This window comes from Anomalospiza imberbis, chromosome 19 (genome assembly GCF_031753505.1).
Source record: "Anomalospiza imberbis isolate Cuckoo-Finch-1a 21T00152 chromosome 19, ASM3175350v1, whole genome shotgun sequence".
In the NCBI taxonomy this organism is placed as follows: Eukaryota; Metazoa; Chordata; class Aves; order Passeriformes; family Viduidae; genus Anomalospiza; species Anomalospiza imberbis.
This window is the reverse complement of record NC_089699.1, coordinates 4,809,199-4,878,800: the sequence shown is the minus strand read 5'-3', so window position 1 is coordinate 4,878,800 and position 69,602 is coordinate 4,809,199. Positions and strand designations below refer to the sequence as shown.

General features: G+C 54.8%; 1 protein-coding gene across 1 annotated transcript; it reads left to right on the top strand.

Annotated features, from left to right (window-relative positions):
- The first annotated feature begins 33,873 nt into the window (after positions 1 to 33,873).
- ELAC2 (elaC ribonuclease Z 2) lies at positions 33,874 to 47,600 on the top strand. The gene is made up of 24 exons (XM_068209292.1): positions 33,874 to 34,082; positions 34,152 to 34,202; positions 34,269 to 34,339; positions 35,372 to 35,436; positions 36,017 to 36,074; positions 36,586 to 36,654; positions 37,165 to 37,314; positions 37,815 to 37,873; positions 38,650 to 38,708; positions 38,799 to 38,871; positions 39,618 to 39,730; positions 40,338 to 40,436; positions 41,248 to 41,386; positions 41,463 to 41,548; positions 42,556 to 42,665; positions 42,923 to 43,019; positions 43,134 to 43,272; positions 44,019 to 44,057; positions 44,208 to 44,317; positions 44,733 to 44,832; positions 44,903 to 45,023; positions 45,223 to 45,301; positions 45,984 to 46,128; positions 46,719 to 47,600. The coding sequence occupies exons 1-24, from the start codon at positions 33,892 to 33,894 to the stop codon at positions 46,959 to 46,961; spliced, it is 2,466 nt and encodes an 821-aa protein (XP_068065393.1). The 5' UTR covers positions 33,874 to 33,891; the 3' UTR covers positions 46,962 to 47,600.
- Positions 47,601 to 69,602: the final 22,002 nt, after the last annotated feature.

The window sequence follows — 69,602 nt, the reverse complement described above, 5'->3', positions numbered from 1 at the left end:
ATTTCCTCCTGGCAGGGACACTGAACCAGGCATCTCTTGCACCTCTGGGGGACACAGTGTGACTCAGCTTTTACCCACTCTCTTCTCAGAGGGGTCTTCTGCCCTGCAGGGCCCTTGCCCACCCCCTCTCCACTCCTCCAAAGCCGTTGGATTAAGATTCAAAGGTGAAAGCACAGCAGGAAACGCTTTGATACCAAGAGACGGACCAGCCCAGGAATGTTACAGGATTTTTCCGTGGCTGTTTCTTCTCAAGCATGTACACAAGCAGCACCACGGGGTTATGCAACTTTGCCTCAGTGCCTTTAGCAGCTCCAGGCAGGGAGAAGGGGTGTTATTTAGAATACCCCCTCCTTAAATCAGGCTGAGAAATCAGGACTGGCACGAGCAGCAGGACTTGCAAAGGACATCCATTCCAAATGTTCCCACTAATTAGCACAACACAGCATCTTTCCAAGAACAAGGGAAGCTCTGACAGCCCGTGACAGTGCAATAACATGCAGGCTGATGGAAGCGTGTGTCCTGAGGGTGGGTGGCCAAGCCCTCGTGGATGTGGCCTGGCTTGGCTCACAGCACGGCCTGGCCACGTGGCAGGGCTGGAAAACCACTCTGATCAGCGCACCCTTCAGTAGCCTGACACATTTGGGTTTGCTTTCCCTGGGGAGGCAACTCCTCTGAACCTTCCCACAGATGGTGTCCTTCCACACTGCACTCCAGGAACACCCAGTGCCATCAGCTGCTCCTCAGAGCCTCAGCAGCTGCAGGACACAGGCGTGGTGCCACACGAACTGCAGGACACCTCAGCCTGAGGCTGGGATAGAAGGGCATGGAGAGAAAGACTCTCCACAGCTCCTTCCCACATACCTGATGTTCAGAGCCAGGCAGAAGTGTGTCCTTCAGCTCTGAGGATCTTGGCTTTCCTGCCTGGCCCTCTCCCTGAGGATGGGCTTTGGGAGGCAGGGCCCTACCTGGATCTCTTAATTCACAGAATTCACAGAATTCACAGAATCACTGGGTTGGAAGAGACCTTCAAGATCATCGAGTCCAACCCAAGCCCCAACACCTCAACTGAACCCTGGCACCCAGTGCCACATCCAGGCTTTGTTAAACACACCCAGGGATGGTGACTCCACCACCTCCCCGGGCAGCCATGCCAGAACTTTATCACCCTTTCTGTAAATTTTTTTTCCTAATATCCAACCTTAATTTCCCTTGGTGCAGCTTGAGACTGCGTCCTCTGGTTCTGTCAGAGCCATTTCTGCTGTTCTCAGTGCTGGTGTTGGGGGTCTGCCCAAACTGTGTGAGAGCCCAGTGATGTTTGTGAGCTCAGTGATCACCTCAGCTGGATGCCCGTTCCCAGTTAGGAGGGGCAGGAAGCTGTGAGTGCACCAAACACCTCCTCTCTGAAACTCCAGAGGGTCTGCAGGGGCTGCAGCCCAGCGTGGGTGTTTGGTGGAAGAACTGTGCCTGCAGCACTCTGCACTCTGCTCGGTAGCACTGGCACCCCTCTTTCTGGAAATCATCACCAGCATCTTGGAGTCATCACGCCTGCAAACCCCCAGAGGGAATGCTGCCCACGCACACTGCAGCTCCAGGAGCCCAGGCAGGAGTGGGACTGTGGCTCCCTGGGGTTCCTGCTGGGGGAGATGAGTGTGAGCAGCTTCTGAGCCAGGGAAGAGCTCTGCCAGTGCTCCTGCACGAGCTGTGCCCGAGCACAGAGCTGTGCTGGGCCCCTCAGGGTGACAGCGGCCAGGAGAGCTGGGCAGCGCAGCGCCCTTTGCTGCTTCCATCAGCTCCTCCAGCCATTCCCCAGCATCCTGCAGCTCACAGGGTGCCCGTGCTGCTCTTGGCAGGGGAGAGGGTTGGTGCAGGCACACACAGTGCAGCAAAACCCCCCAGCACCTCACCCCTGCTGCCAGGAGGGCTGCCCTGGAGGAGGGGGCACCCAGGATGCGTGTGGAGCTCAGCAGCAGACGGGCTGGCACAACCCAGCCCGGTGCTCCCAGCCAGCCCAGTCAGCTGGGATTGCTCCTCGCCGGCTTGGTTTGTGTTTTAATTCCTCCTCCTCACTCAGGAGCTGCTCCCTTCGGTGCAGCACAGGGGAAGGACAGCTCTGGTCATGCTGGCAGGAAAGCCAGCCCAGTGTGTGCCCGTGGACAGGGCAGAGGCAGCCTGAGCACACTCACAGGAGGGTTCCCGTGGATCCCCATCCCAGCACATCCCCTCCGGGGAAACTCAGCGTTTGCTTTGCAAGTGCTGGGGAGAGAGGCTTGAAAACCATGCTCAGCACTAATGAGGGAAGATTCCCTGAGTGCTCACTGCTGCCTCGGGGCTTTCACACTCCTGGGGACTGTGCCCCAGTTCTGCTGTGAGCAGAGCTGCCAAACTACAGCCGCTGTGACTGACATGGCCCTAATTCAGTGCTGGCTCTGGAGCACCTGCCTCAGCTGAATCGTTGGAGAAAGGACTCAAAAACAAGCTAGGGAGAAAACATGGAGGGAGGTGAACCAGCTTTGGGCATGTGGCAGGAACTCCTGGGCTGTGATCACGTTTTTAGGAGGGCAGTCTCACCCTAAAAATGGTGTGGCAAAGTCTTCCCCAAGCACGGGGAGGTCACGCAGCACACACCATAGCCCCAGCCGTGAGTGAAGGCTTCTCCCTGGCACGATGAAGAGAAAGTGCATTCCCACATCTCTCAGGAAAGCACAACACAAGGCCGCTCAGAAAGATCTGGGATCTCCACCAGCACACCAAGTAAGAGTGACCAGCACTAGCTGGGATCCAGAGGGGTTTTTGGCACAGGGCAAAGTTTACTCTGCCACTCCCAGGCACACAAATACTGCAGCCTGTCCAGAGAACAGGGGCAAACGGTGGTCTGAAAAAATTCAAGTGGTGGAGGAAGGAGAAGCAGCACAGAGATGAGGGAGCTGTGAAGTCCCAGAGCACTCTGCAGGCACAACACCGACCCTCTGCCAGGTCTGCGGTGCTGGCCAGAAACCTTGAGAGAGGTGGGATGGAAAAAGCATTTCAGGGAGGCTCAGGTAGCTTCTGCATCGCCTCCTAGATGTGATGGCCCTTGAAGTCATCTCCTCTTCCCAACACACCCTGTTCTGGGCCAGCCTGAGGGAGGAACAGAGAAAGCTGAAACCCCACTGAAATCGCAGGAGGTCCCTTGTGGTTCCTGGCTCGAGCTGATGCGGATCCATTTCAGCTGAATGCAGGATTATCTTGACAGTTTGAAAGCTATTCTTAACCACAGCTGGTGCCCAACGCCCCCCACAGCCGGGGGAGGCTCCGTAAACCAGCGGACATGGGGAACCAAATAAGTGAGAGGAGATAAGAGATCAGAACAGAGGTGTGACGCACTCTGACAAACATCTCTGAGATGGCAATCCCAGACCTGGGTATTGCAATCACATGAGTCAGTGGGACAGGCAAAGATCTGGGTTAATGGATGGTTTGGTGGGCTTGGCCTTGCTACCACATCCTGCAGCACCTCACAATTCCTGCTCTGCTGGGCTGATGGACAAGAGCTGTGCTGCCAGAACCAGAGAGGCCCTGGGGCCAGAGTCAATTCATCCTGGACAGAGACGAAACAACAGCTCCAAGAAATGAGGCAGAAGAGCTCCAGGCAGAGTTATTCCCATGTTATTATTCCAGGTTATTCCCAAGTCAGCAATGGGAATCTCAGGGTAGACTCCAAACCCTCCTGATGACCTGCACTACCCAAAGGTGGCAAACACGCATCAGCTCAGTGGCAAACGAGTCCCTCATCCTATTCCTTGTTTCAGCCTGACTCTGCCTAACATGCAGCTTTCCCATGGCACCATCCCTCAGGCAAAAGCAAAATGCTGCTGATAATGCAGAAGGAGCAGTGGCTCTGCTCTTTGGGGACTGAGAGGCAGGAGAGGAGGAGAAAACAGGTAAATTCCAAGCCCTCACTGCATGCTTGGTCCTGACTTCCCTCCTTCTCCTCTGTTCAGTCACCAGGATTCCCTTTCCCTTTCCATCTCTGCAGCTCTGGGCAAAAGAGGGGAGGGGGCAAAAAAAAAAAAAAAAACCCTGGTGGGAAAGCAGAGTAGATGCAGCATTCTGATGGAAAACTGACCAGGATGTGGGGCTGGGGAGCAGCTGGAAACTTGGAATCCTCAGGGAACCACTGCAAACCCTGCAGAGACACCCTCGTGTCCCTCAGGAGTTAAGGATGTACCTTGTGTGGGGAGCCCACTTGCATCCAGGAAGAAATTGGCCTCCATCATGGGATCTATAAACCTACAGAACTGCCAGTGTGACATTTCTGGAGGCAAAAATGTGTCTGAGTCCCCAAGGCTGCCCATGCAATGACCTGCAGGATTTGCCTGAGGGGTGTGGACGCTAGATCAGGTTTGTATTCTCCTCACCTCACTGAAAGCAGCCCTGTCAGCAGCAGTGCCTGGGCTGGAGACAGCTCTGATGGTCGCTGGTGACAACAGCCAGGAAGTCCCAGCCTTGGCAGGGCCGGTCCTCCCTCAGGTCAGCTTTGGACCAGCCCTGCACACCAGAAATGGCCTTTAAATGGGGAGTTTTGAAGGTGCCAGCATCTAACTCCTCGGCTTCTCTTAATTTTTGCCTTCTTGCCAGTCCTCTTGCTTTACAGACAGGACATATCACTTCTTCCAATTGCTCAAGGACTCCCTGGCCAGGACTCGTGTGAGGGTTTGGCCATTAATAACACACATGGTTCCATATCTCAACCAGCGTCCACCTCCCTCCCTCACAGCTCCCTCCCTTTCAGGTGAGCCTCTGCCAGAAAAGATTTGGGATCTGTGGCAAACTTCGAGGCTCTAGAGAGCCTTTGGCCTCCTCCACTGGTCTCCAGCCCCAACAGAGTGACTATTTGCTTGCTCAGTGCGAGTTTATCCTGGAACCTCTCACTGATACTCAGCCACATTCGTCACTTGAGTCTCTGCAGACCCTCTGCCAGTTCAGGTGGGGTTTCTTGCTTTGCCCTTTCCCCCCAGCTCTCAGCTCTGCTCAGGCCAGCCCTGAGAGATGCCTGGCTCCAAGCCACACATCAAGGGCTGGTATCAGATCTGGAGCACGGAGTTTCTTTTTTATGGGGATAAGTTTGGCAGCAGCGGGTCCACTCTAGCTGACTGCTGAAACCTCTCCTCCCGTCTGGTTTTCCCAGCCATCCGTTGCACCAGGATGCCAAACCAAACCAGAGGCACCTCCTGGGGACATTTCACTCCAGGCCATGGCCTTTGACCCCCTGTGAGAAGAACAGCCCTCCACATCCTGCCCAGCAGGGCATATCTGACTGCAAACTCCAGATCCTGCCCATGCCCTTCTCCTCCGTGCTGACATTCAGGCTGTGTGGGAGCCTGAAATCAATGAAAATGGCATATTCACTCTTTTTTTGGAATTGCAAGCTTGGTACTCATAGCTTCAGAAAGTTAGATCAGCACAGGGAGATGTCCTGCTGGAGGAACGTTCCCTTCACCTTTCTTGTTTAATGTTCCAAGGAGATTTTTTTTTTTTTTAATCAGTACAAAAATCAGACAAAAGCCACACTGTGCTGCAGTACTGAAAGTACATGCCAATAATTCAGAGTAAAATACCGTACAGGACAGGAGTGCTCACTCCCCAAACAGCCATGTGAGCAAAAGATATTCCTGCTTAAACTCCTAAAAGGCCTGACAATGCTAAGGACACACAAGCTCCAGATGAGCCTGGTGTCACCTTAACACACTCTCCACAGGTGGCTGAGAAAGCATCTAAAGGATTAATTAATTAATTAATTAATTAGTTAATTAAAGGATTAATCTTTCTGATCCTTTATGCACTGCCTGTGCTGGGGAGCTGGAGCTAGAGGGTCTTTAAGGTCCCTGCAGGGGATGAATTCCCCTTGGAGTTTGTCTCCTCAGGGAGGGGTGCTCTGTCCACATCGCCCCACAGGCCTGGACAACATTTCGGAGAGTTCTGGGGTAGAGCTGGCCAAGAGACAGCCCTGGGCTTGTGCTTGGAGCAGGCTGGTGGCCCAGCATGAAGAATCACAGAACAGAATCACAGAATCGTGGCAGCTCCTGAGCTGGACAGGACCCCCAGGATCACCCAGCCCAGCCCCTGGCCCTGCCCAGACCCCCAACAACCTCACCTGGGCATTCCTGGCAGTGCTGTCCAAAGGCTCCTGGAGCTCTGGCAGCCTTGGGGCCGTGCTCATTCCCTGGGGAGCCTGGGCAGTGCCAGCACCCTCTGGGGGAAGAACCTTTCCTGAAATCCACCAGAGCCTGCCCTGACCCAGCTCCAGCCATTCTCTGGCTCCTGTCCCTGCCCCAGAGGTCAGAGCTGCCCTTTAGGAGGAGCTGAGCTCTGCTGAGCTCTGCCCTCACCTCCTCTGCTCCAGCTGAACAAGCCCAGCTCCCTCAGCCTCCAAACCCTTCACCATCCTCATCCCCACCACGTGCCTGGTGACACCACGGTGTCAGCCTGCTCTGTCCACGTGCTTTTAATGACCAGAATGGCCCGTGGCAACCTCTGGGCAACCACCCTCAGCCTCCAGCAGCCCTTGGTGGAGCAGCAGGTCTGAGGGTTTCCAGATGGCCCGAGGGTGAGCGTCACTGCCTCGTGCCAGGGGCTGCCCTGAGCTGTGCCCAGGAGCCAGGGCTGGGCTGGGGAGCACATTCCCAGCTCCATGCCCCGAGCAGGGCGTGCTGGCCCATGGGAAGGGCTGGCCCAGTGCATCCTGCGGCTGTTTTGTCTCCCGAGGGGTCAGGCAGCCCCAGGAGCTGTCAGGAGCTCCCCGTGCCAGCAGGCTCCGTGTGAGGCCGCAGCGTGCTTGCACAACACTGCAAAAAGTGATTTTTACACTTGTCAGCAACGCAGTGTTCTCGTGTTTAGCAACAAGTGTGTGCTCTCTAGACTGGCTGCCTGTTGGGAAAGCCCTTAAATCCACGGGTGCCACGCCACTGTCCCCAGGGGTGCGAGTGACAGCCTGCCCAGGCTCTGCTGCTGCCCGGGGGATGTTCTGGGGACAGCTGCTCACGTCCCAGGGGACAGCAGGCACCCCAGGCTGCACGGGAGGAAGGAGGGTGGGAATGCAAGCCAAGAGCTCGAAAGGCAGAGAGGGCTGCGGGAATGGGAGGAGGATGAGCTGCAGCAAGGCAAGCCCTGGACTCGGCCAGGCAGACCCAGGGATCCCCAGGCAGGTCGGGGGGCAGGGGAGGGCTCAGGGCTGTGCCAGCAGGGCCAGGTGCAGCCTGGCAGCCTGTCCCTCAGCCCCAGAGCAGCCGTGTCACCAGAGGGCAGCTGCAGAGTGCAGGATGGGGCTCCTCATCCCTGCAGCACCCTGGGGCATTCCCTGGAGCAGCACCCTGGCTCTGTCCCAGCCCATCCCAGGAGCGCTGCTGTCCCAGCAGTGTGCCATGAGCTGGGAGTGCAAACCACACTGCGCTGACTTGCAAAGAAAGTTTGTTTTCCTTCCCCTTCCAGTGTGACCAGGGAGCTCCACAGACGTTCCGAGTGAGGAGCTGGCTGTGTTTGCTGTCCTTCAAATCAATCTCTACCACTGGAAACATCTCTGGAAAGCTGATTTGGCAGAATTTCCTTGAGAACTGCCGGCCTGGAAATCACAGGTGTATTTGGCAATGTCTTGTGCAGCTGTGCATGGTTCCCACCTTCCAGGAAACGCTCCCTGGGGAGCATTGGTGAGAGCCAGGCACCACCAGAAACTCATCCAGAACAAAAGCTTAATGGAACCTAAGAGCCATTCAAAATATTTGTTAATTAAAAAAAGAAAAAATTAAAAAAGCAAAAAGAAATTACACACGAGGGATTTGAATTTGAGTCTGAATCAAACTGTACATCATCACTTCTCACCATCCTTGTAAAGGTCTCTTGGTTTCCAACTGAAAAATGCCACTGATAAACCACTTGCACTCAAACAAAGCCACCTGGCTTTGATCCTGACACTTGCATTCACTTGACTGATTTCCCCCCTCCAAGAAGAGACCTTTTTCTATACAAAGCAGCCATTTCAGTGAAACCCTCTTGTTCAACAGAAAATTCAGAGAGGCAGAGGAGGAAGAGGAGGTTGAAGATCAAACCCTACATCCCAGGAGGAGAGGATCTCTCAGCTGGTGCCCAGGCTGGATGGGCAGGACCTCTGTACCCCTGTCCCTCTCTCTGTGCCCTCCCAGGGCTGTGCCCAGGGGCACACAGGGCTGTTGTGAGCCTGGGGGAGGGCTGAGTGCCAGCAGAGGGTCCTGGGGGCTCCAAGCACCTCTCCCATGGCATAGGGTGGGGTCAGGGGCACCCCGCTCTGTCCCCAGGAAAATGAAACCCTGGGCACGGAGGAAGGCTGGGGGTCTCACAGCCTTCCCCATGCTGCCTCCTTTCCTGGGGGATGCCAGACCCTCCCTGCCAGGGCCACAGGGCTCCCGTCTTGTGTGGAACCTGGAGACTGTCCTGCACTGCCCCGTCACAGGCAGTGCCACGGCTGCAGCCGTGTTCCTGGGGACAGAGCCATTCCAGGACACCCCTCCATCCTCATGCTGCCAGCTCCTGCTCTGCTCAGGCATTTTCCAAAGACACAGGAGCTCGGGAAGTGTGGACAAGGCTCTCAAACACCCAGTGGGACTCTTGGGACTGTCCTGTGTGGGGTCAGAGGTTGGGCACGATGGGTCCCTTCCAGCTTGGGATATTCTGCAGTTCTGTGCTCCTGTGAAACGCTTGCTGGAGGTGTTTGCTCTCGTTCAGGCGGGAGCTGGGGAGGTCTGTGTGTGTCAGAGCAGCCCAGCAAGATGAGGGATGAGCTCATGGGATCTGCCATGACATCACGGGGCACGGCACCCCAGCAGCCTGCTGGTGCACGTGGCTTGGAAATGTCTGGCCTGTATATGACAGACCCTTCCTGCACAGAACTGAAAACATTTATTCTGGAAGGGCCTGGATGCTCGTGGCTAAAAGCAATAAATACGGATTTAATTTCATAGTTAATACCCTGTCCAGGGTAAAATGCTCATTTTTAATATCGTTGCCTGCGATCTGACATTACCAACGAGATGTTGCAATGCAATCTCTGAGTCACTGCGCAGCAGATAATGGTATTTTCTTGAGTTCAATCTGGAGGAGTTGGCCCCATTTATCAAGCTCGAAAAAACGATGCCAGAGAGTCTGCCAGAGAGTCTGTCTGGCCTGTGCTGCACGAGTTACGTGAGCCAGGGCTGCGGGGAGAGGGGGAGAGAGGGAACAGACCTGGATGTCGCCATGGGGGATCTCCTGGGAGTGTGTCTCACTCTCTCCTTCCTTAGGGTCAGCCAAGAGACTCCTGAGTTTGGGGTATGAGGGAGTCAGGAGTGACCACGTCGCTCCAGCTCTGCCTTGGCTTTTAGGCTGCCCCAAGGGAGCTGCTGTCCCACAGCATGATCAGGCGCAGTTGACGTTTGGGGTCTGGGCATCTCCTGTGACCTGGAGGAGGTGGCCAATGTGAGAGGAACCCTCAAGTGTGTCCACCACCAGGGCTGGGAGCCCCACTGGAGGAGAAACCTGCCTGGGCTGCCTTGGGCTCTGGGAGTGTTAAAGGAGCTTGAAAGATCTGGAGCAAAGCAGAAGCAATCCTGGGAATATCGGGCTTTTTTTCCTTAGGCAAGCAGGAGCATCTCCAGTTATCCAGCGTGGGAGGGAGCCCTCCCTGGCAGAGAGAGAGCTCCTTCCCCTGGCAGGCAAGGCCCAGGTTCTGCACAGAAATGTGCCCAGCACTTCTAGCATACAGCACCACCCACCCATTGGGCCAGCGTGGCTGCGGATGCAGCAGATTTGTTTTCAGCAGAAAGGCTTCAACTCAAGACTGGGCACCTCATTGTAGAAGAAATGGTTTTTGTTGAGCAGACATGGCAGACAGGATGCAGGAACCATCTCTGGCCTGCTATGCAGAGGTCAGAGATGATCCCCTCTGTCCTTGAAAGCCAGTGAATGGTTCTGCAGATACTTCATGTGTGAATGAAACAGTGACTCATGAGAACAAGGCACGTCAGCTCCTGCAATCCTCCGTCCTGCCCTGAGGTGTCTGAGCCAGGAGGAGAGCGTGGAGTTCACCAAGGCTCCCACAGCCACAGGGCCCTGCCCAGGGGCTGCACAGGCAGGGCTTGTGCTGACATCTCCTCCTCTGCTCACCTGGAAATTTGTGGATCAGCAGAGATCCAACCCCTGGTGTCAGTGGCCAGTCCTCTCTCCTGCTCCTCACAATTTTCTGTGTGTATTAGGTAGGGAGCTGCCTGTCCAGATGTATCTGCAGCCACTTGCTTTTTCATGGCTTTGCCTTCCTCCTTCCTTCTCCTTCCTCCTCCTACCTCCTCCTTCCTTCTCCTTCCTCCTCCTTCTTTCTCCTTCCTTCTCCTTCCTTCTCCTTCCTCCTCCTTCCTTCTCCTTCTTTCTCTTCCTTCTCCTTCCTCCTCTAGCTTCCTCCTGCCTTCTCCTTTCTTCCCCTGCCTCTCAGCATAAGCTGCCCAACTGGATCTCCCTGTCCTGTGGATAAAAAACTCCAGTCAGGGACTGCTTGGGATTGGGAGTGAGGGGTGGGAGCTGTGTCTGGGACATAGGAGTCCAGCCACAAGCTGGGTGACTCACAGGACACATTCCAGCCGTGGGCATCCTCCCCAGAACGAGTCACCACTGCTTGCTCAGTGAAATGTGGTATTCTGGACATCAAATTCATAATTTCAAAGAGAAACTTAATTTTCCTACAAAAAAAAAAAAAAAAAATTTATTTCCAATGAAATCTGAAAAAACTCAAAGTGGTTGTGGTTGAGGAATTTCTGATTTTAATTGCCAAGTGCAGAATGCTGGGGAAACTTGGAGAAGCAAAAAAAAAAAAAAAAAAAAAAAAAATTAGCTCAATTTTCAGTTGCCAAAGGAGGGATGATGCCATCTTAAAGCTGCCAGATTTCAGACGAGCCTCGGTTTATTCAAATTAATCTATATGTTGACAAAAAACATTTAATGAAAACAACTTTTCTCAGGAACAATTTCCATTTCCCAGTTCTGTGACCCTAAAATGCACGCCAAAAGTCTCTAAGAGTGCTTTAGTTTATTTAACCGAAAAGCAAAATGACAATAAAGCGAATACTTAAAGTGAAGCTCTGTTCTGAAAATATATCCACTTAATGCTTAAACGATTCAGCTTCACAGAGCTGGAAACAATTATGAACCAAATCAATTGGGAGAAGGAATTTAATCAGAAAAATGTGACTGCTAAGTGGGAATTGTTGAAAAACATTTTACGCGTTGCCCCAAAACCACAATCCCACAATTGAGAAAGAAGGCAACGTTGGTTGAAAAAAATAGACAGCTCTGGCCCGTGAGGGAAGTGAAGACAACAGTGAAAAATAAGAAAGCCATATATAACTTAAGAAAGTGGAAACTGATAATAATGAATGAGAAGTGAGAAGCTGTAGAAAGCTGATAAGGGAAGCCAAGTGCCGAGAACAACGTACAGGCTGCAAACCTGAGCGAAGGACTAGCAACTTCTGTCAGTGTAAAGGGAATAATTACAGCTCTGGGGGGGCTGTGGGTTGTGTTGGACTTGGGATGGATGCTCCAGAGCAGTCAGCAGCTATGGAGGAAATCTATTCACCGGGGTTTATTTGGCTGAATCAGGCGCTGGAGGAGCTGGGCATCATCTCTGGGCAGGCGCCTCCAAAGGCTGCCACAGACAGCAGCAGGCAAATTTAGGTGAGAGAAATGGGATTAAAGCTAACTCACACAGACCTACAGAAAACAGAGCGTGTCAAACTAAGGCCCACCTTTTCCCTGAAATTGCAATTTTGATTGATAAAATAATACTGGTGTTATAATGCACTCAGACTCCTGCAGGGCCGTTGCACTGTTGCATTTTGGTGAAGAAACCAGAACAATACCCAATCAACACAGGCCATATTTAACAGATTAAAGCTGGCTGTGGGGTGTCCCAGCTGTGATTGTCAGTGGGAACTCCTCACCCAGAGGGGGGAAAAGAGCTCCCTGGGGGTCAGGGCTGAGCCCTGGGCTATTCAACTGCCTTATCAATGATCTGGAAATGCATTAAATCATCTGTGTTGACACTGAGCTGGTGAGACAAACAAATGGATTGAATGGTCACTATGCACAAGCTGTTAATGCAGCCACACATCCAGGGACAGATTATGGGCCACAGGGTGCTCTGTCCTGGGGAGGGGTGGCTCTGGGACCCAGAGCTTGTGCAGGCTGTACCTCCTCACAGGTGAAAGTGAACATTCACAGTGCAGCAGGGAAATCCCAGTGCCCTAAGTGCCTGGGTGGCTCTGGGACCCAGAGCTTGTGCAGGCTGTACCTCCTCACAGGTGAAGGTGAACATTCCCAGCGCAGCAGGGAAATCCCAGTGCCCTAAGTGCCTGGGTGGCTCTGGGACCCAGAGCTTGTGCAGGCTGTACCTCCTCACAGGTGAAGGTGAACATTCCCAGCGCAGCAGGGAAATCCCAGTGCCCTGAGTGCCTGGGTGTGTCCAGCACCCAGCTCTGGTGCTCACTGGGCACAGGAATGTTGAGAGGCTGAGGAAAACTGGGAATTTGGTTCTAGAGAACCAACCCTGCAGTGAGAGTCCTTCAGAATGCACCTGATTCACAGTGACCCAAACCAGCTCTTAACTTCATAGAAAACAGAATCCCAGGATGGTTGGATTGGAAAGGACCTTAAAGCCCATCCTGTTCCAACTCCTGCCATGGCAGGGACACCTCCCACTGTCCCAGGCTGCTCCCAGCCCTGTCCAGCCTGGCCTCGGGCACTGCCAGAGATCCAGGGGCAGCCACAGCTGCTCTGGGCACCCTGTGCCAGGGCTGCCCACCCTCACAGGGAACAGTTTCTTCTGTATATCCAATCTAAACCTGCTTTCTGCCAGTGTGAAGCCATTCCCCCTTTTCCTGTCACTCCAAGCCCTTGTGGGTTCCCATCAGATCCTGGAAGGCCACAATTAAATCACATTAAAGCTTCTCCTGCCCAGTTGAACAATGTGCCAGCCTTTCCTCCCAGCAGAGCTGCTCCATCCCTCTGCTCATCCTGGATCCTCCTCTGGGCTCTGCAGCAGCTCCAGCTCCTCCCTGTGCTGGGACCCCAGAGAGAGACAGAACTTGCCACGTGACATCCTCTCCCACCTGCTTATTCCCATTGGGCAGTGAACCCCAATGTGGAAATGGACCAGAGCTCATAAAAGTGTGAAACTCGTGACTCTGAGTCCACCTTGGCTCCATCCTGGGTGCAGCCCTGGCTGGGCTCTTGTGCTGCCCAAGGTGTGTCCTTTGAGGCCTTTTCATAAATCCCTGCTTTATTCCTTAACTCTGTGCAGCCCCTGCTCCAGGCAGCCTCTCCAGGCATCACCAGCATTCCCGGGTGGAAAGAGTGGTTCTGACTGCCCGTGTGCCAACATCCAGCATGTTTTACAACTGACCTGCAAGGAATGTGTGTCACTGAAGAGGATATGTAGCCCTGGAGAACATAAAGCACAGCTGCATTGTTTAAAAGTATCTCATGCACCGGGCTGGAGCAGCAGGAGATGATCTCAGGGAGATAACTCCAGGAGTGTGTCAGCAGCAACGGCCCCGCTACCTTCGCCAGTGGAAGATTCTTATAAATTCACTCCTCCTGCCATCCTTTTGCAAAGGGTCAGAAGATGTACTGACAATAGCAGCACGCAGATATTTCAGAACTTGGCCACACGCTGAGCAAACACTCTGGATAGTTTCACGGGTAGATTAAAATGCCAGATCAGCGAGCAGCGCTGCACTTTAAATATGCTCACTAATTTATTAAGTTTATTCTTAGCAAGCTTGCAGGCTTCAGAAAGTTAAATTTCTTGGTGACAAATGGAGCTGGGCAGGCAGGGCGTGCATGCTGTGGACCCGGAGGCAGCGCAGGGGAGTGGGTCCCACCGAGCCCTGCACGGGGCAGAGCCAGCACGGGCTCGCTGGCAAGACTCTTGTACAGCCACAGAGTACAAAAACAGGGCTCTTGGCACATCCCACGCTCCTCCAAGGAGCTGCTGCCTCGCCTCCAGGCTTAGACATCCCTTATCTGTTTCCCCTGCGTGCTATGGGTTAACTGCTCTGAGCACCACTCCCAGCATCAGTCCCCTGTGCTCAGCAACTGCAGCAGGTCACCTCCCACACCCAGGGCTCAGCCAGCACACCTCCCCGACAAGGACACCATCGGCCGTGGGCCCAAATGACAGCCCTGCCCCTTTTCCTGGCAAGTGCCCGGGGCCTCTCATCTCCCTGTGGCACAGGGATGCAGAGAGGAGGAAGCCCTGTGGCACAGGGATGCAGAGAAGGGATGCCCTGTGGCACAGGGATGCAGAGGAGGGATGCCCTGTGGCACAGGGATGCAGAGAAGGGATGCCCTGTGGCATAGGGATGCAGAGAAGGGATGCCCTGTGGCACAAGGGTGCAGAGAGGAATGCCCTGTGGCACAGGGATGCAGAGGAGGGATGCCCTGTGGCACAGGGATGCAGAGGAGGGATGCCCTGTGGCACAGGGATGCAGAGAAGGGATGCCGTGTGGCACAGGGATGCAGAGAAGGGATGCCCTGTGGCACAGGGATGCAGAGAGGGGCGATCCCCGTGCCGAGAGCCGCCTGTCAGCCCCGGGGCCAGGGCTGGGCACTGCGTGCTGGGACAGCTCCTCGGGAGGGCGGTGACAGCCACCGTGGCGATGCCTACGTGCTGTTTGTGGGCCAGGAACAGGCTGTGGGGCAGGAATTGGGCCCTGCGAGCCTTCCAGGGACGGAAGGCAGCGGGATCCTGTGAGCTGGAGCTCGCAGCCGGGCGGGGCCGCCCCGCAGCGTTCGCCGCAGCTCTGAGGAGTTGTTACTCATGGTCCAGAGGGACTCGCGCTTCTCCTGGGACGGAAAAGACTTTCCCAGCAACGTTTCCTGAGCTGGGAGCAAATCCCACCCGGCATCACAACCCTCCGTCAGCAGCAAAGGCATGTTACTGTTGCTCGCAGTGCAGATGAGCTGTGTGTGCCTCTGCTGGTAGCTCAACAAACTCCCTCTGCCCCGTCCAGCAGCGTGCTGGGTGCTGGGCAGATGTCCCACCAAAACCAACCCTCCTGGGAAACAGCCTGGGTGATGGGAAATGTTTTACCAAAACCAACCCTCCTGGGTGGGTGATGGGCAAATGTCCCACCAAAACCAACCCTCCTGGCTGGGTGATGGGCAAATGCCCCACCAAAACCAACCCTCCTGGGACACAGGCTGGGTGATGGGAAATGTTTTACCAAAACCAACCCTCCTGGGTGGGTGATGGGCAAATGTCCCACCAAAACCAACCCTCCTGGGAAACAGCCTGGGTGATGGGAAATGTTTTACCAAAACCAGCCCTCCTGGGTGGGTGATGGGCAGATGCCCCACCAAAACCAACCCTCCTGGCAGACTGGCTGCTCCCCACGAGGCAGAGCTCTGTCTGGAGGGGACACACAGCCCAGTGCCACTGCTATCCCTGCAGGGCATCAGCACACCCCACACCCCAGTGATGTGAGTGAGGGGGACGCAGACCCGTCCTGCTGGGGCTGTGCCACTGTCACACTAGGGTTCAGAGCCAGGAAACACCTGGGGACAGCTGGCAAGCCCTCTGCATCTGTCCCAAGAATGCCAGTGCAGGCAGGGTGAATTTTTTGGCTTGAGGTTGGGCCATAAATCAACGTGAGCTAGAAAACCCCCCTGGCAGTATGTCCCCTTCCCTGGTGCCTTCTCCAGGGCACTGCCAGCAGCCCAGGCTGCTGGCTGCCTTGCGTCTGGGACCCGGGCACAGGGCCTGGGTGCAGTGGCCAGAGAACCCTGGGGGAACCTGGCAGTTCTGGTTCAGGATCACCCTGGCTCCTCGTGCCCAGGGTGGGCTGGGCCCTTGAGGAGAGCGTGGCAAGGAGGCTGCCAGGGGGCTTTGGGGCTGGTCTTGTGTGCAGTGGAGCCCTGGGGGAGCCAGGGAAGGGCAGGCAGGGCAGGGCTGCAGCTCTTGGGGCACACATTGGGCTGGGGAGGTCCAGCTCTGTGCAGGAGCAGGGGAACAGGCTGGCAGAGGAGTCTGGTGCCTCCTGCCACTGCTCTGGTGGGTGTGGGGGTCTGTGCTGCATCTCTGGACCCCCCCATCCTCCATGGGGCTGTGCTGGTGGGCCCACAGGCGAGCTGGCACCATGAGTGATGTCCCCAGCACACACAGTGGGGCATCACTGAGCAGGGGACACCTGCACACTGCCTGTGCCCAGCAGCCAGCCCGGGATGGAGGGCACACACAGCCAGCCTGCCGGGGGCTCAGAGGTGGGGAGGTGACACAAATGTGTCACGTCTGGCAGAACAACACCCCGGCAGGTCCCTGCCCTCCAGCTCGGGGGCTTTGTCCTGATGCAGGGCACCCCTGAGCCTGAGAGCAGGGCTGGATCTCTGTCACCTAAAGCCCAGAGCACGAGCTGAGCTCCTCTCCAGTCACAGGCAAGAAGGCCAAGAAATAAAGCAGGTACATTCCGGGAATGCTGCAGCAGCAAACACTGCATGAATCACGTCAGGCCACGTCTCCTTCCCAAAAAACACACTTGGGGTGGGCACCCCACCTTTGGAGCTCAGCCTTTCCAGCACAGACAGGTCCTGCACGCCAGGGGTGGTGGAGGAGTGGGGTAAGCACCAGGCAGAGAGAGGTTTGGTGCAGCCATGGGGTGTGGAAGAGCCACACAACGTCTCCCAGCCTGTGTCCCTCGTCCATCTGCATCCCGAGCTGCTCAGGGGCATCAAACCGACCCCACAGGCCTTGGCACAGGGCACTGCTCCTGCCACAGCACCCACGCCTCCCCTGCTCCTCTGGAATGCCTCTCCCTGAATTCCAGCAGGGTTTAATATGGACACACGAGAAATGGAGTGACCCTGGGGAAAAGCAGCAAGGGGACAAAGCTGCAGGAAGGCACACAGTGAAAACGGATGGACCCGGAGCTCTGGGCCTCACACTGGCTTGGAGAGCAAATACAGCACAGAGAGATGTGGATGCCAGCCTAGTCAGAGAGAGAGAAACGGCAATCGTTTCTCACAGTGGCTTGTGACAATTTATAGGGAGTTGCAAAAATGTGATAACTGGCTAGTACAACAATCTACAGGTAGTGTTTTTCCACTTTGTTTTTCTGTTCTTCTCAAAAACAGTGTGTGAAAAAAATATTTGTATCAACTATCCTGTCAAGTAGAATATATCATATCATATATCGTTATATATGGTATATATATCGTTAATATACCTATATTAACTGGAAAATCCTTTGTATTAAAACTTCTTTTTCTGCTCTTACAATTCAATTTCTCGTCTGTTCCTGTGTCATTCTTAACACCAAGTAACAGAGAGAGACATCAGAACGAGGGAAACCATTGCCTACACAACAGGAGGGATGCTGGAAAGTGGGAATGGGCCAGAGAAAACCTACAGGAATGATTGAGAGACAAAAAAACCTGGGAAAATCCAGTACCATGGAAGGCAGAGGAAGCCCAACCACTTTTCCCAGTGCAGGGCACAAGGGAAACAAGACCTGCTGGGCAGCTGTGCAGCCCAAACCAGATGGAGCTCCAAGAGCAGGAAAAACAAAGACCTTCAGGCACTGAAGGGGCTTTAAGGTCTCCCTGGAGCCTTCTGCTCTCAGCCTCTCTCAGCCAGGGGTGATCTCACACAGGTGGCTGGGGGAGGTGGCACTTCTTGCACCCTCCTGAGTGTGGGCTCAGGGACCACACGGCCTGTCCCCACGTACCTGATGCAGAGCAGGAAAGCAAAGTGCCTGCCGGCTGCTCTCATCCACACCAGCCCTGACATGCAAAGAGAGGCTCCCTCAGCTGGGTCACCCAGCTCTGCTCTGCCCGGGGGCGACTGCAGCATGCTGCCCTCCACACTCAGAGAACATGGCATGGTTCTCCTGCCTCCCTGAGCCTTTCTGGGAGCAGGTCCCAGCTTTGGAGCTGAAAAAAAAGGCACCAGAGACTCGGGCAGAGCAGTGGGGAGGGAGAGATCCTCTGTGGAGATGGGGATGAGCGCAGCAGAGTCCATCTCCTTGCTCTGCACAGGGCCTGTGCCAGCTCGGTGAGGTCTCTGCTGGTTTCCTCTTGGCTGTGAGGCTGCGAGAGCGCGGCAGCCGCCGTGCCAGGCTGCTCACAAGCACCAGCACTGCGCCTGCACAGCGGGACAGGGCCGGCCTGGCCAGCCTCCAGCCCTGGCTGCCATCAGACGGGAAATAAGGGAATTGGAGCGAGACCACAGCGACCACCAAGCAGCCAGCACTGGCAGCAGCGGGGCCGTCGCCTCTGCCAGGCACGAGCAGGCAGCAGCACCTCACCCGTGCCCGAGCCCAAACAGCCGGGGAGCAGCTGGAGCGTGCCCAGAGGAGGATGAGGGTGGGAGGAAGCCCCATGGGCCGCGCCCTGCTGGGATGCTCCCGGGGAGCGAGGCAGCCAGGAATCCCGGGATGCTGCACAGCAGACAGCACAGCCCAACAGTACGGAGTTTTCTGCTAGTTACATGTTTTATGAAAAGCTGCTGGCAAAAATGTGCATTTTCTTTGGCCGTGTTTCGCATGGATTTGGCAAAAATGTAACGTTAGTGTCTCCCCTTGAGAGAACTTTATTGAGTGGAACAAAGTCGGATATTTTTAGCTACCCATTGTTAGCTGAAGAACAAAGCCATAACTAAGATATTTTGTCTCTTACACTGAAACAGGACTATCAGACAAATCCATGTACAGTCATATGTGGCTGCCCATTCAGATGGAGCACGAGAGGGAAACTATTTTTAGCCTGAACGCTCCACACAACAACTGCATTTCCCTTCCCCTCCAAGCTGGACCACCGGAATACACAGGCAGCACCAGAGAGAGCAGCACTGGACAGGGGGACCTGGGGTCACCGCCTGCTGCTGTCCCTGGGGCCATCTGGCAAATGACATTTACAGGAGAGGTCGCCTCGTGCCATCCTAAAAAAAACACTTTAATTTTTCTGCCTTTTGGGGTGCTTTTGCCCCGCACTCAGAGCTGAGATGATGAGAGGCAGCGAGAAGCAGTGAAGCAGGATACAGAGGGCTCTCAGTGCTGAACCCTGAACCCTCCCTGCCCCCAAAACACTCGGGCATGCCCTGAGGCCGCTCGCATGAGGAGGGGGATGCCCGATGCCCGCGGGCAGCGCTGGGGGAGCGGAGCCGGCACAGCCCCGGCAGCGCTGCCGCCCTTCCCGCTCACAGCCGAGCCCTCCGTGCTGGAAATGCCCCGGCTGCGGCTGCCGAGGCGGTGCTTTCGAAGGCTTTAACCCCGAGACATCCGAGAGCCCAGCACGAGGCTGACAAGCCTCCCCCGAGCGAGCGCTTCAGCGCTCAGCAAATGACATCAGTGCGTTCTGACTGGCAGCGTTTTTGTCAAGTATTCGTGTAATAGAAACAAAGCGATCCATAAATGCCCTGGATTTCTGCGTGTGAGAGATGCCGGGAGCTTCTTCTAAACAGTTTTTGTGGGTTGCAGTGGTGAGTCACTGAGAAGTTGCATTAAACACTGAGCTTTTGGTGCAACCAGAATGACCCTCCACAGTTAAGGGAGCCGTGACACGCTCATGGCAAAGGAGGAGTAAAAGCAGAGTGCCACCGCTCAGCTGAGCTGCTGGGGGGGACCCACCGTGTCAGCTGGGGTGGGGACACCAGAGAAGCCACCAGAGCAGCGTCCAGATGGCTGCAGCACAGGCAGAAGCTGTAGGAACCTCTAGGAAGCTCGGCGGCCCATCAGCACCATCCTCCCCGTGCTCAGCCCGCCGCTGCCTCCGCAGCACCTCTGCCTGCCAGGCTGGCTCCTGAGTGCCAAACGCACCTTGTGCCCGCTCCTGAAGGCGTGTCACGCTCCTCAGAGACCTCTCTGCAGTCACCACCTGCCAGGTGCCCCTGAGACCCCACAAAACCCCAGCAGCAGCAGCAGCAGCAGCAGCAGGCAGCGGCGATGCCCGGCTGTGCTCGTCTCCCTAAAGCTGTCACCACACGCCGGTGCCGTGTGTCACCGTAACCGAGCCGGCCAGAGGACAGGACAACACGAAGAAGGAAGCATTAATTACCTGTGGGCTTTTCGGCTGAGCTAGAGCGTCCTGCAGGAGATGCTGCTCTGCCACTCCTCGCCTGCTCCGCGGGTTAGGGCTGCTTTGACCGGGGAGCACTGATTGTGTTTTATAAACTTGAAGCACAGTAAGAACTGGTTTAAAATAGAGTGAACGGAGCTGGTGCGGGTGGAATTAGACAAACTCTGCGAGCTGCTTTTCCAAAAATAAATTAACTTCTTGCAGCCCGCGGAGCAGAGGCGGGGGACGGGGCCTCCCGGGAGAGCTGCCCGAGTGCCTCTGCCGCTGCTGTCCCCTCCTGGCACAGCCCCGGGGCTGGGGCTGCCCAGCCGGGGCACACTCAGTCCCGGGGCTGCATGGGGAGGGGGCGGCACCACCCCACCCCCCCCAGTCTCTCTGCACCCCAATAAAGTGGCTGTGCACTGGCAGAGGGGAGCAGAGGCACCTGAGGGAGTCGTACCCTGGCAGAGAGGAATGGGGCAGGATCCCAGCCAAGGGTGGCACGTACGGGTCAGTCCCTGCCAGGCTCGTTGCCTCAGCATGTGCTGGGCATTTCTTTCAGCCCAGGGAGGCCAGTCTGGGTGAGCAGGAGCAGGTGTCCTTGGCACTGCAAAGTGCCCCTGCTTGGATGGAGCTGGGAAATGGTGAGCTGAAGGATGGGGCACAGAGAATCATAGGAAAGTTTGGAAGTGTTGGAAAGGACCTTAAGGACCATCACATCCCACCCTCTGCCATGGGCAGGGACACCTTCCACTGTCCCAGGCTGCTCCAAGACCCATCCCACCTGGCCCCCTACTAAAGGCAGCCACAGCGGTTCTGGGCACCCTGTGCCAGGGCCTCCCACCCTCACAGGGCACAATACCTGCCCAATATCCCATCCATCCCTGCCCTCTGGCAGTGGGAAGCCATTCCCTGTCTCCTGATACTCCAGGCCCTTGTCCCAAGTCCCTCTCCAGCTCTGCTGGAGCCCCTTTAGGCACTGGGAGGGCTTTTAAGGTCTCCCTGGAGCCTTCTGCTCTCAACCTCTCTCAGCCAGGGACAGGGGTTGATCTCACACAGGTGGCAGGGGGAGGTGGCACTTCCTGCATCCTGCTCTCCTGAGTGTGGGCTCAGGGACCACACGGTCTGTCCCCACGTAGCCGAGCTCTGGAGGGTTCATTGAGCTGTGCCCAACACCCAGAGGTGCTGTCACCTTGAGCACAGCAGTCCCTCTTGCAGGCTGACACCTAAACCGGCATGGCATGACCTGCCTATAAACCCCTGCACATCCCCAGGGCTTTCCTCACTGAGAAACAAGCAGAGTGATGTCCACCCAGCTGTGCCCTCAGTGCCACTGTGGTGCTGGGGACAGCGCTGGTGGCAGTCCCCTTCTCTCTCTCCAGCTTTCACCCTGCCCCGCCCCTCAAAAAAAAAAAAAAAAAAAAAAAGTAAAACAAAGTCCTTGTAGGTTTTTTGACACCAGCAGGGAGGTCCCTGGAAGCAAATCCCTCTTCCGACCGGCATCCAGGCCAAGGGCAGCCCTCCCTGGGCGGGCAGGATGCCACTCCCCGGGCAGGGAAAGTCCTTTTCCTTCTATTTATTTATATCCATCTCGCTGTAAACTCACCCGCCGGCGAACCTGCTGTTCACACTAACAAACACGTCCCTTTGGTCGGGGCAGCAGTCACTGGCCGGGGAGCTGGGGGATCTCCACCAGCCCTTCTCCAGCTCTTCCATAAATCCCCGGCTCCCACCAGCTTTGTTTACACAGCAGCTTGTAAGTGAAGTCCTTTTGGCAAAGCAGCTCCTGGTCTAGGAGAGACCTGAGGCAGAGCCCCAAAAGGGCCCAGAGCAGTAATGAGACAGGCCTGATGGTCGCCGTGGAAGGTTCTTCAGTGTCACATCCAGACCCTGCCCAGGAGAGGTCTGCTCATGGTGTGTTTGCACAGGGCAGAGCTGCAGTCCGCACAAAATGTCCTTTAGAAGCAGGAGGCTTCTAGGACAGGCACAAAAAGGGGAACAGTGACACTTCTGGGGGGGAGAGGTGGGAGTTTCTGTATTAATAAGTTTCTGTACCAATACAGAAATATGGCTGTATTTCTGTATCAATAAGTTTCTGTACCAGTACAGAAATCCCAGGGCTCTGTGTATTTGGGGTGTGTTTCTGTACCAATACAGAACACAGTCGTTATTTAGGCTGCCTTCCTTAGAGCTCGGAGTTAAAAATCCACAGTGGGCAGTGGAACAACTCACACTTCCCTCAGGTTCCTTCTGAGCCATCTGCTGTCCATCCACTGGCCCAGCCCACGGGGCACATTGGAGTTTTTGCTCCTTGCAGAGGAAGATCCTCAGGACAGTTTTGCCCCACAGGTGGTGCAGGACCTTCCTGCAGCAACATCAGAGTGTGGCCCAGGGCTGGCAGGCAGGCCAGGGTGAGGAGGAGAGGCAGGGTGGGCTCAGGGGCACTTCCAAAGCAAGCCCTGTGTGCTGGCAGCAGTGTAACACCACAGGCCCGAGGGGGATCCCCACCTGCCAGCCCCACACCTGGCGAGTTTATCCCATCCAAACTGAGCTGAAATGATCCACAGCAGAGGGGCTCAGCTCTGCCCTGCAGTGCAGCCCAGGACGAGCGTGGGGATGGCTCAGGGCCACCAGTGGGTGGCACGGAGGTGGCAGGCAGGACGGGGCTGTCCCCTGGCAATGCCACCGAGCAGCCAGTGCTGGTACCCGGGGTCACTCGCCGCCCGTGGGTGCTGCAGTGCGCCAGGCGAGGTGGCGGTGTGGCAGTGGCTGTGCCACTGTGGCTGTGCCACTGTGGCTGTGTCACTGTGTCCCCGGGATGGGGACACCAGGGCAAGCAGGGCACGGGGTTTGGATGTGGCAGCACCCCGGATCCGAGCAGGTGCTGACACGACCGGCACGGCACGGCGTGTGCACGGCTGGATTTCCGTCCCGCTTCAGCCGCGAGCACCGCTGTGCCGGCTGTGCACCAGACAGTTTATTTTAGCCATCGAGGCAGCAGACGGCTGCAGGATCGCGGCTGAGGCTGTGTGGGCGGGCGGGGGCCGTCAGCCCGTGCCTCCAGCGCGTGTGACACGCGTTTGGTGTCACCCGAGTGGGAGACCTGCTGGCGGGGTGAAATATGAGCTGCGGGTTCCCGGCTGCAGCTGGAGGAGCTCGTCCTGCAGCCTGGCTCTGCTCCCTCTGCGGGGCAGGAGGGCAGCGGGAGCCGCTGCGGAGCCCGGGGGCCGCAGCCACTATCCCCAAGCGGGACGGGACGGACAGACACCGGGCAGCGGGACAGACAGACACCGGGCAGTGGGATGGACAGACACCGGGCAGTGGGATGGGCACCGGGCAGCGGGACAGACAGACACCGGGCAGTGGGATGGACAGACACCAGGCAGTGGGGTGGGTACCGGGCAGTGGGACGGACAGACACCGGGCAGTGGGACGGACAGACACTGGGCAGTGGGATGGGCACCGGGCAGTGGGACGGACAGACACCGGGCAGTGGGATGGACAGACACTGGGCAGTGGGATGGACAGACAGACACCGGGCAGTGGGACGGACAGACACTGGGCAGTGGGACAGACAGACACCAGGCAGTGGGATGGACAGACAGACACCGGGCAGTGGGACGGACAGACACTGGGCAGTGGGATGGACAGACACCAGGGAGTCGGATGGACAGACAGACACCGGGCAGTGGGACGGACAGACACTGGGCAGTGGGATGGGCACCGGGCAGTGGGACGGACAGACACTGGGCAGTGGGACAGACAGACACCAGGCAGCAGGTGGGACACCGGGCAGTGGGACAGACAGACACCAGGCAGCAGGTGGGACACCGGGCAGCAGGACAGACAGACACCAGGCAGTGGGACAGACTGACACCAGGCAGCGGGATGGACACCTGGCAGTGGGGCGGACACTGGGCAGTGGGACGGGCACCGGGCAGCGGGACGGGCACCGGGCAGTGGGACAGACAGACACTGGGCAGTGGGACGGACAGTCACCATGCAGTGGGATGGACACCAGACAGCAGGACAGACAGACACCAGGCAGTGGGATGGACAGACACTGGGCAGTGGGATGGACAGACACCAGGCAGTGGGACGGACAGACACTGGGCAGTGGGACAGACAGACACCAGGCAGCAGGTGGGACACCGGACACCGGGCAGCAGGACAGACAGACACCAGGCAGTGGGACAGACTGACACCAGGCAGCGGGATGGACACTGGGCAGTGGCACGGGCACCGGGCAGCGGGACGGGCACCAGGCAGTGGGACAGACAGACACTGGTTAGTGGGACAGACAGACACCGTGCAGTGGGATGGACACCAGACAGCAGGACAGACAGACACGGGGCAGCAGGACGGGCACTGGGCACTCACTCAGGGCCAGCAGCGAGGACAGCGGGCTCTGCAGAGCCTTGAGAGCAGCACGCCAGGGCACACAGCACCCAAGCACCGCAGCCCCTGCTTCACCTGCCCATGCCCTGAACATCACCTGGCAGCCTAAAGTCTGTGCCGGGGCTGCTCCTCCTGCAATGCCAAGCCCCAGCCCTCCAGGAAAGCTCCTTCCCTGCCTGTGGTCTGAAGGGATGGGGAAGGACAAGCTGAAGCCTTTCCCCAGGATACTCCCAAAAATACATACATACATAAATAAAAGTGCCCTTTCAGAGCCTGTGAAGCCCCAAGCTGGCATCCAAGGGAAGACACAGAAGCCTCGTGTCCCTGCTGTGGGCAGCCTGAGCAGCTCCATCACGGATGACAAATCCCAAGGCTCTGGTATTTGGGGTGTGTATGAAGCAGAGGCAGGAGCCCCATCCCACAGGGGAAGTGGCAGGGCTGGAGGCAGCAGCCATGCCCTAAAACATGAAATAACATCTTCACCCCACACACTGCCTGTCTGGGATACAAGTACTTCCCTTAGGCACCCAGCCAGCCCTAGGGACACAGGGATGCTCTCCTGCACCAGGATGCTCTGCCCTGTGGATAACTCTCACTTGGCAAAGGGAATCGGGCACCTCCCTTGGTGGTGGCACCTGCCTGTGTGGGGACAACAGGGCTGGGACAGCACTTGTTGAGGGACACCCTGGAACCGGTGCAGCTGCTCCTGTGCTCTGAGATGGGGCTGTCAGCAGCCCGAGGGACCCCGATCCCTCCTGGCCCACGCCGGGCTGGGCGTGGGGGCATGGGCACCGTGCATGGGGCCGGCAAAGCTCTCCCCACGCTATTCTTAGGAAGGGTAAAGTTTATACAAGAAATTTAAGCTTTAAGCCCAGGCACCATAAATAGTCTATTTTTCAAGGGCTTCAAGTCAGTTGTAGGCTCAAAGCCAGAGCCAAAATTTGGCAGCTGTCTTTGTTTAGTGATTAATTAAAATGAGGTAACAAAACGAGACATATCTATTAACGAGGGTATTTGCAGCGTCAGTAGAGGATTCCAAATGGCTGATTTTTTTCCCCCCTTTTAATCTTCAAACTTCTCGTTAGGAAAACAAGCTCTTCCTCCGGCCGCAGCCGGGCTGGGAGGGAGGGGCTGAGCCGCGGCCCCTCGCCCGGGCAGCGGGAGGGGAGCGGCGGGCAGGCGAGGCTTTATCTTTATGGTCCTCTTCCTTTAAACAAAGCAAACCTCTGCATAAAGATTTTTCCAGTTTGGAAATTTTATTAGACCTTAAAGTAAACTCCAATGGAGAGACCCTTGGCTGTGACAGAGGCAGGAGGGGGGAAGCTTTGCACATTGCCGGCCTTTCCCCAGCGGCTGCCACCCAGTGGGACTAAAATGGGAGTGATGGAGGCAAAGGGGCATTTTCCAGGCTCTTTTCCACATTTGCCAGGCAAACAAGGCCACACCCATGTTCCTTCCTTGTCTTGGGGCAGCAGTAGACAGCATTCTGGGCACCTCGAGGAGGTGTGAGCAGACGAGGTGACAAGGAGGAGGGTGAGGATGGAGCCTGGGAGGCTCGTTCCCACCAGCTGTGCTCTCAGCTCATCCCCGGCACTGGATGCATTTCCTAGCTCGGAAAACCAAGTGGAGCATGAAGCTGCCCTGTGTGGGAGGTGCCTGTGGTCAGAGGAGGGGGTTAAAGTGTGTGCAGGGGTCAGAGGCAGCTCTCAGGGGTGTGTGAAACAGGTTCACCCTCCCCAAGGCTCCAGAGACTTAGCCACATGGGAAAGCACCCAAGTATGAGGAAAAGGGAAAAACATCCCAAAATAGTTTAGTCTTGTTTTCTGCACTGAGACGCCCAGACAGGGTGGGAGTTCTGCTTGTGTCTGAGCTAAAAATTACAGTAAATAGAGAAGTGGCTGCAAAGCCCCATGCTCTGGATAAGAGGAACATGTGCAAACACCGTCCATCAGGGCGAAGCCATGCTGCGATGAAGGACCATAAATAAATGAGGAGGGGGATGGAGTGAAACGAGCTCTGTGTCAAGGGTGAACTGTCAGCCACCCCCTGAAGTGTGTGCTCGCTCCAGTTTGGTTCATGGGATGACTGGGAGTGAGGGGAAGCAGCTTTGTACCTAGGGACCCCTCTGAGCAGAGGTGGGATCCCGGCGTCTCTCTCTGCATGGGGGTCTGGCACCACTGAGCCCAGCTGGCACCAAGAGGGGCTGGTTCTGCCAGGACAGACCAGCTCTGGGCCATCCTGCACCACTCTCCGGGCCCATCTCAGCTGCTGGGGAAACCTCAGCAGAAATCCTGAGCTCTGATTTCTGGAGGAGATGATGGAGTGGGTCATCCGTGCAACAACCAGAGAGGTCCTGGGTGCTGGGTCCTGAAGGGATCTGCTCCTGTGGCACACGCACCATGCGAGGAGCAGGATGGGGAGAGGGCTGGAGCTCAGAGTGGAGGGAAGCCCACTGCTCCTCCTTGGGGGATCACTCTCCCAGAGAGGAACAAACAGGGGGATACATTCCATGAATGCTCCACGGCCCTCTTTAATCGTCAGGAGCTGCCCACATCAAGCAGCAGCCTCAAGGCCCTGTGACACGAGCCCTGGGATGGGTGAGCTGCTGAAAACCCAGCAGCAGCTTGGGCTCCTGGGCTGTCCAAGCTGTGCCTGGAGCTGGCCACGGGCAAGGTGCCATCTTCAGTGGGGCAGGGTCCCATGTCCCAGCCTGCTGCACTGCAGCGTCACAGCTGCACTGGAGGGGGACAGGGCACCCGTGGGGCAGGGGTCCAGCTGCGGGAGCTGGCTCTGCTCCCCGGGCAGGGGCCCCTGGGAGCCCGGCTTTGCCGCAGGATTTGCCCTGGGGGTGCTAAAGGTGGCACGGAGGGCAGGTGACAGGCAGCCGGGGTGCGAGCTCTGTGCTGTGCGATGTCCCGGTTCTCCGGACAGGGCTGAGCCCGAAGCAGCAGCAGGTGCTGGGCAAGGACGTGGAGAAGCCCAGGGGCAGCACGGAGGGCATGGGGCAGCGCAGGGGCAGCCGGGGGGCACAGAGCAGCCCAGGGACAAGCGGGACGGCTTGGGCGGTGCCGCTGGGACAGCCTGGGGCAGCGGGGGGACGCGGGACATCGCGGGGGCTGGAGAAGGCGGAGGGGCTCGGGCGGCTGCGGGGACTCGCCGGGGCTGCCCCGTCCCCACCTCCCGGGCGGTCCCGGCGGGACGCGGTGGCGGCGGCGGAGTCGCGGTGCCACCTAGGGCCGGGCCCGGGCCGCTGCAGCGCCGGCGGCTGCGGGACGGGGCTGGGCAACGGGATGGGAATGGGATATGGGAGCTGTGGGATATGGGAATGGGGATATGGGATGGGAAATGGGATGGGAAATGGGATATGGGAGCTGTGGGATATGGGAATGGGATATGGGAATGGGATATGGGATGGGGGTATGGGAATGGGATATGGGAATGGGGATATGGGAATGGGATATGGGATGGGGATATGGGATATGGGTTATGGGATATGGGTTATGGGATATGGGATATGGGGAATGGGAGATGTGGGATATGGGAATGGGATATGGGAATGGGATATGGGATATGGGAGCTGTGGGATATGGGAATGGGATATGGGAATGGGATATGGGATATGGGAGCTGTGGGATATGGGAATGGGATATGGGAATGGGATATGGGATGGGGATATGGGAATGGGATATGGGAATGGGATATGGGAATGGGGATATGGGATGGGGATATGGGATGGGAAATGGGATGGGAAATGGGATATGGGAGCTGTGGGATACGGGAATGGGATATGGGAATGGGCTGGGGGAATGGGGTCAGAGAATGGGCTGTTCTGTTCCTCCTCGAACAAAGAAGAATTTATTTAATTTATACTTTGACAGGGAATATTGAAAATAATCACAAGCCACTGCAGCTGGGTGTGGGGTGTTTACCTTTCTTTTATTGAAAGAGCAGAAAGAAATATACCTGGACTGGGAGGACTGGGAGAGGGAGATTGGGCTCTGCAGGGACCAGGCTTATCCATACATCTGCTGCTCTGGCAGACACAGGACCAGGGGGCTGGGGCAGATTGCAGATAAGAAAAGTAAATTCTTCTTTAATGAAGTTCCCTCCATTACACCTTGCTGTTGGCTCCCTGAAATAATTCTAAATTCTAATATTTCTGAGGCCTAATGAATTTTTCTCTTATTTAGTTGCCTATATCTTTGCATATTTATTTTCTGGGGGTTTTATTTTGAAGGTCTTTTGGGCTAAGGCAGTGCCTGTCATGTCCTGTGCCACTTTTTGAGAGTTTCCCCACTCCTCTGCCAAGTACTGTCACTGGGAAAGATAAGGTTTTCCTTTGGAACTCAGGGAGACAAGGGATATTGACGGTCAGGGTTGTTTATGTTGGGGTATTCTGGTTACAATAACATCAAGCGGCTCTTTTAGAAACAAACAAAAAGCCCCAGAGAGCTCACACAGAGGTTGGAGAGCTCAGAAATAAACAGAGCTGCAGCTGGGTGTTTGTCCACCGGTCCTGAGCAGGCTCCTGGGGGAGCAGCGGGGAATGGGGGAGCCTGGGGAATGCCAGGGGTTCAGAGGGGCTTCGGGAGGCTCAACCCCCTGATGGGGGCCAGGCCAGGAGAGGGGACGGACAGCTGCCCCAGCCTGGCTCTGTGAGCTGCAACGATGGGAAGGATGGCTGGAGTTCCCCTGGAATGTTCCCCAGGATGTCCTGGCAGGCAAAGCATTCTGCACAAAAAGTTGTCACCCAGGCAGCCCAGTGAAGGAGGGAGAGAGGCAAAGCCACAGCACCAGAACTACTGAGTTTCTTCTGGTGTCAGAGGTGCAAACAGGGTAAGGAGGGAGTGATGGCGACACAGGCATTCAGGATTAACTCCACCAGCTCACTCCTAGACCTGCACCAGCTTTGGCAAGGGGAGATGAAGCAGCTCTGCCAAACAGCAAACACCCAGCCACGCCCACACAGGAGCTCATTCCCTGGTCAGCACCCCAACAGCCCCAGGGGGTACTGGCAGGCAAAGCATTCTGCACAAAAAGTTGGCACCCTGGCAGCCCAGCGCAGGAGGGAGAGTGGCAAAGCCACAACAGAAGCACAGGCACAGCTTACCTCTTTGCCTTCAAAAGTGATGCTCTCCCCATTTTTGAGAGCTGTAATGATGGGAAGGATGGCTGGAGTTCCCCTGAGAACAAGGCCACAGAAATATTTAGCTGCCAGCAGCCACGTGCCTGCTCCTGCTGCCCCGTGCCCCAGGCTGGGCTCTCATACTCACACTGGCAGCCCCAGCTCCTGGGCTTTAGCTGCGAGGAATTTCCCCTTCCTGGGGTGAACCTGCAAAGAGTCCAGCACAATTATCACCCAAACAAAGAGGGCCACGAAACAAGATCATCTTCTGCCAGCTTAAGAGCTTCTTCACAAACCAAGGGAATGTTTTGTCCTTTTTCAGTTCCACAATGTCAGGAGAATCAATCCACAAACATCAGAGGTTTATGTCCAAAAAGGAGACAAAGGAGTCCTTTTACTTTATTCAAATAAAGGGAGAGGCCATGGGGCATTCCCCTGGGGTTTCTCCAATTCTTGGAGGATGCAGCCTCCTCTTTTATCCCAATTTCCCGGCTGCATTTCCCTTCCCTCTTTCCCCATTGCCTGAGGTACTTGAGAGGTTCAGACTTCCCAATACACCTGATACTGAAGATTTCCCTCTAATGTACAACCCTCCCTTTTAACTTTTAATTCTTACGGAATTTGGGGTTTTAACCATTGTTTCTTTCATCTTTCAATGTCCAATTCCATTTATCAGCGAACCTAAAGCTTATTTGTAACAGCAAATATCTTTTTCCATTCATCAATCAGTGGAATCCTCCCCATTGTTTCTTTTACCTCTGAGTGCCGGTTTTACCTGCCAGCAGACCCACAGCTTGTTTGTAAAGACAAATCTGCTATTCCTCTCAACAGCCACTGCTCCAATTTACCCCAAAAAGGGTCTTCTGGACTCTCTTCTCTCCAGGATCAGGCTGCTGCTTCTTGTTCCCCTCTTTAGCCAAGCAAGCATGACAGCCTGCCCTCCTCTGAGGGTTAGACAAGAATGGAACCTGTACACTCCTAACTGAGTTTGTGGGCCCCAAGTTGGGCTTCTCCCTGGGGGCTCCCCTGGCAGGGGAGACCCTCCTGGAGCAGTTCTGTGTCAGGAACGAGAGATGCATTGGACTTTTTTGGTCTTCAGCCTCTGTTTATTGTTATCAAAACTTCAGCACACTGTCTGCACCAGATTCTGCGTGCAGGAAAAACAGCACAAAAATGGCCAACAATCTGTTGTTACGAGGCCTTTTGAGTCTAATCAAAAACTGAGCTACCCAATTAAGAGTGACACCTAAATTATTTTCCTTTCTAAGCCAATAACTGACCCCTAAAGACATGCAATGTGGGTTTTTCTGCCCAATTCCAAGATACCACCCAAACCCAAGAAGAAAGAGGAGGAAGAAAGAAGAAGGGAACTCGAGACAACACCCTATATCCTCCATCTTGAACCCATCTGTAACATCCTAAAAATCCTAAACCCTAAACTTCTCACCCATGTGACATCCTACACTACTCTCTATTTCACGCTTTTGTGGTTTCTGGTTTCCCTTGAGGCTTTGGAAGTTTTCTCCATGAATGAGGGTCAAAGTCAGTGCTCCCCTGGGGGTCAGGACACCCCAGAGCAGACAGAGAAATATTCCCAGTGCCCCGGGTTTCCACACCTAAGCACTGCTGGGTTCTAAAAAACACCTCCAGTTTTACACATTCCTACTCCTGCTCCAGCAGCTCTGACACTTGAAAAGCAGAAACATATGAGAGCTTCAAAGCCCCACTTGAAAACGCTGCCTCCAATTAAACCTCTCTTGTAAATCGGAATGTCCCACTGATGTTAGGAAGCATTTCCTTAGAGAGAGGGAGATCAAGCAGTGGGACGGGCTTCCTCAAGAAGTGGTTGGGAGGCAGAGGCAGAGTTGGGAGCGAGGAGGCTGCGAGGGGATAAACCCCGGGGGTTCTCGTTTGGGGTCTCTCCCGGGAGGCAGCAGCTTGGCCTGTGTCGGTGTCAAACAAAACGGCTCTGTGGGATGGGACATCCCAGACTGTGTGACACACGGCCGGGCTGGAGCCGCTGGGGACACCGGGCCTGACGGGGAATGGGGGCAACGGGGGCAACGGGGGCAACGGGAGCAACGGGGACAATGGGAGCAACGGGGGCAATGGGAGCAATGGGGACAATGGGGCAATGGGGACAATGGGGGCAATGGGGGCAATGGGGGCAATGGGAGCAATGGGAGCAATGGGGGCAATGGGGACAATGGGAGCAATGGGGGCAATGGGAGCAATGGGAGCAATGGGAGCAACGGGGACAATGGGGCAACGGGGCAATGGGGACAATGGGGACAATGGGGCAATGGGGGCAATGGGGGCAACGGGGACAATGGGGCAATGGGGGCAATGGGGACATTGGGGACAATGGGGACAACGGGGGCAACGGGAGCAACGGGAGCAACGGGGGCAATGGAGGCAACGGGGGCAATGGGAGCAATGGGAGCAACGGGGACAATGGGGCAATGGGGACAATGGGGACAATGGGGCAATGGGGGCAATGGGGCAATGGGGGCAATGGGGGCAATGGGAGCAACGGGGACAATGGGGCAACGGGGGCAATGGAGGCAACGGGGCAACGGGGACAATGGAGCAATGGGGGCAATGGGGGCAATGGGGGGCAATGGGGGGCAATGGGAGCAACGGGAGCAATGGGGGCAATGGGGGCAAATGGGGCAATGGGGGCAATGGGGGCAACGGGGGCAATGGGGACAATGGGGGCAAATGGGGGTCCAGCAAGGCCACCGGGTCAGCGGAGCTGGGAGCCGGGCCCAGCAGCACCGGGGTCCAGAGCCGGGATGGACGGGCAGAACCCCAGCAGTGGACGGGCAGAGAACCGGCAGTGACCGGACAGAGAACTGAACAGACCGGACACAGAACCGGCAGTGACCGGACACAGAACCGGACACAGGACCGGACACAGGACCGGCAGTGACCGGACACAGGACCGGCAGTGACCGGACACAGGACCGGCCGGACCGGACACAGGACCAGACACAGGACCGGACACAGGACCGGACACAGAACCGGCAGTGACCGGACACAGGACCGGACACAGAACCGATCGGACCGGACACAGGACCGGCAGTGACCGGACACAGGACCGGCCGGACCGGACACAGGACCGGACACAGGACCGGACACAGGACCGATCGGACCGGACACAGCACCGGCCGGACCGGACACAGGACCAGACACAGGACCGGACACAGGACCGGACACAGAACCGGCAGTGACCGGACACAGGACCGGACACAGAACCGATCGGACCGGACACAGGACCGGCAGTGACCGGACACAGGACCGGCCGGACCGGACACAGGACCGGACACAGGACCGGACACAGGACCGATCGGACCGGACACAGCACCGGCCGGACCGGACACAGGACCGATCGGACCGGACACAGGACCGGCAGTGACCGGACACAGAACCGATCGGACCGGACACAGGACCGGCAGTGACCGGACACAGGACCGGCCGGACTGGACACAGAACCGATCGGACCGGACACAGAACCGATCGGACCGGACACAGGACCGATCGGACCGGACACAGGACCGGCCGGACCGGACACAGGACCGATCGGACCGGACACAGGACCGGCCGGACCGGACACAGGACCGATCGGACCGGACACAGCACCGGCCGGACCGGACACAGAACCGATCGGACCGGACACAGGACCGGCAGTGACCGGACACAGAACCGATCGGACCGGACACAGGACCGGCCGGACCGGACACAGGACCGGCAGTGACCGGACACAGGACCGGCCGGACCGGACACAGCACCGATCGGACCGGACACAGAACCGATCGGACCGGACACAGAACCGATCGGACCGGACACAGCACCGGCCGGACCGGACACAGGACCGATCGGACCGGACACAGGACCGATCGGACCGGACACAGAACCGATCGGACCGGACACAGGACCGATCGGACCGGACACAGGACCGATCGGACCGGACACAGCACCGGCCGGACCGGCATTCCCCGAACACCGACCGGCAGAGCCCGGTCACGTGCCAGCGGCCGGGCAGGGCAGCGGCGCCCTGGGGGCGGGGCGGCGGCCGCTGCTCTCACGCGCCATTGGTCCGCCCGCATGACGCGTGAGGGGGCGGGCCTCGGGCGGGCATTCCTGGCCTCTCATTGGCCGCGGCGCGCGGGGCGGGGCGGGGCGGGCCGGGCGCGCGGATGTGGGCGCTGGCGCGGGCGCTGCCGGCGGGCCGCGCGCTCGTGTGGCGGCGGCCGGGCCCCGGCGGCGGCGGCGGCGGCGGCCGGGCCATGGCCGAGGGCCCCTCAGCGGCGCGGCCGGCGCGGCGGCCCAAGGACATGCCCCGGCACGTGTGGGCCCGCGAGCGGCGGCGGAACGCGGGCACGGGCCTGGCGGGGCCCAACACCGTGTACGTGCAGGTGGTGGCGGCCGGGAGCCGCGACGCGGGGGCCGCCGTGTACGTGTTCTCCGAGTTCAACCGGTGAGTGCGGGGCTGGCGGCGGCAGCGGGGCTCCCGGGCGGGCCTGCCCTGACGCCGCTGTCCCCCCAGGTACCTGTTCAACTGCGGCGAGGGCACGCAGCGCGCCATGCAGGAGCACAAGTAAGTGCGACAGCGCGGGGGGCCCGGGGCCGCAGCGGGCCCCGCTCACCCCCGCCTGCCCCGCAGGCTGAAGATCTCCCACCTGGACAGCATCTTCCTCAGCCGCGTGTCCTGGGCCAACGTCGGGGGGCTGCCGGGTGAGTGCGGGGAGCCTCGGGCCGGACGCGGTCACTGCGGGCATCCCTCGGGCAGGACGCGGTCGATTTGCGGGGATCCCTCGGGCAGGACGCGGTCACTGCGGGCATCCCTCGGGCAGGACGCGGTCGATTTGCGGGGATCCCTCGGGCAGGACGCGGTCGCTTTGCGGGCATCCCTGGGGCAGGACGCGGTCACTGCGGGGGTCCCTGGGGCAGGACGCGGTCGCTTTGCGGGCATCCCTGGGGCAGGACGCGGTCGCTTTGCGGGCATCCCTGGGGCAGGACGCGGTCGCTTTGCGGGGATCCCTCGGGCAGGACGCGGTCGCTTTGCGGGGATCCCTCGGGCAGGACGCGGTCGCTTTGCGGGCATCCCTCGGGCAGGACGCGGTCGCTTTGCGGGGATCCCTGGGGCAGGACGCGGTCACTGCGGGCATCCCTCGGGCAGGACGCGGTCGCTTTGCGGGCATCCCTGGGGCAGGACGCGGTCGCTTTGCGGGATGTTCTAGGCTGCGGTGGGGACGGCGGCATCGCGGGCTGGGCTGGGGCTCTGACAGTGCACACACGTGGTGGGACAGGCCCTGCCTGTCCAGCATGCCTGGCTTCAGCTTCCCAAAATCTCCTGAGCAGAAGGTGTTAGTGTTGCCAGCAGGGAGGTGTTGGGGGATGAGGCTGGTTTGAGTCTGAAGGAGCACACAAAAGGTGGTGGGACACAGTTGTGCTAAGTGCAGGATGAGGTTAGGACAGATGGCTGTGGATCATGGCCGTTAAAATTCTGAATATCTCCAAGAAAAGGAGAAGATTAATAGTCTGTTCAGATGCCTTGCTCCAGATTAATTTTATCAAGGTGTGTATTTTCTTTATCTGTAGAGGCAAGTGACTTGTTGAAACTGCTACAAAATTGAATTCAGGTCCAGGTGCAGTTCTGATCTTTGTGGAGAGGCCAAGCACTCCTGAACAGAGCAGGATCTTTCTTTTGGCATCTACCAGTGCTTACTGGAGCTGTGGTAAAGCTGTTTCTCTGCTTGCTCTTAGGTATGATTCTCACCCTGAAGGCTATAGGGCTCCAGAGGTGTGTGTTCCTGGGGCCACCAAAGCTGGTAAGTAAGGCAGGGTGCAGAAGGCAGAGCGAACCCTCAAAGTGTTAAAGCTCACCCTGGAATTGGGAGAGCTGCTGGCAAAGGGAATCTTTGTGCAGGTGTGAAATGCTGGTCTGAATTAGTGTCAGCCCAGAGGGCTGCCTTGAAAATCCAAATCTCTTCAGTTACAGGATGGCAGAAATCTTCTGCACCTGCCTTGTGGTCTTGCATCCTGGTAAATCAGCTTTTGGGAGAAGGGAGGATCTTTGTTCCCTTGCCTGCTCCCTCCCCATTTTACATTAATAGGAACTCAGTCTCTGCTCTCCTGTTTGATGTGGTCCTTTCCAGCCTAATGCCACGTCTGGAGCAGAAATTTGCAATCCTCAGCGTTGTTGCAGTGGTTTCATTTCCTTGCAGTTTCTGCTGACTAATGGCATGGCTGGAGGGGGTGGGGACAGTGGCTCTTTCCCTTTCTGAAGGCACAGTGCCTGCCAGAGGTGGGACACCTGCCCAGAGCTGTCTGAGCTGCTCAGGTTGGTCTGACTGGGTGTTTGTCGTGGCACTGCTCATGCCCTCTCCTGATACTCTGTCTCTTTTCCAGCAAAGCTACTTGAAAGCCATTCGCCTCTTTCCTGGGCCCCTCAAAAGGATGGATTTAGGTACGTGGGTCAGGGATGTGGAGCAAAAGAACTTGGAACTTTTTGTTTCATCTCTAGCCAAGGTTGCATTGCTGAGCAGCAGCCTCAGCCTCTGGTTTAGGTCTGCTCAGAGGATGTTTTAAACATTTGTTTTGCTCTGATACACTGTTAAACCCCTCACAACAGTGTTTCCAGCTGTTTCTGCTCAGGGGCTGCCAGGCTGGCTGATTCTCTGAATTTTTTGGTTTTTGGAATTTTGGAATCAGCATTTGGTTTTAAACACTGAAGGCAGTTTGCTTCCAAATTCTGCCAGTGAACTTGTTCACCACGGCATCCTGGGCTGCTCCCTGAGGATGATGGGCTTTTAAAACTTCAGTTGTTCTTTAGGGTTTGCAGTTGGGTAGAGAAAGGGAAGGGGAACGTTCAGCAGGTTGTGTTTAAGAAAGACAAAGACACTTTTCTGATTTATATCCTTGAAGAGTGTGAATCTCAGCTTATGCACTTGTTAATGGTGGGTTTTGATCTCTTCCAGCTGTGCAGCTGCACACAGAGCCAGAGTACAAGGACGAGACAATGACTGTCTACCAAATCCCCCTGACAGGTGAGCACTGGTGCTGCAGGGAGACAGGGGAAGCTCATGCTCAGTAAGCACAATGAAGGTTCAAGGAACAGCTTCTGTTTGCCAGCCTGAGTAAGCAGAGGTTCATTAATTTGCTTTTCTCAGGAGAAGCATCTCATTTAAATAACAAGACCTGCTGAGTCAGGGCCTTGGCTTTTTTCCTTTAGGTGTGGGTGGATGGAATGACCTGTGAAACATCCCTGGGTTTGGCTTTCTCAGCCAGCTGCATTCTCTCTGCTGGGAACTGTGATACTGAGGGTGCAGCACAGACTTGATGGAGTTTAACAGTTTGGGGAGAAGGACTTGGATGAGGGATGGCTCCTGAAATAAGTGACAGGAGAATGCAAGTGCAAGCTAGTCTGAGGGGAGGAACTACGTGTCCTGGTGCAGTTTAAACCTGTCTGTCATGGAAGAGGAAATGCTACTCTTGCTTTTATTTTATGTTGCTTTGGATTGAGTGATCTTTGTCTGCTTTTATTGGATTTGGGACAGGAAAACCACTGGCTGCTGAAAGTTCATCCCCCCAGAGTCCTGGAGCATCTCCCCAAGGTGGAAATAGCCCTAAAGGGGACACAGGGCCTGGATCCCCGAGAGCTGCACAGCAAAGCTTGGAGGAAGGAAAAGAAAGCCCAAAGAAAGCAGGTGAAACACATGGAATGGCCTTTTTAACTCGAATGAGATGAAGCCAAACTAAAGATAGGAATTTTTCCTCTGAACCATTTGCTGTCTGAAAGTGAGGTTGGTAGAGAAGCTCAGCTGGAAGATTCCATGGAGCAGAAAGTGTTCTGGTACTTTGGTAGTTGTTAGAGAACTTAAAAGGACGAGAAATTGGACATGATTGGTATTTGGGTGTGCTTAGTCCCTGTAGTAGTTTGCTTCTGGTGGGGGTAGATGCTCCAACCTTTGTAATTTAATTAGAGGTGCATGCTGGGCTGATTATTTTTCAGTCTTGGTCTTTAGTTTGACTTACTGTATTTGAAGCCATGGGCCCTCTGGCCTTGGGTGTTCATAACATTTTGCTGCTGGGCTCCAAGATAAGTGGATATTGTTCCTGTTAATGCTTTAGCAAATTTTAGCATGTTTTGCTTTTAAGAAAAATGAAAGTGAGTGATGTTTTTTAGTAATTTTGCTTTGTTTTACAGGTGATGAGCAGAAGTGTGCAAGGAAGCATCCTGACCTGGTGACAGCTTTTCTTTGTAAAGTAAGTTTGGACACGGGGTCTCTAAACTGACACAACAGATGAGAGAATAAAACAGAGTATTTCAGGGGGGAGGGATGTACAGTAATCATCTATAACAACAGGATGAGCTGGGTTGGAAGAAACCTTAAAGATAATCTCTTTCCATGCCCCTGTGGGCAGGGACACCTTCCACTAGATCAGGTGGCTCCAAGCCCCATCCAAGCAGGCTTTGGACACTTCCAGGGTTGAACCATCCAGTCCAGCTGCCTGGCAACTTCAGGCTGTCAAAAATGGAAAACATATTACGGGCATTGTCCTTAAACACTGGCAGGCTTGGGAGCATTGACCACCTTCTGTAAGGAAATCTTTCCTAATGTCATCTTGCTGCAGGGAATTAATTGGTGACAGCGTTTTCAAGTGGGGCTTTGAAGCTCTAATGTGTTTCTGCTTTTCAAGTGTCAGAGCTGCTGGAGCAGGAGTAGGAATGTGTAAAACTGGAGGTGTTTTTTAGAAGCCAGCAGTGCTTAGGAGTGTACAGGTTCCATTCTTGTTTAACCCTCAGAGGAGGGCAGGCTGTCATGCTTGCTTGGCTGGAGAGGGGAGTAAGAAGCAGCAGCCTGATCTTGGAGAGCAGAGAGTCCAGAAAACCCTTTTGGGGTAAATTGGAGCAGTGGCTGTGGAACTGAAAAAGGACAAAACATTCCCTTGGTTTGTGAAGAAGCTCTTAAGCTGGCAGAAGATGATCTTGTTTCGTGGCCCTCTTTGTTTGGGTGATAATTGTGCTGGACTCTTTGCAGGTTCACCCCAGGAAGGGGAAATTCCTCGCAGCTAAAGCCCAGGAGCTGGGGCTGCCAGTGTGAGTATGAGAGCCCAGCCTGGGGCACGGGGCAGCAGGAGCAGGCACGTGGCTGCTGGCAGCTAAATATTTCTGTGGCCTTGTTCTCAGGGGAACTCCAGCCATCCTTCCCATCATTACAGCTCTCAAAAATGGGGAGAGCATCACTTTTGAAGGCAAAGAGGTAAGCTGTGCCTGTGCTTCTGTTGTGGCTTTGCCACTCTCCCTCCTGCGCTGGGCTGCCAGGGTGCCAACTTTTTGTGCAGAATGCTTTGCCTGCCAGTACCCCCTGGGGCTGTTGGGGTGCTGACCAGGGAATGAGCTCCTGTGTGGGCGTGGCTGGGTGTTTGCTGTTTGGCAGAGCTGCTTCATCTCCCCTTGCCAAAGCTGGTGCAGGTCTAGGAGTGAGCTGGTGGAGTTAATCCTGAATGCCTGTGTCGCCATCACTCCCTCCTTACCCTGTTTGCACCTCTGACACCAGTAGTTCTGGGGTACAGGGTCTGCGTCTCTCATACACTGGAGTGAGAGGCAGAGCCAGCTCTGGCCGTGGCCCAAGTTATCTGCAAGTGAAGATCCTGACCTGGGAGACGGGGTCAGCACATCTTTGTGTCACAAGAATTTTATAAGACCTTTTTTTCCTTACACATGCTTTTGTTACCATCTGAATCTGCCATGGGACCCTAGAAACTGCTGAAATTCCCCTCCTCAGGTTAGGTTGTGATTTCTCTGAGCCGGGGTTGGGATTGGCTGTTACCCACATTTGATTTTGCTGTGTAATGAGAGCAGAAGGGCCCCAGAGCTGCCCTGGCTGGGTGCACTGAGCATTGGGAGTGACTGCTGGGCTCTGACTGAAGGAGTTGGACACAGGGGAGCAGGAAAGTCTGTGTGCGCAGGCTGGCTGTGGTGTGACCATTGTGTATCTGCCTGCAGCTCTTTCCTGAGGAGCTGTGCACCCCCACTGACCCTGGCCCAGTGTTCCTCGTGCTGGAGTGTCCCCACGAGGGCTTTGTGGATGCTGTCTGTGAAAACGAGACCTTCCGAAGGTAGGGCTGGGGCACCTGCAGTGCTTGGGGAAGGACACCTGTGCTGAGCTTTGCTCTTGTTCCAGCCTAGGTGTGCTGTTTCTCATGGCTGATGTCTGAGCTCCTTGGCACCGTTAAGGAGCTGGAGATGCAAGAAAGGATTGGCGGTGCATTTTGGGGCTTTTAGGAAAGGCAGGACTTGTGGGTTCTGTGACTGCCACAGGCCTGTTTTCCCTCAGGGACCTCCAGAGCAGGAATGTGCCCTGGTGTCTGCTTGGGGAGCAGTGGAGGCTGCTGCTTCCCTGGCTGCTGGAGGCGTGGACTGTACATGACAGCTCTGTGGGGCTTGTGCAGAAGCATTTGGGCTCCTGGAGGCTCTGCAGATGTGATTGCTGATGGAGGAGAGGAATTGCCCTGTGGGGGACAGTGGAGGTGTCTGCAAACAGTGGCCTGAGCCTTGTGGCTTGAGTGGTACAGTGCCTCGAGCTCCAGAGCCGTGCTCTGAAAAGAAATCCCTGCTCTGCCTGCCTCAGGGGGCATCTCTGGGAGCACCAAAGTGGGAGAGGGGAGGGGATGCCAAGGGCATGGACCAGAGCACAGATGTTCTTTCTGTTTGCGTGTGTCCCAGGTACCAGGAGGGAGTTGCTGAGCACCAGGTGGCCTTGGTTATTCACATGACCCCCGAGTCAGTGCTGCGAGACAGCCGCTACCAGCAGTGGATGGAGAGGTACGTGTCCTGTGCTCCCTGGGCTCCTGTCTCTGTGGGCAGCCGTCTGTTCTGCTGGTGCACTGTGGAAACCCGGGACATCCCCCTGGCTGTCTCCAGACCCTGGCAGGGGGCTCGGAGACCTTGGCACCAAGTCAAAAACACCTGTGGCTTCCATTTTAGCCTGTGGGAAAAGCTGCCAACTCTGTGTGAGGAATGACAAGCCACAAGGGTTTGAGTAGTGTGGTAGTTGAATTAACACAGGGTGAAAAAGCAGAATTTTGGGGATTTTAGAATGGGGTTCAGGGGACAAGATGGAGGGATTTGGGTGTGTCCTGACCTTCTTTTCCTTCTCCTTGCCCTCCATGTGTTGCTGTGATGGTGACACTTTTCTATTGGTTTAAGGTACAGACACACTGTCCAACATAAATGACAGATATTGGCACGTTATTGTAAACATGGCACACGGAGTTTTGGGTATAAAATGTGAACACCGCCCTGAGGGCAGACAGAATGCCATGGCCGACCTGCTGGACAGAGCTCAGCAGGGCAGAGAGAGAATGTGATAGATAAGGGAAAATAAACAACCCTGAGAAGCCAGCCCTGCACATTCAGACTCCTTCTTTGGCTGCTTGGGCTGGGAGAACAAGGACTTTTACAATCTTGGGGTCACCCTGATCCTCAGACCCTGAGAGTGCACATCTTTGTTCCAAAGTAAAGAGCTCTAAAAAGAGAGCTCTGCTGGCTCAGGTGAGGTTTTTAGCCCAGGTGTGCACATGTGCCCAGTTCTAAGGTGAGGCTGAAGCTGTTGAGCATTTTTGTCCTCTGACAGATTTGGGCCTGGCACTCAGCACTTGGTGCTCAATGAAAACTCCTCTGCTGTGCACAACCCACGCAGCTACAAGATCCAAACTCAGCTCAACCTCATCCACCCAGAGATCTTCCCTCTGCTCACCACCTACCAGAGCAAGGTAATCCAGGTCCACCTTGCCCCTGTGCCTGCTGCCCTCAGCAAAGGCTGTGTCTCACGTCACCCTCCTCCCTCAGGAAGCAGAGGCTGTGTGCCCTGTGCCCATCGTGCGAGGGGAGTGCCTCCTGAAATACCACCTCAGGCCACAGCAGGAATGGCAGAGGTCAGTGGGAATCTTTTCCTTCTGGGTTTTGGGTGTGCTTGAAGCAGCTTTTTGGTGAGGGAGGGCACTGTGTCAGGATCCCCTGCAGATCCTTTCTGCTGGCTGTGCTGGGAGAGCTTTTGAGGGCTGTGTCCTTGCCCCTGGAAGTCTCAGACAAGGTGTAGCACACGCAGGAGTGGGCCACTGAAAACAACACCTGGCCAGTGCTGTGGAGTGTTGTTTCTGTCCCTTCTCCTGTAGCCTTATGGTCCTTTATCCTTCGCTTTGACTCATGCTGTACGCAGCTGTGGCAGAGCAGATGAGGGCAGGGAAAGAGTTTTTGGGGAGCCCAGGGAGGGTCTTACCTTCTGAAGACCTAGAAGGCCAGAGATTAGAGCTGAAAGCTCCAGGTGGTTAAACAGTTACTAGCTTTTCTCCTGTGGCCTGGTGGGCAAATGGGTGAAGGTTTGGGCTCAGTGAGAGCCTTAAGGTCCAGGGACCACAGGGGGCAAGGGGATTTCAGCCACCATAGCTCAGATTTGTGTCCTTGTTGGGCACAACAGGAGGACCCAGGTGCCAAGAAGAGTTTAAGTTTCTCTGTTGCAGTAACTGAAGACCTGCAGTGCTGCACATGCTCTGAAGCAGGCTCAGGACGCCGGTTTCTTACACTTTTCACTGATGCCTGGATCCCTTTAGGTGTCTGCTCCTCTTGCAGGACCTTCTGTGCTGCCTTGCAGTGTCCTCTAGTGCCTGGCAGCTCCGGATGGGATGAAGTGCTATTGCAGGAGCTTCTCCACTTCGGTGGAATTATCATTTCTGTGCCTGGCTCAGCCCAACCAGGCCTTTTTGGCACACACCACACTCGTGGATGTGTCTTCTCCAACCCCTCAAAATGGAAAGAGGATTTATCCCCTTGTTGTAAGGGGGAATTTATCCTCTTGTTGTCAGAGGAATTTGGCACTTTGCTCTGAAAAGGGCTGTTGCAGTTCCTGCCTTGCCCCATCCTGATAGGTGGCCTGTTGTTGCAGAGATGCTGTGACTGTCTGTGACCCTGATGAGTTTGTCAGTGAGGCCTTGGATCTCCCCGACTTCCAGACCCGTGTGAAGGAGTGCAAAGAGTGCCTGTCTGCTCTACCAGGTACAGATCAGCAACTTGGCTTGGATCAGTGTGGTGGAAAATAGGATCTCTTGGTGGCCCACTGCTTCAGAGCCCAGATGAAGCTGTGAAGTGGTGGGGCTTGTTCTGCCTTCCCTTTTAAACCTGCTGCTGAGGGGGCAGAAATGCTTGTGCTGGCCATGTTGGCTCTGGAGTTACTGGGCTGGTGAATTAGATGGTGTCTGAGTGGGCAACGTGTGAAGAACATTTGCCTCCAAATCCTTGTTTGTTTTCTCTAGGAAATGTGGGTGCTTATCCTGAAATTGTGTTCTTGGGAACAGGCTCTGCGATTCCAATGAAAATCCGCAATGTCAGTTCCACACTGGTGAATACCAGGTAAAGCCCAGTGCTCTCTGATCTCTGCCTTCCAGCCCAAAAGATGCCCCTCCCTGCCTGGCCCTGCTCAGAGCTCTTAGAGTGGCTGCTGAATGTCTCTGTCACCTCTCACAGTGCTACCCGGTCCCTGCTCCTGGACTGTGGAGAAGGGACTTTTGGACAGCTCTGCCGCCACTATGGAGAGCAAGTTGACCAAGTGCTGTGTAACCTCGTGGCTGTGTTTGTGTCCCACATGCACACGGATCATCACTCGGTGGGTTCAGGCTGTGGGAAGGGGCTCTGTGCAGCTCTGCTCTGATCCTTGTGTTCAGAGCTGCCTGGGTAGCTCCGGCTGATCAATGTGGGCTGCCCTGAATCACATTTCTTCATGGTGGAAAAAGCCCATTCTTTATTCACATAACTCCTTTTTATGCCATTTTATATATAAACATATTTTTAATATGTAAAAATATTTTTTGTGGGACTCAAATTAGTTAGTAGTTTTCTTGCCAATTACTTTTATTGGTTAGTAACAAGTTGTTATTCTGTATTGAGTGGTCACTCAAACCCCTGGTGTATATGTGCAGGGAAGTGGTTTGTGAAAGATACCTTCATTTTTCTATCTAAAGGTGCAAAAGCAGTTTATGCAGGTGCAAGCTGTTTTTTTACCCAGGAAAAGGGGTAAGGAATGGCTTATTATGGTAACAAATGGCTCACAATAGGATTGCGTTCACATGGGAACTTGCAAAGTGCTAGCTTTGACAAGGCCAGCCACTGATTCCAGGAGAGCAGGCTTGATTTTATGAAGCCTTTCTCTATGATTTTTCTACCTTGCTGCAACAGCCCCACTCTGCATTCCGCTCTTCATTCACTCCCCAGGCACTGCTGAATCTGTGTTTCTAATCCCTCTCCCTTCTTGTTAGTTCTGACTCTGGGCTTGCTGAGCTGTGGTGGCTCTGTTGCCCCTGAGTCCCCAGACAGTTCTGACTGCCCTTGCTGTCTCCTCTGTTCCCTTTGCAGGGGCTGGTGAATATCCTGATGGAGAGGAGGAGAGCTTTTGTAAGTAGCCTCTCTGCTCCTGAATGTGGCTTGGGGTGAGGGGAGGGGAACTTCAGAGTTGTGGAGAAGCACGAGCCTTTCCCCAGCATTTTTCTCTCTGATTTGGTGTACACCTAGTACTGATTTTTTTCCCCACCTTTGCTTTTGCAGGCAGCCCTGGGTCAGGCTTTCAGCCCTCTGTTTCTGGTAGCACCTGAGCAGATCATGCCTTGGCTTCACGAGTACCACAACCACTGTGAGGAGATTCTTGGAGACATCAAGTGAGTGTTCTGTGTGGAGAAATGTCCTTGGTCTTTATTCAAGGCAACGTCATCCATTCCCCCAGCCCTTTGTTGGAGGTGGCTCTGACTCCTTCCACTGCCTGTAGAACAAGGATATGCAGTCTGCAGAGGGCAGGATGGGGTTTGTCACTCAGCTCTGCTGCTTAATAGAGGTTTATGTGCAGGCTTCCCTTTGCTGTAGGCAAAGGGAGTTGGGCAAGTAGAAGAAAGAGTATTTGATAGTGGGGTAGAAGTGATTGGGTGAGTTACTGGGGCACCAATGAAAGCAAGAGGTAATGCAGATCACCAAGGCACTGAACTGAGACTGAGGAGCAGGAGAAATTGGCTGCTTGGAGAGAAGATCAGGTTTTATTTTGTACCTGTCCTTAATTATCTCTTCTTCCCTCCGTCACAGAATGATTCCTTCTCAGTCTCTTGTGAAAGGCTGTCAGAACATCAGACCCAAGGCCAAGGAGTTTATGAGCTCTCTGTTAGAGAGCTACGACCTGGCTGAGGTGAGTTCCTGAGCTGGGGGGCTCCATGGCTGGAGGGGACCTGGAGTCTAACACCTGTGTCCTTGTTCAGTTTCAGACCTGTGAAGTCCAACACTGTAGAAATGCTTTTGCATGTTCAGTGGTCCACAAGTCTGGCTGGAAAGTAGTTTATTCTGGTGATACGATGCCCTGCATGGCCTTAGTGCAAATGGGTAGGTAACCAAGCCCTCTGCTTGATGAATCTCTTGGAGAAAGGTCTCCATCTGTCAGTAACCAAAGTGGGCACCCCCAAACCTTTGGTGCTGTGTCTGCCACACACAGCGAGGGACTGAGGAGGAACAGGAAGGCTCCTGTGGGCAGCTGGGCTGGTCAGTGTTCAGCTGAAGATTGAATATGTGATTGTTTGCACAGGGAAGAATGCCAACCTGCTGATCCATGAAGCCACGCTGGAAGATGGGATGGAAAAAGAAGCTATAGAGAAGACCCACAGGTGGGGTGTATTCTGCTGTCTGTCTCTGTTAGGAAGGGAAAGGTGCACAGCTGGGTGTGGTCCTTGGAGCTGGTGGTGAAGGGTCCAAGTCCTGTCAAAGGTTCTGGTGTGCACAGAGCTCTTCTACACTAAAGATGGGGTGTTGGTCATTGCAGCAGCTCTGAAACCACCACAGCTCCTCCCAACATCCCCAAAAGAAGAGGGGAAAGCCTTCAAGCAGACATTGGTAACTCTACAAACAGACCAGCCCAAGGGAAAGACCCTCTGCATGGGTCTTACATGGGTTACATCCTGGGACTAAGCTCAGGAGGCAGAAGAGTCATTTTACCCCCACAGCTCACTGAGAGCACTGCAGCCGGGCATTCCATGTGCTGCCCAGGCAAACGTGGGAGACCGCGAGCAGCTGCTCGGCTGTGCCAGGCACACTGCAAGAGCTGAGCCTAATGGCACCCCTGGGCCAGGTGCCTCTCCCCAGGTTGTGGAGCTCTTAAATGTAAGGCAGCAACAATTACAGCTGCATTCCTGCACTCAGGGTTGTGTGGAAGTCAGAGAATTGCACCAGTGCAGGCTGCCCCAGGGAGAGGGGCATGTGCCCATGAGCTCACTTGGTGCGATGTGACCCTGGGTGCAGAGCAGCAGTACCTGCCAGCCTGGCTGTGACCAGGGCATGTTCCTTCTGCAGCACGACCTCCCAGGCCATCCAGACTGGGATGAAGATGAATGCAGAGTTCATCATGCTCAATCACTTCAGCCAGAGGTACGCCAAGATCCCGCTGTTCAGCGAAGACTTCAGCGACAAGGTCGGCATTGCCTTTGACCACATGAGGGTAAGTTGGGAGCTTGGGGCCAGGCCTGGGAACAGTGTCGGTGTTATTTTGGGATGGCTGCTGATGAATTAAATGCTCCTCTTGTACTGTATCAATACTCCATCTCCTGAAGAGCAGTCTTTGAAACAGCTCCTTTAACTGCTGGCAGCAGATACCGTGTGCCACCCTTTCCCCACACTGGTGTGAGACAGGTGCTGATGGCCCTCGAATCCAACTCTTAACACACTGGGTACTTGCCTTGTGTCACCTCAAGTCTGTGCTTGCTACTCCCAGCCAGAAAACCTAATTTTGCTTCTATTGCCATCCCAACTGATGAGCTGCTCCAATGGCTTTCTGTAGCAGAAATCTGGGAGACAAAAGCTGGCTGAAGGCACTCATGGCAGTGAGGGCAGCTCAGAGTCAGAATTTGTACTGGGCCTCAGCATTTCTGTGAAGAAAATGTCAATAACTCTCTGAGGTCAGAGCTGCTGGGTGCAGGTGCTGCACACAGGAAGGGGCAGTGCCCTGCTGCCTGCACAGGCCAAAGGCAAGGGGGAGCAAGGAAATCAAACAGCAGTCCCCACACAGGAGCTCCTGTGCTTGTGTTTCAGGTGCGTTTTGGGGACTTCCCGGCCATCCCAAAGCTGATCCCGCCCCTGAAGGCTTTGTTTGCAGACGACATAGTGGAGATGGAGGAGAGGAAGGAGAAGCGGGAGATGCGGCTGCTGAAGGAGACTGCCCTGATCCTGGACAAACTCACCAGGGGGGACAGCACGGAAGCAGCATGCCAGAAAAGAAAACAAGCCAAAAACCATCAGGAGCTGCCAGACAAGAAGCTTAAAACTGTCAACTGAGAGGGACAAGGCTGGGAGTGCTCTGCTCTGAGAGAGAAGCCTGGCTCTGCGCAGGCCTCGGCAGCGCGGTGCTGCCAGCACCACGGGACAGGGGCTGGTCTGGCCTGGCCTGGCCATCTGGGCTTGCTTGATCATCATGGATCTCCCTGGGCTGCAGCTCCAGTGGGTCGTCAGCAGCACTGGTCCTTGTGGAGACAGGATCTGCCCACAAAGCTCCTGTTCTGAGGGCCCGCCAGTCCATGGGTCAACTCTTCTTTTAACCAGGCATTCTCTCTGAACTGTTTTAATTTTGGGGTTTTTGCTACAAGGTATTGATAATGTAACAGCAGCAGCTGTGACCTTTGCAAGAGATCAGGTGTGAGAGGCCCTGGAGGGGCCGTGGGTTTGCCGGAAGAAGGTGAGCATGTCTCAGCTGGTTATGCTGCCCTTCACTGTCAGAACCCAGGTGATAGGAGGAAAATTAACAGTACAATGGGACCCAATTTTAGGCTTTTAGATTAAATCAGGGGTGAGAATACATCTGTACATCGGTGTTCCCATTTTATTTTGGTTTCCTCTGCTGGGTTTTTGTTTCAAAAGATCAGTTTTCCAAACCCTTTATTTTAGAATCTGAATAAACCACTTGCCATCCTCCAGAAAGCTGTGTTGTGTCTGGATCACTAATGAGGAAACAAACCCCTGGATTTCTCTGGTGAGCAACCTTGGCTGGCTGATTCAGCTTTGGGGCAAAGACCAAGATCCTGCCCATCAGATCTGGATCGTGCTGGAGCCTCATGGCTGCGAGTGTCCTTGAGCAGATTCTGGTTCTGGATCCAGGGGACAGGAAAGTGGCACAGCAGGCAGAGAGTGGGAGGCCTGTGGTTAAGAGGAGTTTTTCTGAGGCTTTTTGTGGGTCAGCTTTGCTTCTTCCCTTGCCACTGCTGTCATTGCCTATGTTTGGAAGTAGGAGGGGAGTTCTGTGCTGTTCCAATAAAAGAATTCATTTCTGGAGGCAACTTTTAGGCGCCCAGGCCCCACTCAGGAGATGATACTTGCACACAAGTCTTAAGACTTCATTTTGACTTTATGGGAACTTAAGGGATAAACTATCAGCAAAGCATCTTTTGTTGATGAGCTATGCTTCAGTGTGGTGCTTGTCTAAAGCAGAGACTGCTTTAGAATTGACACATCTGTGTCCTCCAGAAAAGCTCTGCTGGGCTTTTATGGATAGCAGGGGCTAGGGGAAAACCAAAATGTTCCTGACACTGGACAGGTGGAGGTAGGCATGAGCAGGCTGGGGTGCCCAGGAGGGGACCTGGTTACTGCTGGGGTGGCACGAGCAGCTCTGGGACTGCACAGGCCCGTGTGCTGCTTTCCATGGAATCATGGAAGGACCTTTTATTTGGAAAATAGTGAACTGCTTCTCACAGAAGAGGGTGTTAATGAAGTGTAAATGCAGCAGTGACTGGAGCCCACAGCACCCAAGTCTCAGCTTCAGGTGGTTGATGCAGGTACGCCGGTGTCGGGAGCAGCAGCAGGGGGTGAGCGACAGGAGCTGCCTGTGCCCGATTTAGAAAAAGTCCCGCGGAGCGAGCCGGGAATTGCTTCTGGGGCTGCACAGCGCTGCCGGGATGAGCGAAACGGGCTGGAGCAGCAGGAGGGAGGCGGCAGCGCCGGGACCGCCCCCGCATCCCGGGAGCGGCTCCCGGGCAACGGCGGCTGCTGCTCGCAAACACTCGCCGGAGGCGGGCGCATGGAGGCCGAGGGGGATCCCGGGTTGGCGGGGCCGGAGCCCCCGGCGGAGCCGCGGGAGGAGCCCCCGGAGGAGCCGAGCGCGGCGCGGCTGGCGCGGCTGGCGGCGCGGGCGCTGGCGGTGCCGCCGGGGCGCGGCGCGGCGGGGCCGGCGCTGCGCGGCTTCGTGCGGGGCGCGGCGGGGCCGGCGCTGCTCGCCTGGCGGGGCCCGGCCGGCGAGCTGGGGCTGCGGCCCGGGCCGCCCCCGCCGCCCCCCAGCGCCACCAAGGCGCTCTTCTTCCTCCGGCCGCCCGGAGCCGGCCCCGGCCCCGCCGAGCTGCTGTGCGGGGACCTGCCCGCTGAGCCCCTGCCGCACTTCGCCGCGCTGGTGGAGGAGGTAAGGGGGAAAGGCGGCGCCGGGGTCTGTAGAGCCCGATGGAACCTCCTAAATCGTGAGCCACGTGGGCTCTGGGCGTCTCACGGCGGGGTCCGTGGGGGATGACCCACGTTACGCAGTCGCAGGATGGGTTCCTGACTATGAGGAGCTGTGCTTGTCCCATCTTTGGAAGTGTTCAAGGCCAGGGTGGATGGGGCTTGGAGCAGCCTGGGATAGCAGACCGTGTTCCTGCCCATGGCAGAGGGTGAAACGAGATTAATTTTAAGGTCCGTCCCAACCCAAACCATTCTGTGGTTCTAGGATAGTTGGTGTGCTGCATGATACATCTCAGGCACATCTGGTCCAAGCCCCTGCTCGAGCCAGGCCACTCAGAACCAGTTGCCCAGGACCATGTCCAGGTGACTTTTCAGTTTCCCTGCAGATGGAGACTCCTGCCAGCCCTCAGTCACCCTCTCAGGAAAGGGTTTTTCCTGATGTTCAGAAGAGCCTCCTGTATTTGAGTGCCCAGTTGCCTCAGGTGGGCTGATGTTTTCCCAAAGGGATCTTCAAGAGGTTCCATCAGGGGTCCAGTTGTCATTTTAACAACCCAAAAGAATACAAACAGCTGATGTGACTGGTTATGGCGTTACTCTCATTAGCAGTCCGTGTGATTTGAGTAATGGAGACAAAGCCTGCTGCTGTTGCAGCTGAAGCTGTTGAAGGTGAGCTCTGTGTGCCCTGGGGTTTTTCCCCCTTCCATGGCTCCCTGGACATGGTGGTTGCTCCTGCTGGTCCTCTTTGGTCGTGGTTGCAGAGAACTTTCAGCACCCTGGAGTGGCACCCTGGTTGCTCCTTTTGGATTCTGTGTCTGTTTGTAGCTGGTTTTACACCTTTATCCTCCCCCAGGTCTGGCCACACAAAGGCTGCTCATCACCTGGGGCAACCTGGCTCTGATCCCAGAGGAAGGTGACAGACACTGTTGCTATCCCAGCACAAAAGAGCCAGGAGCAGCTCAGGTCCAGGCAAGCCCAGCCCAGAGTCCTGAGCTGCTGGGACTTCACTGATAAAGACAGGAACCATATTTAGTAGGCTGCAGCTTTGGGAGATCACCTAAAGCGTGGCTCTGCTGTAGATGCCAGGAGGTCCCAGAGGACCTTCCCTCTGCATATGGGGGTGGCTGTGCAGGGACAGCCCCTGGGCTCAGCCCAGCCCTGCTGGCCTGTTCATCATCACCTGCAGGAACAGTGGTCAGTGAGGGTCTCCAGGCTTGCCCAGGACCTCAGAGCCTGGTGGCCAGTCCATCCATAGTGATTTTTGTTACAGGATCATCAAGTCACAGCATGTTTTGTGTTGGAAGGGACCTTAAGGCCCAGCCAGTGCCACCCCTGCCATGGCAGGGACACCTTCCACTGTCCCAGGCTGCTCCAAGCCTCGATGTCCAACCTGGCCTTGTACACTGCCAGCCACAGATTCTGGTGTGGTGTATCCCCACCCTCACAGAACAATTTCTTCCTAAATCAATCCTAAATCTGCCCTCCTTCAGCTCTTATCCATTGCTCTTCCATGGCTCCTGCTGTAGGTGATCGTGCCCATCCTGACGAACCGGAGGAACCATCAGGGCTGGCCACGAGTGGTGTCACAAGACATCATCCAGCATGTCCACAGCCTGAAAAATACTGTCTTCAAGGTTGTTGGCCAGGTGAAGGGCAAGACCTTGCTGCCTCTTCCAGTTGCCTCAGAGGGAATCGAGAACATTGATCCTAAAAATGAGAAATTGTGAGTACCAGCCCTTGCTCCCCACTGGGTTTTCCTCTGCTGCTGCATGTGCTGCATCTTCTGGGGATCCTCCCTGTCAGACATGGGGACTCTTCTTGCTCCCTGTCTTCTGCAGCTCATCAGACTGCCAAGGAGGGTATTTTGCTCTGTCTCATTCATGGGCTCTGTCTTTGGGGACTGTGCAATGATACAAGCAGGAAAAGCTCAGCAGGTGGAAGGGGATGAGGCCATGCAGAGAAGCAATGAACTGCTGGGATCGCTGAGGGAAAATTCCAAACTCTGCAGTCAGGCTGCTCCAAGCCCTGTCCAGCCTGGCCTTGGGCACTGCCAGGGATCCAGGGGCAGCCCCAGCTGCTCTGGGCACCCTGTGCCAGGGCCTGCCCACCCTCACAGTGAGGAATTCCTTCTAATATCTAATTTAAATCTGCTCTCCTTCAGTTTTAAACCATTCCTCCTTATCTTGTCTCTAACTGCCCTTGTAAATGTTCTCCCTCATGAATTTTATTGTTCTGTGGTTTTGAATCGTGAATCTGGGCTGTAACTGTCAACTCCAGCTGCCCATTGAGGTAGATCCAGCTGAGCAATGCACATGCACAAGTGAAGAGCCAAGTGACCCTCGTGCTCTGTTTCCTGCAGCTTGGAGCTGATCAATAAATCCCTCGTGCACGCCACCGAGTCAGCCATCATTGACTGGAGCCAGCAGATCCAGAGGGTGCTGAAGAAAGAGTCCTCAGAGCCTCTCCTGCAAGGCACCAACCCCACCCCAAAGGTGGAACTGGAGTTCTGGAAGAACAGGTGCTGGGGAAGAACCAGCTGCTGCTGGTTGGGGTGCAGGGGGTGCTGCTGCTGTGAGCCAAGAGCAGCTGCTCCAGGTCATGCAGAGACCTGAACCCAAAAGTATTGCTCCCAGACATAAAATAATGATGATCTCTGAGTGCCTGGAGGTGGCTGGGCAGTTGGCTCCGTTTGGCTTGGCCCAGCCACAGTTCAGGGCTACACCACGAGGGAATTTTGTTGGAAATGCTGTTTCCTTCACTGGTCAATAGGAACCAGGCCCTGAGTAGAGCTGCTGGGCACTCTCCATGCTGTCAGCTGGTGGTGCCAGAGGGGGGTTAGATGAGCCAGGGAGTGGAATTTCAGCTGCCCTTTGTGCTGTGTTGGCTCAGGCTGACTGGAGACAGGGCCCTGCCCGTGCAGAGCTGTCAGCAGTGGCTGCAGAAACAACACCTGGCTCCTTTTGGCACTGCTCTTGTCTGCACCTGGCACCAGCTGTGTCCTCTGGGGCTGGTCCCATTTCCTGCCAGTTCAGACTAAAACATGGGTCCTTAAGTTCTAAACCAAAATGTTTCCTAAAGTCTGGGTGAGATCCTGCCTGGGTCTGTTTGCACTGCAGTCTGTGCAGAAAAGCCTCCCAGTGGCTGCAGGACTTCACCACTTCCCTTTCCCCAGCCACAGCCTCGTTCTTCTTGCATCCTCTGTACTTTCCTGTGCTGGAGCTCTTTGCTTATGCAGGTACATCTACTGCCTTGCAGAGCTGTGGGGGCTGGAAAACTTCTTGCGAGTCCTCCCAAAAAAACCCAAATCTAAAACAAACACGACCCCCTCGCCCCAGCATTTCTTATTCTTCAAAGGGTTTTTTTTTCCTCCCACATAAAAATAAGTTCAGGGCTCTCACTGTTTGGAGATCTCATTCAAAACCCTGCCCTGCCTCTAACTTCCCTGTTGTAGAGAGTCTGTGCTCCGTCCTTGTGTAAGTGCAGAAAACCCCGAGCCAGGGCTTTGGGGCACAGCTGGTGCTGCCCCAGCTGGGCTGGTAACGTGTCCTGTGCTGCAGGTGTGCTGACCTGGAAGGCATCCACAGCCAGCTGACGTCCAGGAGGGTCAGCAACATGGTGGAGGTGCTGGAGAGAGTGCAGAGCATCTACGTGCCAGCCTTCCAAAACATGCTCCTGGATGTTGAGGCAGGTGAGTATTGCAAACGCAGGTGAACCTGGTGAAGAAATGCTGATGTGTGACTCCAGCTCAGGAGGCTGAATGATTTCTGTATTATAGCTACGCTATAATCCATTAATATACTATTTAAAGGAGATACTAAAACTACAAACCTACTTGTTCTAACTCCCATATCTCACTAACTCACAACTCGTGCCCCTCTCTGGAGTGCAGCCACAGGTGGGTTGGATTGGCCACCAGCTCAAACAATCCTCACCAGAACCCAACCAAGCAATCACCCCAGGTGAACAATTCTCCAAACACATTCCACATGGGAAAAACAAGGAGCAGAAATAGAAATTGTTTTCTCTTTCTTTCCTCTGTGCTCCTCTATAAAAAATCCTGAAAGAGAAAAGAATGTGCCTGCCACAGGTGTTTTTGACTTGGTGCCAGGGTCTCCGAGCCCCCTGCCAGGGTCTCGAGCCAGCCAGGGCAGCCAGAGGGATGTCCTGGGCTCCCACAGTAGGTGAGCAGGGATTAAGGTGGTTTCTCTCCAGCACACACAGGTGAGTGCTTTGTGCTCACCAGGACTGTCTGCTCCCCTTTGTGACCCCCAGCCCAGCCCCATGCATCTCACTCCTTCTGCCCTCCCTTCCCACAGCTCTGAGCGAAGCTCAGGACATCGACCTGCACCTGACAGCCCTCCAGCAGCCCCTGGAGCACATAGAGGCCGTTGAGTTCAGCAAGCTGAAGCCTCTCCTGGTCCCTCTGCTGCACGTGGTGTGCTGGATCTGGGCCACCTGCAAGCACTACAGCGTGCCCCTGCGGGTCGTGGTGCTGCTCCAGGAGATCTGCAACCTCCTCATCCAGCAGGTGTGTGCCTGTGGCACCTGTGTTTGCACAGGAAGGGTTTCATGGAAGCCTCTTCTCTCTCTCTTTCCCCTGTCCTTCCTTGCCAAGGGATTCTGACTGAGAGGAAGGGTCAGAGCTGTTCAGTGCCAGAAGTCACCATTTGCTCTGGCAGCAGGAGGGACATCTCTGGTGTGATTTGGCTCTTCCAGGCCGTGGTGTACCTGTCCCCAGAAGACCTGCTGAAAGGAGAGGTGGAAGAGAGCCTGGGCAAGGTGCAAACCGTGTTTGACATCCTGAATGCCTTCAAAGGGGCGTTGGAGGAGAGACGGGCAAACCTGCAGGTGTATTATGAGCCAGGCCAGCAAGTGAGGAGCTGGGACTTCCACTCCAGGCTGGTGTTTGCAAGGCTGGACAGCTTCCTGCAGAGGCTGCAGATGGTGAAGGTGAGACTGGAGCTGTGAGCTATTGCAGCCATGAGCTGCCTTGCTGGCTTCCTCCCTCCCCGAGGCAGGGGATGGGGCCACTCTCTGTGCTGTGTGGTCCCCCTGACATCAAGGCTCAGTGCACAGGTCAGACTTGCTGCTGTGTCCTTCTGCTCAGGCTGGTGGGTGTGTCAGTGCTCCCAGGAGTCCTCTGGGGCTCGTGCTCTTGCTGGGACAAGGGGATGGGGGTTATGGCATGGCTGGGAATAAACCAGGACAAGCTCCTAGGCTTCCTGTGGCCCTCAGGGACACCCTGGAGCTGGGCATCTCCTGACTTGGACAGGGGGCCTGGGGAGGAGCAGGGACACGTTCCACATCCCTCACCAGGTCATCTCTTCTCATGTGTGTGCCTGTGGGGTGTCCCTGTTTGCCATGGTTCTCAGTGTGAGATGAGGCAGGGCAGGGACAGGGGGTGTCACGAGTGCCATCATCCCTGAGCCCCCAGCATGGCTGAGGCTCTGTGAGTACCTGTTACACTCTGTGTACCTGTTACACAAGCACTGTGCTCACCTGTGAGCTCTCCTGTGGGTACCAGCTCACTGCTCCTGCTGCTCACACCTCTCTCAAGTGAATCTCTGTTTGTGGATGGGCTCTTCCCAGCTGGGCACTGCACAGGCTGCTTGTGCCTGTTCAAGGCAAGGTCTGGGCTCCTTTTCTCCTCTTGTTCTCTGCACTGGAACAGAAGGTTTTACTGGTTTAACCACACTGTGTAACTCTGCTCATTCCTTAAGAAGCTGTGTTGAAAACCACAAAGGATGGCAACTATTTAAAAACCATTCATAATTGTAGAATCACAGAATGGTCTGGGTTGGAAGCGACCTCAAAGATCATCCTGATCCCAGCCTGAGCACCCTCAGGATGGCCCAGGAGCCAACATGGCTCTGTGCTTTGGTAACTTGTCATCTGCTTGTGGCTGAAGCTGTGTGTGCCTCCCCTGGCTCTGCAGGGTCTCCTGACCACAGCCCTGGACCTGGCGCAGCTGGAGAAGATTGAGTTCGGGGGGATGAAAGGGAAGGCCCTGGGCCAGCAGGTGCTGGACATGTATGAGGAGTTCCAGGAGGGCTACCAGGTGTTCTCGGAGCGAGCCTACGACTGCCTGGACCTGGCCAACGTGGTAGGTGGGAGTAGCCTGTGGGAATGCCAGCAGCACATCCTCCTTTCCAGAGAGCAGCTCCCTCTGCAGCAGAGCCCTGCTTCCTCCTCCCAGCTCCTTCCTCCCTTTGTCGTGCTCTGATCTGTCACTGTGGGGGACAGGGAGCTGCTGGCCCTTTCTGCAGACACTTGGGAGTTGTTGCAGCTCCACATCTCAGAATCACAGAATGAACCAGGCTGGGAAAGACCTTTGAGATCATCAAGTCCAAGCTGTGACCTAACACCTCCTCATCAACTAAACCGTGGCCCTGGGTGCCAGTCCAGTCTGTTTTCAAACATGTCAGGGACTCCAGCACCTCCCTGGGTAGATGATCCCAGTGCCCAATCACTGTTTCAGTGAAAATTTTTTTCCTGATGTCTAACCTAAAGTTCCCTTGGCACAGCTTAAGTCTAGCATACCTTGCTGGTTCAGTGAGTTCGAGCTTCTATGGGTTTTTGGGGTGGTGGTCTGGTCTTCAGGGTAAGAGACTGTGGAAATACCCGCTGTCTTGCCTCCAGCTGAAGTTGGTACTTGTTGGACTGCGGGTCCATCCTGGGGTGCCAGGAGCTCAGCCATGGCATGGGACAGAAGTGTCCTTGACTCTGTGGGGGAGTGTTTGAATTCCTGGTGAATAATAGAGGAAATGCCTCTGGGCAGGGAGATGGCAGGCACCTTCCCAGTGCCTTCTCACAGCTCAGGACTTGCTGCTCCCCTTCCCACAGGAGTTTGAGCAGGATGCCCTGGACTTCCAGCAGAAGGTGGAGGACATTGACCGTCGGCTGGGCACTGTGTTCAGCCATGCCTTCAGCGACGCCCCGGACCTGGAGCACATCTTCAAGGTTTGTCTGTCCCTCCCTTCCCTCTCCGTGAGCCCCACAGAGAGGCCAGACAGAGCTGGAGCTGCAGGCTGTGCCCGGGGCATGGACAAGGGTCTGCTGGATCGGTCTGTGTCTCACAAACGGGACGGGCCCTGACTGGTGCAGACTTAGGATTTGTTACCAGTCTGTATCATACAAGCAAAAAGCAAGAGACACAGGGAAACAGCCACATCCATGCAAACACAGAGCAGAGAGAAGATGGCAGCCCATGCAAAGCCTTTTTCTACATATTCTCTGAACCAGCAGCATAAAAGAAAAGGTGTGAAGTCATTAGACTCTAACCAGTAAGAAAAGGACCCACGTGGGTTTAATATTAACAAAAGGACTTCTATGAACCTCAAACAATGCACAATAATTCATTATTTAAAATCGAAACTTTATCTATCTTTGCAAAGCATATATAGAGGACTTGGGTAGGGATGCTCAGAGCTGTGGGTCCCTGATGAGCCCTGGAGCTGGGAGTGTCCCTGTAATGCTTTGTCTCTTCAAGCCAGGTCTTATAGGCTCTCAGAGACAAGTATTACACCCTTGATAGCTCAGCTACCTCAGGTGGCATAAGAGTAGCAGGATGGCTCCTGTGACAGTGTTGGAAACAGAAAAGGTTTAATAAAAGGCAAAATAAAAAAGCTCTTTACAGAGAAAAACCGAGGCAGGGCAAGAGGTTCTTGCTCCTGCTAAAACACTTCACAAAAGTGATTACATCTTTTGTTCTCTTCTTTTCTAGTGAATTACCTAGGTGGGACTTTTTGGCTTTTGTGCCATTGGCTATCCTCAGGTTTGAGGTGAAGTCCCCAAGGTCCTATGAGGTGTCTTTTAACCAAATTGAGGAGAGAAACTTCTGGGCTTTTGTCCTTTTTAAGGAGACAAAGGGTAACTTGTTTACTCCATCAACAGGGGCACATTCCTACATCCCCGCTCTTCCTCCTGGCACAAACAGAAGAGGCCTTTGCTCAGTTTGGGGAAAAGCAGCCGAAGAAATGATTCAAATCAGGCTTTTAGATGGCAGGAGTTTTTCTGGTCTCCCTGGGAGGTGGAGGAAAGGCTGCTCTGAGTTCCAAGGCCAGGTTGTACAGGGCTTGGAGCACCCTGGTCTAGTGGAGGTGTCCCTGCCCATGGCAGGGGGTGGAATGAGCTGGCCTTTAAGGTCCCTTCCATCCCAAACCATTCTGTGATTCTCTGATTTCCTGGTGAAAACTGCTGTTAAAACCACGTGATCATTGTTAATATCAATTCGTTAATACATGAATTTCAACTCTGAAAATTGAGGTCTTCTAGAAATGAGGGGGCTTTGTTTACCAGTGAATCTATCCTGCAGAGAAAGTAAATGGTATTTTCTGAAAAAAAATCAGTATAATTGTAAAAATTACTATAGCAAAAGGTAAGTGATAGCATTTATCTTTGAGTTGTTTTGGGTTTTTTTTTTTTAACAGCAAATTTTGAAGAATGACAGTTGGAATATGGTTCACCCACAGAGAAGGTCTGAGCATTTCTGTAACAAAGACATCCTTTGTGATGTGGTTTAGTGGTGGGATCAGTCAAAGGTGATCTTGGAGTTCTTTTCAAACCTAAATGACCCCATGAAAGGCAGGAACTGCTTAGGAAAGCAGGGGGAAAGCCTTCCCTTTGACAGATGTCCACCACTGCAGACCTTAGAGTTACTGAGGAGCTGCATCAGTGAGGAAAATCCCAGTGGGACTTTGTGCAGGAGTGTGACTCTTCCCCATTCTTTCCCTGCTCCTTCCCCTGCACAGCTGCTGGCCATGTTCCGGAACCTTCTGGAGCGCCCTGTGATGGCTGCAGTTGCTGCTGGCAAGGTCCCTGTCCTGCTCAGCATGTTCAGCACTGCCCTGGACCAGGCCAGGCTCACCTACACCCGGCACACCCAGGCAGGGCTGCAGCTCGGTGCGTGCCACGTCAGGAGGAAAACTGATTTTACAGGAAACGGGATTTAGGCTAATTTGGAGGGGGGTGGGGGGGAATAATTTGCTTTTGCTAAGGACGCCAGAACTTCCCAAATGGCAAAGGTTTTCAGTTTTCCTAGTGGAAAGTGCTTGGGAATGCTCTGGTCTTGGCATTAAAGCAGAGGCAATATCCCTGTTTTAAATGTGCCTGTGTGAGGTGTGGCTGGGATTGAAGGCACGTGCTGAGCATTCCCTGGTCATGCTGGAAGTGCAAGGGGGGAGTGGAAATTTGGGCTTTGATCAGCTTTTCCCAGGTTTATTATTTCCTGGGAATGCTGGCACAGAAGGGAATAGGTAAATTCCTGTCAGGAAGCCTCAGGAAGACTGTTGTGGAAGCAGACAAGTTCCAGGAGAGCAGCACTGCTGGGACCAGTGCAGGTCAACAAGGGGAATGGGGACATTCATGGGGGGCGAGTCCAGCATTTGCCGTGACTTTGGAGAGTTCTGTCCTGTGTCTCTGAGATGGGACGGTCACAGCCAGCTCCCAGCCAGAAATCCCTTCCTCAGTGTCCTTGGGAAGCAGAGAATTCACCCCAGTCTGGCTCCAGAACATGCCAGGCTTCTCCTCTGACCCCGTATTCCAAACCCAGGGGCACAGGGGGATTTGTAGGTCCCAGACCTGCATCGAGTGGCAGAGGCTGGGTTTCAGGGAGGACGCCTGGAGACCAGGGCAGTTCTGTGGGGCTGTGGGTGCCTCTGGGGTCGCAGGGCTGGTGAAATGCTGTTCCCCTGTGCCCTGCAGGGTTCCCCCCTCTGCACAAGAACGTCCCTCCCGTGGCTGGAGCGCTGGGCTGGGCGCGGGAGCTGCGGGCGCGGATCCAGCGACCCTTGGAGAACTTCAGGCACGTCCCAGGGCTGTGAGTGTCTGCTCCAGATGAGTTGTGACCATCTGGAAATCTCTCTCGGGATGTTCTTTCTGTGTGGAATGCTATCCACAATAGCTGTAGCTGAAACAGTCCTTAGTGAGGAGGTGAGAAGAGAAGAGGTGCCCCGGAGCCACTCACTTCCCTGCCACCTTTGTTTTTTGAAGAAACTCTTTAACTGGATTGGTTTTGAAGTGATTGAGAGGCACAGTGGGACAGTAGAGAGGCTCCTGAGCTTTTAACATTGCCCTAGGTTGCAATTAAAATAGGCATTGCAACCTTTCCCACTGTAATTCCTCTGAGCAGGGTCTCCAGGTCCTCGCTGGGAGCAGCCCAGCCCTTGGGTGTTGGCAGAAGATAAATTTCTTAGCATTAAACAAAGGAACAATCATCCAGGATCAAGAAAACAACCCAGGGCTGGAATTCTCATGGTCCCTGCATTTAGCATTGACTTTACCCCTCTGTGTGGAGCAGTTGAAGACAAGTCCTTCAGCAGGGTGGTGTGAGGCTCTTTCCCATGTGCAGCTTGAGAGGGAGAAAGGATTGGAAAAGAATATATGTGTATATACAGATATATATTATTTATAGGATCTGTATAGTATGTTACTGCTTCCATTTTATATTTTTTCTATATATTGTATAAGCAGTCATTCTCACAGCTGTGACCTGCATCTAGTGGAGCACAACTGTGACAGAAAACTGTCAAGGGTAAAATGTTTAAAAGTGATGCTTGGTAACTGATTTTTCCAGCAGCCCTGGGTCCTACTCCCATCCCAGCTGCTGGTCCCCATTTTACAGCATGGAAACACCTGAGAGGGAGCCCAGGGGGCTGGGCAGCCTTTGTGCAGAGAGAGGATTTGGGGTGAAATCCAGGCAGACTGTGCCTGCAGACTGTGGGGGACCTCGGGAAGGGGGAAATGCAGATCCCAGCCCCCAGGACTAAAGGTGACCCCTGTGTGTTGTGCTGCCAGGAGCTTGGACTGTGCCCGTGGAAGAAGGGTGGTGCAGAAGTATGAAGAAATGATCCAGCTGCTCGACAGGTACAGGGAGCTCATGCAGGGCTGTAGCTGGGGAAACCTTCCCCTCCCCTGAGCCACCTTCCAGAACATTTGGCAGCCCAGGGCTTGGGAATGTCCCTTCCCAAGGCCAAGCGTGAAAAATGCCAATCACTTGTTTTTAGAATTTTTAAAAGTTTAATAAGAATGAAATGGTTCTAAAAATAGTAATGCAATTAGAGTGATTAAAAATTTAGAGTTAGGACAATTACAAGACAATGAAAAGCAAAGAATTACGGATGTCCGGATGTTTTTGGGCACTGAGCTGCCAAAAACATGCCTTGTGAACAAAGGAATAACCCTTAAAAGCAACAGCCTGTTGCATAATCATATATCTCATACATGATGCATAAATTCCTTGCAAATTAAGAACTTTTCTGGTTTTTGTCAACTTCTTCCCCTTAATCCTGGTGGTTCCATAAAGACGGAGAGAAGCTGGAAGGATGTTTGTCTTTTCTGATAAGGAGGCTGTAACTCTTTATGTGTCCTGTCGCTGTTATCTCTGTGTGAAGAGTTTCTTGAGTATCTTATCCCTTTTCTTGAGCTAGTAAAAGACATCTTACATTGCAGAGTTTCTATTTTAACATTACGTTATAACCTAAAATATATATTTAACACACCACTTAAGAGAATTAATACAGCATAACTTTCTAACATTACACACATAATATTCATTTTAATATTTGTGAAAAGCCAATCATAAAATATGCATTTTTCACACCAAGGAAATTTCCTGCTGGGAGAGGAGCAGGGAGCCTGCCACTGGGTACCACAGGTTTGCTGGGATGGCTTCAAGTGAGAATCCTGCAGGGGAGGAATGGGGCTCTGCAGCCCAGCAGGAGCATCAGAGCAAGCTGCTGTGGGGTGGAGGAGCTGCTCTGGAGGAAAGCCTGGGCTGGGAGAAGCCTCTGTTCTCTCACTGGCTCTGTTTGCAGTGGCTGTAACATGGTTATTCCACAGTTTGAGCTGGGGGTTACTGTCCAGGGCTTGGCATCTCAGTGTTTGATGCCACACCTGATTGCTCTGGGCTGTCCCTTGAGGGAAACCCCTTCCCCAGGGGGGAGATCCCTGCAGGGCCCTGCTCCCCATCCACGGTGGAGGGAGCTGAGAGCCTGGGCTGCTGGGTGCTGCAGGGTGGGTGGAGGGAGGCCTGTTCCCATCACCAGAGCAAGGCTGGATAGTTCAGCACAGCCTCTCAGAGAGGAGCAGCCCCACAGATGGTCTGGGGTGAGCACCTCGAGGTGCTGTCTCCTGGCTGCTCAGGTGACAACGTGATTCAGAGCAGACTTTGTCACTGCGGAGGCTGGGACTGTCCATGACCTGTGAGATGCCAGGAGCCCTATTCTGCCCTCTGTGCTCCCATCCCAGGGGTGCCATGGTCTCCCTCAGACAGGTGAGGTCAGCTTCAGCCACCCCAGCATCCCTGTGGCTTCAGGCATCTGCCCTGCTTAGACCTTTGGAAACCCCCAGCTGCTGATATATCGCATTAAGCTAAATGCATCGGAAAGTCCATCTCCAAATCTGAATTCTCTGCTAAAACTGGTACTTGAGAGAGCTTTGCCCTCCTGACTTGATGTTGCCACTCTTCTCCTGGGCGTTTGTCCTGGAAGCACTGTTGCTGAGATGGCATGGATGGGTTTTGAAGATTTATTCATATTCTTCAGTCCTCAGAGTGGGCTTGGCTTCCACTCAGTTACAGCTGCACCCTCTGGCCTGGAAAGTGTGTGGTGCATGTTTCTCTCTTCTGGCAGGTATCAGGAAAAGCTCTATTTAGACTGGTCCCAGACAGTCTCAGAAAAATCCCAGTACAACCTGACTCAGCCTCTCATCCGGAGAGACCCACAGACCAAGCTGATCACGGTCAATTTTGATCCCCAGGTAAGAGCTGCTGCCCCTCGGCTCTCCTGCCCCCCAGGGCATGTCCCCAGGCTGTGGGGGACACCTGGTGGGGTTCTCTGATCTGCTCTGCCTAAATGGCAGCATTTCAGTTTGAGCAGAGCAAATTCTGGTTGAAGCCAGTGGCAGGAAGTCCCTGAGGAGCCAGATGTGTCACTGCTGTCAGCCTGTCCTCACCAGGGTTGATACTGCTGTGGGGAGTGAGGGGACATCATCTACAGATGCACATTCATGTTGTGTGTACCTGAAACCTGAGCTTCTGAAGGGGTGTAAAAAGGCCAGGGAAGGTTTGTTTTGTGACTCCAGAAATCTTTGATGGAAGGTGGCACCAGAAGGAGTTGAGTCAGTGGGTTTGAGGCCATGGTACTATTTTTAAATTATTTTTTTATGCCAGTCAGCCCAGCAAACCAGGAGAACGGGAGCCATCTCATCTTTCACTTTGATAACGGCCAGTGGCTCTTGCAGAACACTATTGCTGAGACTGGTGATGTGGCTCAGCCTCCATCTGAGAGGGGAAGCACGTGGATGGGGATGGCTGAGAGCACCAGAGGTGATGGTGGCTTTTAGAGGCTGGTTGGTACTTAACAGAGCCGGGAAGAAATCCAGAGTCAGAGACCAATGGGAATCAGGTGGTACAGACCAGGAGCTGTCCAGGCCCTTTCCAGCTTGCTGCTTTGGGAATAAGCCAGCAGGACCCCCCTGGGATGCTCAGAAGGGGTTGGAGGGAATGCCAGGAGCTGGGAGGGCTGTGCTGTGCTCAGCTCTGTGCCTTGTCTCCCCAGCTGGTGTCGGTGCTGAGGGAGGTGAGCTACCTGTGGGGCAGCGGGGCAGGAGCCATCCCCCCGGCAGCAGCTGAGCTCTATTCCTGCAAGGAATCCTTCTGGCAGCTGGTGGCCAGCCTGGAGCTGATGGGGAACAGCTACAACAAGGTCCTGAGGACCGTGCTGGAGGTGGAATATCCTCTGGTGCAGGGGCAGCTGCGGGACATCGACGTGAAGCTGAGAGAGGCAGAAGAAACACTGACCTGGAAGACAGAGGGTGAGCTGCCTGTGTGTGATGTTGGTTTTCCCAGCTTTTACAGAGACAGGGAAACTGAGAGATGTTCTAAAAGATTTTCTTCCATTATCAGTTTAGATGAATAGCGAGACATGGGAGATGTAAAACTCAACACCATTCCATCAGAAGCCAACCTATTTCCTGGTTACAATACCTTAGAAATGTTTTTCAGCCTGTTAGCTTTTACCCCCCAGTGCTGCTGTTACTTCTAACACCAATCACCTATATTTTTACCCCACAAGGTCCTGCTACAATGCATCTTTCACAGTTCTAATTCTCTAAAATATCTGGTCTTTTTGTAAGGCTTTATTTTGAAACTTGTTGAAACTTGTTTCTAGTTCAATCTCTCTCTGAACAATGCCATCTCTGTTCCATGGCCTTCCTAAGTCAGCACACCTTATCTCAGAATTTGCACACAGATGTACAAGGCTCTGTGAGCTTGCTGTCAGGTTCTGAGAATTCTCTACAAATCCATTTCCCACAGTGTGACACCTGGGCCTCCTCCTATTCCCCTGCGTGCCCAGCCTCTGCTCCCTGGTTGCCAGTGGCAGTTCCCAGCAGGACCGGGCACTCTGTGGCATATCCAGCACTGGGGATTTGAGGAGCAGCTCCTGGTGTGCCTGCTCCTTCCCACATTCCCTCGATCCGCTGGGGCTGTGGGCAGGATCCTGCTCCCCTCAGGTTTAGCCCAGGCTCTGGTTGTCCCTGCTGTGGCTTGTTGGGGTAGGGGACTGTGACATTCCCGTTCTCTGGACAGAGAGACACAATTCTGTCTCTCAGGACTGCACAGAGAGAAGAAGATAAAGCAATCTTTCTCTCTGCCCCTTTGTTTTGCCCATGTGGAATGTGGTGTGGAGATTGTTCACCTGCAGTGGTGGCTGGGTTGGATCCTGGTGAAGTTGTTTGGGGTCAGTGCCCAGTGGGATCCAGCTGTGGCTCGGGCTCTCAGCAGAGTCACGAGTGTGAGTGAGTTAGAGAGGTGAGTAAGAAGTCAGTATGTAGAACAGGATAGCATCTCTTTAAATAGTATATTAATGTAATATAGCATAGTTTTAATAAAGCTGTCCTTCAGCCGCCTGATCTGGAGCAGACATCAGCATTTCTTCCCTGAGCCAGGGTTCACCACATTTTTACTATAGGGGACAGATAGAGGTGCCTCTGCTGCTCCAGGTGGTGAATCTCTTTCCTTAAGGATGAGTGAGAAACATGAGAGACCACAGGAAAAGGTCTGAAGGAGAGAACACCAGAGCTTGGCCCAGCAGCTCTGAAAATAGGGAATGAACCGTCTCATTTTCCCCAGGTGTCTGGGATCACATCTCCGCGGTGATGGGCGATGTCTGTGACCTGGAGCAGAGAGTGCAGAAAGCCAAGGACAACGTTGAGGAGATCCAGAGCGTTGTGCGCTCGTGGGGGTCACCCATTCTCGAGAGGAGGGATTCCAAAAGGGAGGCAGTGCTGAGCCTGGAGGAGTGCCAGGAGCGCCTGGAACGGCGCTACAGCCTGGTCAGGGAGTGTGGGCAGAGGATCCACTCGCTGCTGAAGGTGAGGGGGCACCTGCAGGGCTGGTGGCTCCTCAAAGGCTCCGTGCTGTCCCTGCGGCACTGAAAACGTCCAGAGCTGCTTCTCCTTAAATGAACTCCCTGAACCCCTTTGAGAGCCTGACCCGGGGTTGATTGCTGTTGTCTCTGAGGGGTGAGCTGAATTGGGGTGTGGGGCTGGCTGGGCTTCCCAGCCTGGGGCAGGACCTGCAGCAGCTGCAGCCCAGGGAAGGGTCTGGCTCCAGCCCTGGCTGCTGGAGAGCCACTAGAGGGGAGTGGTGCATCGCGTTTGGGATGCTGCTCCAAGGAAAAATCCCCTCTGAGGTGTTTACCTGGGAGCAGAGGCTGGGACTGACCCTGCGGTTTCAGGCTCGATGTCCCTCTGTGGAGCAGGAGGTGATGCTGACCACCCAGGGAGAAGCTGAGTGACAGGAGAGAAACTGCTGTCCCAAACCTCAGTGCTCCTCAGCAGCTTTGTGAGAGATCAGAGTCCTCTGCAGGCCAGGAGAAAGCCCAAAGCTCTGCTCCTCACCTGCCTGAAGCCAGGTGTTGTGCATGTCAGGGACAGTCCCTGGCCTGGAGGGAGATGGGTTATAGGCACAGCTTCTCCCGAGGGTCATTGTCTGGCCTTGGACTCTGAAGAGAACCAGATGGGTTCATCAGGATGGGCCCTTGAGACCCCCAGTTCTCCCTGCCCCAGGGGTGCAAAGCAGCCCCAAGTCCCGTGGCCTCAGAGAAGAGGGAGGAGAACATGTGGAAGACCTTCTAAGGCTCTTGTGCCCTCCATTTTCACCTTGAAGTGTTCCTGGAGACCCAGCAGCCCTTGACAGGAGCAAATCGTGGCCGTGCCCCTGTAGGAAGACCCACCTCCACAAGGCTGATCCTGCTGTACCAGCATCAGCCCTTGGCTGGGACAGACTCAGCCCTGCTGTGGGTGAAGGAATCTTCTTTGTCTTCCAGGAAAACCAGAGCCTCCTGCTTGCAGACCCAGCATCTGATGCCTGGAAGGTGTATTTGGATTATGTGGATGAGATAGTCCTGGATGGATTCTTCACTGCCATTGAGTGCTCACTGAAATACCTCCTGGAGAACACAGGTGACACCTGGTTCCTGTCCCCTGAACAGTGAGCCCTGAGCTGCTCAGCCTCTTCAAGGGGACCTCTCTGGTTGTGCTCCCTCATACTCAATGGTTGTTTCTCTTTTTCCTGGCTTTCCTCTGGCACTGGAGCCTGCAGAAGGGGAGGGTGACTCCATCACTGATCACTGGATTGCTCAGGGGGAGGGATGTGCTCTGCTTGCAAGGGTTAATGCAGAGAGACAGCTGAGGCTTCCTCCCACTTCTGTGCCTGGACATCAGTCACCTCCCACCCTCCCATGCCCAAAGCAACAGGGTGTGGCACCATCCTTCCTCTGTGGGGAGTCTCAAGAGCCAGTTCTGCTCCTGAAAGGCACAAAATAAAGCCCTCAGTCCCTGAGCATTAGTCCTGGGCAGAGGTGAGCTGGGCTCAGGAGTCACCAGCGCAGCCCTCCTTGCTCTGCTGAGAGCAGCTTGTGTGCAGCTGAAGCACATCTCCAGGAATGCTTCCCTTCTGGATGAGGAGGCACAATGAGCTGGAGAATTGCATGCAGTTCTTCACCATCTTGTTAAAAACTTGCCTAGGTTGTCACATTTGCATCTCGCTTCAGTTTCTGGTTGCTGTTTGTTTTTGAGTTTTTTGTTTGTTTGTTTTTTTTTTTCCTTTTGCATGCATTTCACCACTGAATTAAAGAGCCACTTGGTTCCTGTTGTTTTTCTCCTCTTCTCTGGCATCGTTCAGCTCTCAGACTCCCTCTGCATTACCTGAAGAGCCTTTCCTCCTCAGGGTGCTTTCTGCTCCTTAAATCACTTGTGTCTCACCCGTTCCCCACTGGTTTTGGTGGGTACCACAGCACAGCTGGTTTGCCAACACCTCCATGGGTTGTGCAGACACCAGTGAGTGTGTCTGCCACCACACCCTCCTGCTGTCCCTGCAGGGCATGTGGCATCTTGTAATAGGATGTGGTGGCTCAAGATTCCTTGAAAAAGACCCTGACAGCTCTGTTCTTCCCTACCAGATCCCAAGGCAGGGCTCGCTCCCCTGTTTGAGGTGCAGCTGGATTTGGTGATCCCAGATTTGGTGTTTCGCCCTCCCTTGGACCCTGGCACCAACGATGGCTTCTGTGACATGGTGGAAAGTCTTCTCCAGGGCATCTACCACATCTCCTCGCTGGTGCCCCGGCTGGCTGCGCACAGCGGCTTCTGCCACTACCAGGTCTGTGCTCTGGGGCTTCCCCAGGCTGGTGGCAGTGAGGAGGTGCCACGTGCTCCCACCTCACTGTGCTCTCCCTTCTTCTCTCTCTCCTTTCCCTTCTTCTCTCTCTCCTTTCCCTTCTTCTCTCTCTCCTTTCCCTTCTTCTCTCTCTCCTTTCCCTTCTTCTCCCTCTCCTTTCCCTTCTTCTCCCTCTCCTTTCCCTTCTTCTCCCTCTCCTTTCCCTTCTTCTCCCTCTCCTTTCCCTTCTTCTCTCTCTCCTTTCCCTTCTTCTCTCTCTCCTTTCCCTTCTTCTCCCTCTCCTTTCCCTTCTTCTCCCTCTCCTTTCCCTTCTTCTCCCTCTCCTTTCCCTTCTTCTCCCTCTCCTTTTCCTCCTTCTCTCTCTCCTTTTCCTCCTCCTCTCTCTCCTTTTCCTCCTTCTCTCTCTCCTTTTCCTCCTTCTCTCTCTCCTTTTCCTCCTTCTCTCTCTCCTTTTCCTCCTTCTCTCTCTCCTTTTCCTCCCTCTCTCTCTCCTTTTCCTCCCTCTCTCTCTCCTTTTCCTCATTCTCTCTCCTTTTCCTCCTTCTCTCTCCTTTCCCCTCTTCTCTCTCTCCTTTCCCCTCTTCTCTCTCCCCTTTCCCATCTTCTCTCTCCACTCTCCATTTTCTCTCTCCTTTCCCCTCTTCTCTCCCCTTTCCCTTCTCTCTCTCCACTCTCCATTTTCTGTCTCCTTCCTCTCTCCTCTCCCAGCTCACCTGTTCTCCCTGTCCCATCCCTGCAGGCTGACCTGGAGGCCATGCCCGCGCTGTGCGCGTGGCGCCAGGAGCTGCTGGCCCGCGCGCAGGCGGCGGCGGCCGCGTGCTGCGAGCACCGCGCGGGGCTGGAGCAGCGCTTCTCGCACCTCTACGGGGAGGACAGGAGGGAGCTGTGCCGCCAGCTCCTGCTCCACGGCCGCCTCCTCACGCCCGCAGACATCGAGGCCCACGGCGAGGACGGCGTCCCCGAGGCACCGCCCACGCTGCAGCAGTTCAGGGAGCAGATGGGCTCCTACGAGCAGCTCTACGAGGAGGTGGCTCGCATGCAGCCTGTGGGCACCTTCCAGGGCTGGCTGAGGCTCGATGCACGGCCCTTCAAGGCAGCCTTGCTCAACGAGATTAAAAGGTGGAGCTTGGTGTTCAAGCAGCACCTCCTGGACCATGTCACGCACAGGTGAGGGCTGGTCCTGCCTCCGCTCCTGGAATTTCTCTTGTCTTGGCTGGGCTGGGTCATTTCACACTCATGGCCAAATGACAGAGAATCGTGGAATATGCTGGGCTGGAAGGCATCCACAAGGACCATCCAGTGCAGCTCCTGGCCCTGCACAGACAGCCCAACAATCCTACCCTGTGCATCCCTGGGAGCATTGTCCAAACACTCCTGGAGCTCTGGCAGCCCTGGGGCTGTGACAACGTCCAGAGCTAATACAGGAGCAAGAGAAGGGCCTGTGCTGCACTGCAGCTCCACCCCAGCACTGAGTCTTCTGTGCCCTGGTCTCTGCTTATGTGTGAGCTGGGAGCAGTGGCATCCCTTGGCACCCCTGGGAGCAGTGGCATCCCTTGGTACCCCTGACATCCCTGAGCCAATGCCCTGGCACCTGATGTAGGGTGTGAGACAGCGTGTTTTTGGCCAAGGTGTGTGTTTTGCTCCTCCTGAGCCAAATCATCCCATCTCTGCCAGGGCTCTGGGTTTGCTTTACTGGGTTTGATGGTGGCCGTCAGTAAATCTGCATTAATGTTGTGAGGTTTCTAAAAGCCCATGATTCAGGTAGCCTGGCATGAACAGTCATGAGGAGATGTCTTCAGGCTACAAAAAGGAGCAGCTTGGGCTCCAACTTTTGCATTAACACGTGTTCCTTGCTCAGAAGAGCTGCTCAGATCTGTGCAGGACAATGCCTTGGGTGATTTATTGGTTACAGCTGAAGGGTGTCTTAGCTTGTGGATGCTCCCAAGGGAGTGCTCACAGACATCTGAAGAAGAGGCTGCTGCATGGGGTGGTGATGTGATCTCTTGTGTGCTTTTCAGCACCATAAATCTGCCTGATAATTTCTTTGCAAAGAGGTTTAGTGTGGCAGAGAATGAGCATTTAGGAGCTGGTTATTGAGAGCCCCTGACTCAGCAGTTTAGTCTTTATTAGGTGAAGTATTTAAGGATACTTTTAGGCCCAGCAGCATCCAGAGAATTTAAGCAGGCACTTAAAAAGTGTTTTGAGACCCAGGAGCCCATTGTTCCTCTGCTGAAAGTGCCCAGCAGCTGGTGAGGTTAAGAACAGGTTAAGCAGGTGAGGAAACCTGCCCCAAACACTCTCCTGTCTGTGATGGTTTATGGCTCAAGGGCTTTGAGAGACAGGGATCTTAATTTTAAAGTCCTGGAGGGATTTTTTTATCCTCCCACAAATGTCCAGTTGCTTTTCTAAACTGCTGTGAATTTGCATCACCTGCAGGAGGGAGCTGCCCTGTGAAGAGAGGCAGTGCATGAAGGACAATCCCTGTTTGTTACAGCCTTGAAACATGTCAAGTTCACCTGGGGAGCTTGGGTTCTTGTAGTGGAAGAGATGGGGTGAAAACTATCACAGAATCCCAGAACGGTTTGGGCTGGAAGGGATCTTAGAGCCCATCCAGTGCCACCCCTGCCATGGCAGGGACACCTCCCATTGTCCCAGGCTGCTCCCAGCCCTGTCCAGCCTGGCCTTGGGCACTGCCAGGGATCCAGGGGCAGCCACAGCTGCTCTGTGCCAGGGCCTGCCCACCCTCCCAGTAAAAACTGGGACAGTAAAATCTGTCCTCTCACACACCCCCTCCAGAGCCCTCCTGAGCTCCCTGTCTCTGTTCA

Excerpts from the sequence above, each read along its gene's own strand:
- ELAC2 (XM_068209292.1), top strand. The coding sequence starts at position 33,892 with ATGGCCGAGGGCCCCTCAGCGGCGCGGCCGGCGCGGCGGCCCAAGGAC. Across the intron at positions 36,075-36,585 it reads CCTCAAAAGGATGGATTTAG|CTGTGCAGCTGCACACAGAG; the intron begins GTACGTGGGTCA and ends GATCTCTTCCAG. Across the intron at positions 37,315-37,814 it reads AGAAAGCCCAAAGAAAGCAG|GTGATGAGCAGAAGTGTGCA; the intron begins GTGAAACACATG and ends TTTGTTTTACAG.